This window comes from Aphelocoma coerulescens, chromosome 8, assembly GCF_041296385.1.
Source record: "Aphelocoma coerulescens isolate FSJ_1873_10779 chromosome 8, UR_Acoe_1.0, whole genome shotgun sequence".
Lineage (NCBI taxonomy): Eukaryota > Metazoa > Chordata > Aves > Passeriformes > Corvidae > Aphelocoma > Aphelocoma coerulescens.
The window spans coordinates 15,805,197-15,871,491 of NC_091022.1; the positions used below are offsets into that span (position 1 = coordinate 15,805,197).

General features: G+C 39.0%; 1 protein-coding gene across 5 annotated transcripts; it reads left to right on the top strand.

Moving 5' to 3' along the window:
• Positions 1-8,211: 8,211 nt before the first annotated feature.
• On the top strand, positions 8,212-59,828 carry ARHGAP29 (Rho GTPase activating protein 29). 5 transcript variants are annotated; one of them, XM_069022703.1, is made up of 23 exons: positions 8,212-8,296; positions 11,044-11,389; positions 32,179-32,322; positions 40,620-40,716; positions 41,079-41,151; positions 44,946-45,006; positions 45,503-45,640; positions 45,928-45,992; positions 46,452-46,562; positions 46,672-46,752; positions 47,043-47,231; positions 47,470-47,607; positions 48,916-49,106; positions 50,903-51,069; positions 51,601-51,729; positions 51,902-52,000; positions 53,522-53,685; positions 53,935-54,123; positions 54,266-54,403; positions 55,386-55,618; positions 56,383-56,689; positions 56,861-56,966; positions 57,906-59,828. In XM_069022703.1, the coding sequence occupies exons 2-23, from the start codon at positions 11,128-11,130 to the stop codon at positions 58,802-58,804; spliced, it is 3,981 nt and encodes a 1,326-aa protein (XP_068878804.1). In that variant the 5' UTR covers positions 8,212-8,296; positions 11,044-11,127; the 3' UTR covers positions 58,805-59,828. The 5 variants fall into 5 exon arrangements, with proteins under 5 accessions (XP_068878804.1, XP_068878805.1, XP_068878809.1 ...); XM_069022704.1 differs by having other exon boundaries at positions 51,604-51,729; XM_069022708.1 differs by lacking the exons at positions 8,212-8,296; positions 11,044-11,389 and adding an exon at positions 14,317-14,335.
• Positions 59,829-66,295: the final 6,467 nt, after the last annotated feature.

Consider the following 66,295-nt stretch of genomic DNA (forward strand, 5'->3'; position numbering starts at 1 on the left):
TCTTTATACAATTTGTTAACCTATATCCGTAAGTATCACATTGGATTATTTTACCTTGGCAAGATGACAGAAATAGATCAGTTCTATCACTCTAATCCTTCTGTGATTAGTAGCATATTTCAAAATATATGCTGCTTTTTTAGATACTATGTTATTTTCTCAGGTGTGTATATATATATATATACACATATATACTTAAAATAATAATGGTCCTGCCTGATTCATATTATTCAGTAGAGAGTTTCTGAAAGAGCAGAAAGCATGGCTTCCATTGCACAAGAAAATGTTAAATAACATTAAATAACGTCATATAAAACAAGGCCAGAGTCTGTTCTCACATCTGTTATTCAAGTATTATATTGCCATGGCATCTGCTGTCTTGCAGCTAATCAGATTCATCATTACTATTTAAAGTGAAAACAGGAAACAAAACAAAACAGACAGACCACTGTTGGTGTTGGATTAGGAATTTTTGGGACAAGTCCAGTGAGAGACTGATGGGCTATAGCACTTGGTGTCTATCTCAGCCTATGGCCTGCAGGGAATTCTGCATTAGGCACCTACACTCCCTGCATTGTGAACGGGAAGATTTAGGAGCCTCATTATAGGCTTAACAACCTGTGCCCTGGGCAAAGAGCAGTTACGTTCCATAGGAAATCCCCTTCAGGATTTCAGATGCTGCACCAAGGCTGAGAGCCACTCAGGAATTGTCTCTTGGGACCAGGCATCTACAATTGTTCCATCAGAAACTGGATAGAGTTCACTATTTTTACTGAAGCTTTTGTACAGTAATTCAGGGATCAGCAAACTCAAAGATAAGTCAGAGACACTTAGTAACTTGTCTTTAAAGGTCCCGTGCCTTTTCTACTTGCATTTATTTATATGAGATCTGTTCACATGGACAAGTCTCACAACTGCATGGCAGATGTTTCTTTCCTCTGTAATTATATCACTTGCGTGAAGATCCAATCTTTTGAAAGAAAGGAAATACTGATGGGTGGAAAAGCTCAGTTAGAGTCGAAAATCTTCTCCCAGAAGCTCTGTCTGAAACTCATATTCATGATCAGAAGCATTCATAATTGCGGTTGACAGAGGTGACCAGGTGTTTGTAGATGAGAAATACCACCCACAAATGAAGAAAATTGTTATGCAGGACTAGGAGTAGAGCCCTCTCCTGATGCTGGTCTAGAGACATGCCACAGAATTCTCATGACAGTATTGCCACAGGATCTGCATTCACTGACACAGAAGACACCGGCAATAGTGCTGTACTTTGAAAGCCTATGCACACATCATAATCACTTTCGCAACTTCCTTGAACAATATTATAACCCCTAGCATCTATACATGCACCAGTGTTCAATAAAGTGTAATATCATTTTAAAGACCTCCATTAATACAGGTGATTGAAACTACTGTATCACAAAGCTGACTGTAATACTTAATTTGGTAAGAAGATGTTAGAAAGAACTTGACCGAGATATTCAGGTTACAAAGTCCAGGATGAAAACTACTGAATGAGCTCCTTGTACAAAAAAATACTTCCTCAGGTAATGTGACCAGCATATGAAATTCAGTAAAGCTTGAGATCCAGTCATTATAGCTGGATTTTGTTCTCCTAGCCTTGCTAATATTATGGTCAGATGCTGCTTTTGTAGTTGGAAAGAAGAGTAATTGCATAGCTCTACTTTAGTGTAGAACTTCATTATGAGCTTTAGTAAAAGGTGAAGTATATCTTGCTCTCTAGTGAGGAGAATAACAACCTTTATTTCCCAGTCCTTTTGAGTCCTGAAGTACCAACCTGTGGCCATTAGTTATGCACAGGAGAATGCTGTTCATCACCTTTCCCTCACCGTGTCCAAGCACTCTGCTCTAGGTGCAGTTCAGATAAACTTTGAACAACACACAGGCACAATAGTTCAGTTTAATCACGATTAGCTCAGTTGTCCTTACCAGCCAATATTGGTCATCTTTATGCTTTAACTACACTCATGAAACAAGGTTCACTTGTTCACAGCAAACATACATCATTGTATCTCAAATATACATATTGTCATAAAAACTGAATCTGAAACAGTTTCTTCTTGAACAAACTACATAACAACCAAGGTATCAGCAGTGCTGATCTTCAGCTGAATCTCTCTTTTATTTATCTAGGCTCCAACATAAAAATGTGATCTCTGGCAACAAAACTGCCAAGTAGAGTATGGAAGCCTAGTAGAGTCCATAAGACGAGCACAGAAAACCCTGAGCCACAATGAAAAAAGCCATTCCAGGTTCCCCTTAAGCAGGTTGTGAGGTTACAACTCCCTACCCCATCACAAACTAATACACTTTGGTTTGCCACCTTCGAGGCAGGCTGTACTCGCTGTCTTGGCAAAATGATCTGAGTGAACTTCAAGACCTTTAACCATAGGGGTTCTTTTAACCTAGATCATTTTGTCAGGACCGGATTGAAACAATCATGACACAACATCAGAGGCAGGAGAAGGAAGGAAGAGGCAAAAGCATAGATCTGGAAGTAGAAACCCCTTAATCACATGTAATGAACTTGATTGCTGCTTAAGGACCTTATGTGCTCTCCCAACCTGAAATACACTGTTCTCCCTGGCAGAGAACTATTGTTAGAGGAAAAATGGAATGTATGTTAAAAATAGTTCTGAAACTACTGAGGATTAAGGGGTTTATGTGCTACATTTGAATTGACTTACTGTTGTGTTAATAATTAGTCAAATTTGGGGGAAGGAAACATTTCTAGCCACACTTTTTTTTTTTTTAACCTGATTTATCAAATTCTTTAAGTACTAAATACTGTCAAGAACGTGAAGCTGAGAGCAGCGATAGCCAGTGCTTGCAGAAGGACTTTGTGTGCTCAGAGCAGTGAGACAGAAACCCAGCGACAGCAGGAGTCCCCTCAGCACCCTGCAGGCCTGCTGTCCTGAGGGCTTCCAGAAACTGGGTAACACTGTCTCTGTATCCTATAATCTACTTCCAACCTTTAACTCAAATCACAAAGCCAACAGAAGCTGCATCACAAGCCCCTTCTCTTGCCAGGCAAATCCAGCACCGACAGCTTTGCTTACCACCTCTCCCAGCTGGCAGGCAGCAGCCCTGCTGCCCAGAGCACACTAGACCAAGAGCTGTCCAGCTGACAGCTTTTGGCAGGATACCACCTACAAGGAGTTCCCAGCCAAACCTCCTGTTCCCTGTAGAAACAGGCTGTTTCTCTGCTAACCCTTAATTGTTGGGCTTTCTCTGCCTTAAATCCTGCTGGTACCGGTAGGGCAGGTGGGGCTAACTGAGCCAGGGTGGTAGCTTCAGGCCTTCTGGCTCCCACAGCAGCAGGTCGCTGTGCCGTAATTACTGTTGGTTAATAGTGTGTTTGGCAAGCTGCGAACGTTCTGGAAGTTGTTTCCTTCATGCAGCCTTTCCTCTCATTCCTCACCACCCACTGTTCTCCTTGGCAATTGCTAGTTAAGGTAGAAGTTTCTTAAGAAACTGCTTGTTAAAAATTTGGAAATGGGGTGCTGCATATGCCAGTGGCAATCCTTTTCCCTGGAGAATTAGCAAATGGAGTTGTTCCGTGTCCAGTTGCATTTCTCACATCATGCTTCCAGCCTTGCATAATTTTTGAGGAATAGTTTAAGATGTTATGTAGCTCATCCTGAGCAAGGCAGGATGCCATGTAAAAGAGGGAAGACCCGTTGATATAACTGAAAAGAAAAAGTCAACAGTTTGAGGGCATCAGGTCTGATAGTAACTGCTCTGCATTAAGCTAAAAACCAGCTAGATCATCTGAGAGAAAAACCAGACAATAATTGTGAAATAGAAGAGAGATTAGTGGAGGACTATCGGCAAGGGGAGAGGCGATTGAGCAAATATCTCCTGTAGAAAAGAGACCTTTTTCATTACATTAAAAAGCATGGATGGATTGTCTTGGGGGTGAATTACAATGAGCCATTAAATAAAAATGTCATTTTTTAATACATGCTAAACTATGGATTTCATTTCCCTTGCTCATCTTTGTGGTCTGCCTTGAAGACTAATACCGCAAAGAGAGAGATGGTTGATCCCTGTGTGAGTGGCACGCCTGCAGGAGATGGGGTGCTCCTGTTCTCTATCAGTTGGCTCTGCAGGTTCATACCAGTACACAGTGGCTGCTGTAGTTTCACCCACATAGCTCCCCTAAGGGCATCAGCTGCACTGACTGAAATGCAGAGTGTTCTAGGAAGTGTGCATGAATCTTATGTCTTGATGGGTTCTCAGGTAGGTGGGTGGTATTTATTATAAGCAAAAAGACCTTGTGAGAGAAAAAATAAATTCTTTTATAAACCATCAGTAAATGCAAGAGGGCTGGGGGAACAATTTTCTGAGTTTTCTCAGACTTTATACAAATAATTTTCAGGTTTGACTTCTAGCTGTTCTTCAGTAACAGTTTACTAAAACTTAAAATATAGCAGTGGGCAGGTTTTATTTTACTAAAAATGTCACATTCTTTCCTTTAACAGAAGCTGAGTCTTGAATGTTTTCTGATATACAGATTATGTTGGCCTTTTGCAGGAGCCTGTACATAAATTCTTGAAAAGAAATGGTTTATGGAAATACTTCTTGAGAGCAGAATTCTGCTTGTTGGAATGTAAGCAGAAGGTAGAAACTTCTACCAACTTAGCTCTCTAAGTAATCAATTAAAAATTATTTAAAGTGATGCTCATTGTGGGGCCAGAGTTGGGTTTCTTGCTGTTGCTTCTCTTGCAGACGTGGCAGTTAACAATAGTAGCAAATATCCAGCTCTGCACTGAATCCTTATTGCTTGCAGTAAGCTATCTGCTCATAATTTATGTCTTCCAACTAGTCTAGAATATCTGGCACTTCTGCACATAGGTAGAATAGAGACAGTATTTTGAAACTGATTTTTTTAACAGAAGTTACTTTCCCAGTTCTAGTTACATTAATGCTGCAACCTAGAAATGTTTCATCTCGAAACAGTGACTGGAAGCTGCAATGTAGAGCAGTTTTCATCAGGCAGGTATTTCTTTGGATTTCAAAGGGACTTTTGCTGAGTAAAGTAAGAAACAGGTACTTGGAGTTTGGGGGTTTTGTTGGTTTGTCTTTTTTATTGTAACAGAAATATGCTATAGCTTTTATTTCACCTTGTACACATGCTCTATCAGGAAAAAAAAAAAGTTAAAAGAATCATAGAACTGACTCTTACCAAGTTAGACATTTTGGTGCCTGCTCTCATGAAAACTCAGCATTTTTAATGAAAACAAGTTCAGTTTTGGTTTCTCTTCTTGGAGACTACATTGTTGAGACATTGGACTCTTATTGCCCCAGTCTTCACTACTTGTCTAATAGTTTACCTAATAGTTCGTTCCAAGTAAACTATGTTTGGTAAGTGCAGAAAAAAAATTACTTTAAGCAACTTTTCACCTGCTCAATTTCTGTTACTGTCCTGAAGCCTGCATTAGTGATGCTGTAGACTATACTTGGCTGAAAAGGGGCATTTGTCTTGTGGACTAGTAAAGGGTGACCAACATACAGCAGCTGTCAGACCCTTAATCCTCTTTCCAGTTTATCTGCTGCAGCAAAAGTTGCAAGCTGTGATGTACACCTGGCCTTTTATGCAAGGCACATTTTCTTGAAGGTAGATCTGTTAGTTCTGTTTCTCTTTCATGTAATATTTTCCAAGGCAGTTTAGGAGGTAATCAACACTGTACAGTCTGAGACGTGGTTGCAGCTGCTTTGTGCTAGATTTGATTCAGGGGGAATGCAGATGATCTGTATTCAATTTGGCAACCAAACTGAAAATGGGGAGGAAAAAAGTTCTGAACAATGAAAATGAAAAAGAACAATTGTTTGTTGTTTTACTTTGAGGAAAACCCAAAACTTCACTTAACATTCCCATAATGCAGCAGATGTGGGCTCAAATCCTTTTTTCAAAAGATGTTTGAAGCTAGGCCTCCCACAATGTAGAACACTTTTATGTTTTAAATCAAAAGTAAGTGAAAAAAATTATACAAAAGCATAAAAACATGTAATCCTAGTGTTTCTATTTCTTTGTCACTTTCAATTTGACCTCTAGAACTGGGGTTTTTTTTTTCAAATAAACAATTCACCAATAAATTTGCTGAACTCTTGTATGGACCCAGGTTAGCTTATGTGGGAGCTGACATGGGAGAGACAAGATTGTGGAGGAATTGGAGCATAATGAAGTGTATGTCTACTTCAGAAACAGTGAAAGGACTAGAGTATATATGTACTTGGAACAGCTGAGTTTATTCTTCCTAGAATTTTCTAAAATGTGCCTGGGAATGGTGTAGTTATGGAAAAATAAAGTCACTTCTATTTTCAAAGAGTGTCTGCAAGGATGAGAGACTGCTGTAGCTATAGGCTTTTCTTCTGAACAAAGGTTTGTCTGACCAAATAGTATCCATTGCTTTGTATTCTATCTATTGATAAGTATAGGTGGAATTTCTTGTTTATCTTTTTTGTTGCTATTGAACACTTATCTAATGGTTTCAATGACTTTTCCCCCCAATAAACCTTTCTGTTTCTGATGATGTGATTGTTGATTGTACTATTTAACCTACATTCCCTACAATACTTCCTTGCTTTCACATTAAATTAGTTTACAATTGTTTACTCTGGCCTGATTTTGACATTTGCAGGGTCGATTACCTGAATGATCAAAATCCTTTTGAAGCTCAGGGTATTGTTTTCTTTTTTTCCCCCATGATTAGAAGACTTGAAGAATTTATAACAGTTATTTATAACACTGGATTTCTAAATTTACATCACATTTTATTTACAATTTTTCAAGATGAAGAAAACTTACTGAACAGTGGTTAACATTGACACTAGAGATAAGAAATGTCACAACTTGTTTTAGTTTAGTTGTTTAGTTTCAGGTTTTATGAATTCCAAAAGAAATAAAATAAAATTATTCCAGTAGAATAAGTAATGGTAAATACAGAGAGGAAGGATGAACCAAGGGGAAAGTTGGTGCCCTAGCACAAAATCTTGCATTGGAATGGCTGGAGAAGGAGGCTGGAGCAAGGATGGGGAAACTCAAGATGTAAAGCCTGAAACTGCCAGCACTGAGGAACTGGGCTAGGAATTAGATGATGAGGGCTTTGATATGTTATTGAAAGTAAATCCCATTTCTGAACTTTGGCATTGGATCTAAGATTGCTGAATTTAAATGGCCTTTTAATAGCAAGAAATAAAGTGTGGGTTTGTAGTCCTGCATCTAGAAGGTGGAAAAGCTACTGCTGCCATCAGTCACTGTGAGATGATGTAACAGAAGTCTGTACTCAGGTCTAAAGGTCGTGGTGTTGCTGAGAACTATCTGAGTTTCTGTATGATGATGCAAATTTCTGCTTTTCCAACTTCTCTTTCCTCTTAACCAGACAAAGGTGCATGTATCTGCACATGCAACTAAATTCAGAAGCTAAATTATGCCAAGATTGGGCTGTCTGGGTAGGTGAATCCACTCCCATCCTGGGGATATAGTCTGTCGTTATATATTTATTTTGTTACTGCTCTCATTTTCATTAAGTAGCCAGCAGAGCTCATCCAGAAATAAAAGCAGGCTTAGTAGAAAGTGTGTGCATGCACACGTTACTCACCCATAACAATACTGGAAGCTGTACAATGAGTGAGAAACTGGATCCAGGAATACAAAGTGTGGGAGGTTGAGCACGAGAAATTTATTCTGTGCTTTGCCACGGTGTTTGTGTTTCTTGTTGGCCAAATCACTTAAAAGCAAATCCTGTTTGCTAAATACCACGTGGCCTGAATTTGGACTTTTCCTCACTTTTGCAGCTTGCTGTGTGTACGCCAGTTGCTCCTGTGCGGCTCCTTTCCCCGCGCTTAGCACGCACGCTGAACGGCGGGTGTGTCTCGGCTCCCCGCGGAGGTGCGCGCTGTGCGGGCGCTGTGCGGGCGCTGTGCGGGCGCTGCGCGGCGGGCGCTGCGCGGCGGGCCCGGCGGGCGCACCCTCGCTCCGCGTGTCGCACCTGCCACCGTCCCGCTCCCCCGCCGCTCACCCCGCTCGGGCCCGGGCCCGCGCACCGGCGCTTGCGGAGCCCGCCGGGGGCGTGTCCCGCCGGAGCCCGGCCCCTGGAGCCGCCCGGCCAATGGCGGAGCGCGGGCGGGGCCGGGAGCGGCGGCGGCCCCGGGGGCGGCGGCGGAGCGCGGGGCTTGCTGAGGGGAGGGCGCTACATGGGCAGCGGGGCGGCCGCGCGAGGGGCCCGCGGCGGCGCGGCTGCTGCCTGCGCTCGGCCACCGCTCTCCGGTAAGCGCCGGCCGTGGGCACCGGGAACGCCGCGGCGGGAGGAGGGGGGGGGGAGCGTCGCTGGTCGCCGTCGGGAGGAGCCGTGGGCGAACGTGGGGCAGGGCGCCGGTGAGCCGCCGGGCGAAGGGGGGCGGCTGGACGGGCCCGGCGCCCCCCTCGTAGTGCGAGTCTGGCCCCAGCAACTCTCACCGCCCCGCCCGGCGGTTCCCCGGAGCGGTGCCGGGCGCTTCCCCGCACGCCCACCTCCGCCCTGCCCGCACCTCTCGCGGCCCCTGCCCCGTACCTGCCGCGGCCCCGGGGCCGGCGCTGCGCGGGGGCGCCGCGGGGAGTGCCGGCCGCGGGGCCCTGCTGTCCGGGGCGGCCGCGGGGCGCCGGGAATGCGCGGCGGGGTCAGGGCGGGGCGCCGACCCCCACCCAGGACACCGGGAATGGCCCTGCCCTCGGCCCGCCAGCGACGTGGCCCCTTTTTTCCTTTCTTTTTTTCTTACTTTATGTTTTTTCCCCCTTTCTTCCCCTCCCTACTGGGGAAATTGTGCTGGGAGAGCAAATTTTTGAAATATCTGGCGCTTTATTTTTTTTATCTTTTTTCCGTCGGGACGGGCAATGGCTCGCTGTGAGCCAAAGGAGTCTGGAGGCGTTTATAGCAAAGCTGGTGGATGCTTTTCGTTTTCAAAGCCAGAGTCTCCTGAAGAAATATGAAACACTTCTCAGTAATGAAAGGCATGTGTTCCGGGAGGGAAACTTTCCCCATCTGCCTTGTAACACAGGAGGAACAGACGTAAGGGCTAATATTAACGAGGAAAAGGTGCCTCTTCTGCTAAGCTGCTCTGCTTTGGTTTTCTCAAGTTTTTTTTCCGTTCAGAAACACTTTGTCATCACTTCCATAGTTTTCAAAGTGTTGGCATTTTTGTACTACTTGTACAAAAAAGGCAACGTTTCTAAAATAATACAGCTTTAAAAGCATGGACTTCCCACTGGAACAGGTCTAAGACATCATGCTACTTAAAAAGTTGACTGTGAAGCTGGCCAGACTTAAAAGAGGCACGTCTTTTAAATAATATGAAAATCTTTCTCGATATAAATAGATATCACACTTGTTAAGAGGAGAGAAGGTTATGTGGCTTGTTTTGCCTTAATTGCAAGATAAAATTGCAAAGTAGCTTTGTAGCCATGAGAATTATATGTGGGAACAGAAGAAACTTACTTAAATACTATGTTTAATGTAAACCTCACTTCAATCTACTTGAGGTGTTTGGAATTGCTTAATTATCTACGTTATTTGTATAGTGTTATGAGTGCTCTTACAGGTACTGACTTTAAGCAGTAAACAGAAATTACAGCAGTTAATTTGTGTTAAATTTTGAAGTTTTCTTCCCCCTCCTCCAGCACGCATTCCCTGGAAGGCCTTCAGATTAATTACAAAAACAACTGCTTTGACCATGTTTCCTCTGATATTTTTAAACTACAAACAGAAATAAAGCAGAAATAATGGAAAAATAATTGAAGTGCATTAGAGTAATGCCTATTGAAATTCACAGTGGGAGTGTTCAAAATGTTAAAGGTGCTACTACTTTAGTTGGTCTAACCAAATACAAACATATGCAGGAGAACCCGTTTCGACCTGTATATTTTAGTTCATAATAACTTTTATTTTTAGGTAAAGTAATTGAATTTGAAGATTTGCTGCAGATGTGTCTGCAACCCACACTAATGTTTTAGCTGTTGTGTTGCAGTTTGGTTTTTGGTTGTTTTTTTTCCCCTGTGGTGTTTATGCTATACTGTAAACAATGAGAATTTCTCCTGGTGTTGAGAGAACAACAGCAGGCGTTGTGGGAGCTGCTGGAAGCGTACCTGACTCTGCCACCTGCAGTTTGCTGCTTTGAAATGAATTGCTTAACCTGACATGGCAAAATTTTCAGTAGCTTTCTGTTTGTTTGTTTTTTTTTCCTAAAAGAACAGAATGCAGGTAGTTGCTTAATTTATACTCCCCCAAATCTGTGCATTTTTATGGTGGAACTTTCTGAGCAATATCATTCAAGATAACTGCACTGAGATTTGCAGATAAACTTTGATACTAAAATATTTTTTCACTCTCTTCACTTTTCTATGTCTTTCTTTTGATTGCCTTTCATATTAGTAGATAACAGGCTGAAAAGCCCAGATAACTTCTTTGAGGATGTTTTCCTTTCCAAGACAAACTGTGATAGGCCATGGTTTTTTGCTTTGCACACTGCACAGAGAAAATTCATCCTATCGGATCAAGGCTGTGTATTATCTTAAGAGACAGGATGCTGAATATAGCTTGGTGGTTCGTGCAAGAAGGGATCTTGATCATAGTCTATCACATCAAGTGTTTTTGCAGTTGTATTCAGTTATAGTAACGTTTCAGGGTAAAGAATAGGTCTTGGTAAATGTACAGAATGCAATTTTTAAGGTTCGCAGAATAAACATTCGTGGAAGAAACTTTTCTCATGAAATAAGCATGCATTATAATTAGCTTTTGAAATAATTTTGGCATGCCATTGATTTTTTTTTTTTATGCAACAATCTATCTACTGTACATATTTAAATAACTTCAAATAGTCAAAAGCCTTTATAGTACTCAGTTAGCATTTTTATGTAAAGCAGTATCATCTTGAAAGAGGTTTTGGATCTTGTCAGTACAAAAGTATTGCTTCACATATATTTCTATACTAATCAGCATTTTCCCTTCTCCTCCACCTCCTTCCCCCTCCCCAATTTTTAAGCGTTTCACCTTTGGCTTGTCCAATGGACATCAAGTGGCAGTGAGTGTTAACTGCGGGAGCTCTACAAGCACAGCGGCTGCTGGGATGTTGCGACAGAACGGCGGCAGTAACAAGCGTGGTTTGGGATTAGCCCGACTGTCTACCTCCAACTTCTTCACCATCTCGAATTCAGGAAATTGGGGAATGGGGCGCGGCACCAAGAGCAGCTCTCTGAGCAGCATTAGCTCCAACTCTGACTGCTATGATAATCCTGTTGTGGATCCAGAATATATCATGCAACTGGTGAATGATGTCAGAAAATTTGCAGATGTGCTACTCTATTTGAAGGAAGCCTTTCTTTCAGAAGGTGTGTCAGTTGTTCTTAATTCTTAGATTTTCTGAAACCCTAACAACTCTATTTGTATGTTTTAACTAGTGTTTGCTGTGGTTGTTTCCCCCTGCCCTTTACCTTCACCATTTATCCTCCCTTCCTCTTCCCTCCCCACCCCCAGCATGACGATTACGGGAAGTGATGGTTTTTAGTTTGGGTTCTGTATTTCCTTACCAGAAGAGTGCAATCTGTTTCATAATCGTAACAAGGGAAAATAAGTTCTTAGCAGGCTGTCTAGGCTGATATCTAGGCTGATACTTAAATTTGTGAGACCATCAACTGATCAGTTTTTTAACCACTTGAACGATTTTCTAATTCCAAACAGTTCTGTTACTATTTTGGTTATGTTTCAGTTTTCTAGGCTGGTTTGGTCTTTGAAAGTCTTATACGCTAGTAGTTTGAGTTTGAAGGTAGAATATAACTACACTGTCTTTCTTTGCAAGAGAAGTATTTACCGTCTTCTGCCAGCAGGTGGAAACTGCAAATTTTCTTGCTTGTGAGAGGTGTGCGTTACTGTGTTTCCTTTTGGGGAAATATCATTAGTCCTGTTTTGGTCCTCAGCAGGAAAGCTTTTATCTAAATTTTGTGAGATTAATAGCTGAAATAACAACCAGAGCAGTTTTGTATAAGATGTCCTGAGTGCTGAGCATTTGCAGTCACCTCTGTGTTCAAGTGAGTGTGCCCACAGCTGAAATACTGCTGCTAAAAGGTGTGTGAACAATTCTTAAAAGAGCAATAATTTGACACCAGTGCTCATGTCGTGTCCTTATAGGTTTTTGCCGAGCACACAGGATGAGCAGAGTTATTTGTGAGGTTGGGTGTCTGGTGGCTACTGAGAATGAAATGGGCATCCTGTAGGAAAGGACTATTAAAACACTGAAGTATTCCTGTTGCCATGCAGCAAATTAATTACTTGTCAGTTTAAAATTTTGAACTCAGAAGATCCAAAAAAACTAACATGGAAGACAGGAGTTGTCATCTTGTTTTATACTATGGTATAGAATTAATTTGTGAAAATGTTGTCCATTTAAAGGATTTATAATTTATAAAGGAAAGATGTTTCTCTTCCACAGTTGGGAGTATTTTTTGATCTTTGTTCCCGTAATATAGAGAGGTCCATAATGCTGGCCTTGCTTACTGCTGGCTGGAGACAACCTCCTAGAAGCTGCATAGTTTGGTTTGCATTTTCTAATGTTTGGAAATGTTCGCAATTGTCTGTTCAAAAACTAACAAAAACCTTCTAAGGTGGTTGAGCAGACTTCTTGTGCATAAAATTCTGGTTTGTAATGCTTGCAGCTTACCACCAGCCTGAAATTAGTTACATTAATTATTCCAAGATGGAATCAGTTGTGGGGATAGGAAATTAATTTCTTCCTTTTTGGAAGGGTTTCACCAGTGACTGTTTATATTTGCTTGGTAAGCATTCCTAGAGTCTGCTGTAGGTCTTTTAGCTTCTAACCACTGTTCCCTAAGCTTCTACATCAACTATTAGTTGTTGTATTGCCTCTCTGGCAGATTTGTCTAAACTCCTGATGCACCGTAGCTTCATGCTTGACCGCATGGCTCCCAGTTGGCCATGTGGCTCCCAACTGTCCCCGTTCTGCTGCTGGGGTCTGCAGTGGTTGGCAGCTGATTGCCAAGAGTGTGTGCCTTCAGTGTCATACTGACTGATGCTTGTATTCCCTGTTTGTGGTACCTGAGCTGTCATGGAAGAGCCCAGCAATTATTCACCCATGGTTCACTTAACATTCATCTGATGTAGTGAACCAATCTTGGATGAAAAATCTTAAGAGATTTTGGGCTACAACATGTGTTTGTGTCTAAACTAGAATGTAAGTGCCTTGGGATTACAGACTTGAACTGTGTTTTGTTATGGTACCAATGCAAGTAGATTTGTAACATGAAGAATAAGTTGAAGTCTCTTGAGGGGAGTACTAGGTAAATGAAATGTTCCATAGATTCCAAGGCTACTTCTCTTTGCATTCCTTATGCTAACATGATTTAATTTCTTACAGTAGTCTCATTGTCATAATGCTGAATAAATTTTTGATACCTTTCATTCAGCAAAGGGAAACCCAAACCAACAACCAACCAACCAAAGCTCCCCAAAACAGCAAACAAAACACTCTGAATGTAACTGTTGAGTTTAAAAGTTTGACAGATGTTTGGACATGAGGCAGCTGCAGTTGTCTCTTGTCTTGAGTGAAATACTGTGTGTTCCATACCTTTAGGTTCTTGCTGTCCCTTAGGCCTTGTACTCATTGGATGTAACATTCTGTTATAAATGCTCCAATCTGAGGCATAAGATGAAGATACTTTACTGTTGTTTTCATTAAAGGAGAGCTCTGGGCATTTTTTGAACCTATGTCAATAAATCCAGTGCTGTTTCACAAATCTTGTATTTAATTCTACTTGATGACAGGCTGGAACTGTAGTGGTGGTTAGTGGAACTGATGCAGTTAGTGCATCAGTCTCTTGGTCCAGTCTTCAGCTCAATTTCCAGATGAGCAAGATTGTCATGTGGCTAGTACTAGTAAGGACAGTTGTTGTTATTGTGTTTTTGTGTTTGAACTGAAAGATTGTCTTCAGTTGTAGCATTTGTACTTTATGAAGTCAGAGATAATTGAAATTTATTGAGAAGACTCAAAATAAGTCAATCTTCTTTCTTTTCTTATAAGAAGAAAATGAAAAAAATTCCCTAGCAATCCCTGCCTGGAAGGCCAGATTTGAGAGTGTATGTTGAATTAATACTTAGAAGACTCAGATAATTTCCTGTGATTTGTGCTATTCTTAGTGCTGTTCATTTGGCTGTTCAGTTTTATTGATGGCATTCTGTTTTCCTAATGTGCCGCAGGTTTACTTCTTTCTGTTATAATGTAAATCTGGAGTACAAACTGTTAAGACATAATGGCTTGAAAGCTGGTGAGTTTTCTCTGTGTTTTCTCTATGCTTTTTGAGTTCCAACAATAACATTTCAGCTATCGGCTCAGAGTGTGAGAAACTTTTATTGTTGCTTTCAACTTACACCCCTCTTTGGAAAGGTAGGACACACAGGGAAATACAGTCTAAAGGCTGGAGCCAGTCTGTGGTTTTCAGAGTAGTGGCACTCAAGATGAGAAGTAACTTTCTATGGTAAAAGCAGTTTTAGGAACTGAGAAGTTGTTTGCTTCCCATGGAGACCTGCTGAGGGCTTAAAAACCTGACTATAGTACTGAAAATATTAAAGATTTTGGAGTGTGTGAGTTATATTTAAGGTGAATCCGGTAACTTGAAGAGGTTAGTTCTTGTCCCAAACATGCAGGACCTAACTCTTACGAACTTGTATTAGAGAATCAACCAGTTCAAAGGCAATATTGTTTATTGCATTGATATGCAAACTTGAGAGTCTTTTCAATAGGTATTTATGTATGAGGTTGGTGACTACAGTCCAAGCTTTTACTGCATATAATAAACTTTATTGTTGCTTTAAGTAAATGATGCTACTGTGTGGTCTTTGCTCAAATGAGATTAATTTTCTCAGGTTTAAAAAGACCACACAAAAGAATATTTAGGACACAGTAAAATGTCTCTTAATTATGAACTGAGAGTAAGTATTTCATCTTTCAACATACATAGTAGCTTCTGCTTGTATTGCATTAGAAAGGGGGGGAGCATTCCTGTTTCCCTACTCTGAAGGTAGTTAGCTACTAGTTTTGTGACATCTGCTGCTTTTTATTTTTTTTTAAGAAATATAGTATGTACTATAAGGTCTGCCCTTGAGACTGTGAGAAATACTGTGTCTCATTATGAATAGCTCTAAGGGTAAAATTTGCATGTGGTTTAAAAGTGCAGGAGTAATTACATTTTAATATGTAGTCTTATTGACTGTACTTTAGAATATATTTTGGAAGTTTTTGCTTGCTTTATCACAAACTTTGAAGTAACCTTCAAAGTGTGATACTGTGTCCTTCATGTGGGTGATTCTGCATCCTTTTAATGAGCAAAAACTTTTTTCTTCAATTTCATCCTATCTTCAACTAATGTAAATTGTAGTTCATTCTAAAATGTTTGTATACTCTTTTTTTCCCAGGTATCTTAGAAACCAGACTAGCAAGATAAAGCTATTATCTTTAATTTCTCTCAGGATCAGAATGTGTCTGATTTTTTAGAGTTTGATAGATTTTTGGGTTTTGTTTATTTTTTGTTTGTTTTTGTTGGTTTTTTTTTTTCCTTGGTTTGGTTTGGTTTCTGTTTTTAAACTAAAGCAGAGGCAAAGTACTGCTGAAACTGGATGGCCTGGTCAGGAATGTTTACATTCTCTTTATAGTAAGACCAATACTTTCAAAAGCATCAGGAATGCTACCTAACTTGAAACCTATCAGGTTGTTATTTTTGAAGGATAAGATATTCACCCCAGTGGGACTATCCTAAAGGTGTCTCAAGGTAAATAGTTTCCTCAAAATGAGGAACTTGTAATCTCTAGTGACTTCAAAACCTTCTTTTAGCACCACGAAGATTGGCGTTAATTACATGCTACACTAAAAGCCAGAAGCCTTTTACTGCATATAGTGCCTGAGGCTCAAAGGTGAGTGATTTCTCTTCAGCCCTTCCTGGCCTGATAATGTATATTGTCCCTATTTTTAGTATGATTAAGGCACTGCAGTATTTTTAGCATTCTATTTTTATTTCTTTATTTTCTTACAGTCTAAAATACTAATGTCTTTTTTTTCTGAGGCAGTGTTCTTTAAAGTCAGTTTGTCCTGTTTTGCTAGGGAAATCTGAAGTTCACTAGTTATTGCAGTGAAGATTACAGATTGAATTTATGATAATATTTAATACTAGGTGTAATTTTGCTGTTTGTTCTTTATTCCAATTTTGATGTTTCTCAGTGAAAGGTGCTGTCTTTGATACACCTTAAACTAGATGTATTTACCTGTCTAATGACACCTCATACTATGAATGCTTGGTAGGTGGGCAAACTGCTCTAAAGGAGGATCGGATAAAGTATTTACTTTTCTTTGCAGCAGTTTCTGGAAGCAATGTTTGCAGGAGTTTTTTATATTTGTTTTGCTTTGAGGGCAGTTGGACTGATCTCTTTAGACTTTGTATGGAAGATTTTGCTGGTTTTCTGCTGGGTAGTGTTTTGTGTGATAAATTAACTTTCACGAGAGAAGGGAAAGTAAAATGTGATCAGGGCAGCTAACTTCTGGGAACTGTGAAAACAGTGATTATCAAATGAGTAAACAACCTTCTTGTGAATTATTAAATGACCATTGAGAATCGTTAGAAAAAGGTAGAGGAATCCATGTAAAATGTAGCACATTGTCTCTCTTATTCCATGTAGCACAAAAAAAAGGGAAAACAAACTGTCTAGTAACTAATAAATAATATCACAGAATTAAAAATACTTGAGGATGTTGACAAATAGTCTAAAGTGGAATTTTAATGTTTATCACTTCCAGAATCTGTCAAAGTGTAATATGCTTGCAATATCTGAAGAATGATTGTGATTTATTATTAAAATACAGGTTTTTTGTACTTTGTAGCTCTATTCAGACTTGATCCACAAGGAAATAACTGCATGTTTTAAATGCATTTGCCTGTAATGAGATTGTTCATCCTCTTGCTGAACCAGATTAAGTGTTAAAAGGTGAATTCTGACAACTTTGATTTGCTGCTTTGGGTGTTATTGTTCCCATGGCAGAGTTAGCAGAATTGTCCTTGTGTGCTGCAGTAGCAGGGAGGCTGAGACTAAACCAGGCTGGGGCAGCTGGAAGGAATAAATTCTGACAGTTCTTCTGCTGAAACTGCCTTTTTTTTTTCCCCCTTCTCCATCAGCAGCTGAATTGTTGATACAGTTCTGTAACTGCTTAAAATCTACAGGATGCACTTAAAACTGCTGTTTTCTTACTATAAAGCTTGTTATGTTTGGGGTTTTGTTTTAAACATGCTGATGGTCTATTTCCACAGCAGTTTGCGAAGAAACTTTTGCATGAGCGGCTGTGATCTCACTGCTTCTCCCTGACACTGGTGGTAGTTCTCTGGTGACTGCATAGCAAGCCAAGTTTTGGGAGCAAATCTGCCTGAAAACTAAGCCTAGGAAGAAAGGAACTAATTTTTAGCCAGATCAGCTCAATGAGTTGGCTGTAAGATTGTGCTGAGTACCAGCAAATAGGGGGAAGGTGGCTGGCAGAGGAACGAGTGGCCAGAGGTTAAAATGGAACACGACTGTGAAGCTCTAGGCAGAGTTGGTGTGACCCTCCAGTCTGGCATCACAGCATACACTGCTAAAACCTGTACCAGTTATTTTGTCTACATTATTGAATGCTAACTTTGACAGGGGTATATGGAAGGTGAGGTGGTGGTGGGGAGAGCAGCAAGCAGAGAGTGCCCTTTGTAGACGGAAAATTAATCGGTCACCTTAGCACTATGCTTTTGGTACACTTGGATTTGACAGTCATCTTTTAAACTTGCCTTTCTGAAACCTGCTTCTTACATGCAAAGTCATATCTGCTTCCAGTCTTTCTGACCTGGAAATTCCTTAGTACACCCTTTCACATATCTCCAAGTAGTAGTCACTGCTAAATATAAGTTCTGTCAGTCTGAAACTGAAATTGTCCTTTCACAAATCTGAAATAGTCTTTCAAGCTGAAAGTTGTAAAGGATATAAATAAGGATAAGAAAAATTTAATACTGCCTTAATTTTTTTTAAACAAGTAAAATTATTGATAAGAACTGAAAGGTAGTAGTAGTAGTGATGTTTTTTTAAGAGCTTCTCCTGGGCTTTTTAATGGCAAAACTTAGAGGGAAAAAATTAGACAGGCTGCTTCTCTTAGTGGAGCTGTAGGACCACAGCAAACCAGAGACCTCCTGGTCATTTTCCCATGCTTCCTTGACTTTCACACCCGTCCTTTTCTGGTCCCTCTCTTGGGCAGAAAGCCCTGGGTCATGTTCCTCTCCAGCTTCCTCAAACTTGAGAAGTTATGCAAAGAAAGTAGAATTTTGATGTACAGCCTGGATAAAGGCAAACCCACAGCAATGCAAAAAGAAGTATTTTACAGTCAGTTTATGGGAGGCAAGCATAGCTATGAACCAGGAATTACCCAAGCATAGCTATGAACCATAGGTATTTCCCAGGACTGTTGCACTTAATCTGGGAGAGTGAACTTTCCACCTTTCTTTTCATTTCACTCCAGATCATCCCACAGTCTGTTTTGCCCAAGCGTCCTGTTTTCTGTGAGTCTGCTGTCTGCAGGCTTTTGTCAGGGAGTCTTGGGCTTTCAGACGCTGTGACCAGAGCCAGAGGAGCTGGGTATTTTGTTTTGTTTTGCAAGTTTGCAGTGGTAGTGCACTGCTTAATTCATCTGCAGTCATGGAACAATTCTTTGGTTTTCACTATTCTAACAAGAGGAAAAAACCAACCTCCTCTTGAAGTTGAGTTCAAGTAAATATGTGTTCTTCATAGTCAAAGTGTAAGCTGCCTGTTAAATGCTGGTTGCTAATGTTGGATAGTAAATGCTATTTCTTCAGTTTCAGGGAAGATTGAAGTTATTATTTAACTTAGTGGACTAGGAGATAAGTTTGTGGCTGATAGTACTACCCCTCCCCCAGTTGCATACTCCACATTCCTTCAGAACAAATGTTCACTTGTTGCTATAGTGTCTAAGATCAGCAGTCAGGAGGGGGGGTGTCTTGAAGGCCCGTGTGTGTTTAAAATGTAAAATCAACCCTTATGTGCAGTCAGATATTTTTGTTGACTTAAATAATTAGCATATCTTTCTTTAGGAAAACTCTGAACTCTTTATAAGAGAGCACAGGCATTTTTCATTTTTATGTTGCTTTTGAAGTACAAAAAAAAAAGGAATACAAGGAAAAACTTCATTCTTCCTCCTTTTCACATTTCTGATGTACAAAAGGAGCTCAAAACACTTAAGGAACCTTAGCTCTTGTGTTAATTAGTATTAGCTTCCCTTTCCATCACAGCAACTAGACTAATGGAACTGAAATTACAAGATCAGCAAGATGAAAGGTCACTAGTGAGGAAGAGGATGAATAGTCATATTTTCCTATTTGAAAGTAAAGCTAGGCCTTTCAACAACAAAAATTCTTCTAATGTAGTTTGCAGCTTAAGAAGCAGGAACACTTGAACCAAAAACCAATTTGCATCTCTCAAAGAACTCTGTCCTAACATCTGAAAGATAAGATTTGATGCATATCCAGTCTGAGTCTTGTGTTCTAAACAGTAATTCTCATGTACATGTAGGAGTTCTTGTGTTTAAAAACAAAACAAAAACTGCTTCCCATAAATGAGTTTCCCACTCTTGGCAAAATGTATTATAGCAGATCCACAAAAATATTCCATTTTCTTATTTTGCTGATGCATCAGTTTATCAAAGTTGCAACATAAAAGAACATCAATACAAATAATTTTTGTATGCCTGACAGCATAGAGTTGACAGCTGTGATTGTCATCTTAATGATCTTGACTTCATGAAGCTTTCATAGACTAAACCATTCATTTTCACAAGTTTTGTTGGAAGTGTTTGTTCTTCCTATTTATATAGCTAGGTCACGGAACTGAAGCTGACTTGTTTCTTAATTCTGAGCAAATGTTCATCTAATCTGACAGTTTTAGTGATTTGATTGTTATCTTGGTAATGGATTAGAGTTAGAACAGCATGGCAGGGTAGAAGATTTGGTACAGAGCTTGAACCTTGATTTTTGTAGGTGGCTGTTTCCATTTTTTCAGGAAAGTAGGAATTTTATGGGGAGTTACTCCTTTGTCTGCCTAAAATGCCCCTTTTACTGGAAGACGGAGGTGACTCATGTAAGGCTGTAGAAAACAGTTGTGTTTGAGTTAAACTTTCATCTTAATGACATTCGTTACAGAACAGTGTAACTGCAAAACCTATGACTTGAGGAATTTTCTTTTGTAGAGGCTACGATTTAGCTGAACAAAGGATTTTTTCCTTTTCACCATTTTTTTCCTCGTTTATTGCTTGAATAATTTCTTGGACTAATTTTTAAAAGTATGTAGGAATTCTTACTTGTCGATTACAGTTATTTTTAGTTGATAAACCAGTTTTAATCTTAAATTAACAAAACTTGCCTCTTCAGTCTTGTTTTCTTTGTCGTGACTGAACTGCTTCAGATATTTAAGCTATTTTAGTTCTATAACATGTTCCCTTTTACAAATATGTTGATTCTGCTGTGCATAACTTGGGTTCAGGGCCAACAGGTGGGTGTTGCAGCAGTTCATGGTGACAGTACAAGTTCTGTTAGTACTGCTTATCCGTGAGACACAGAATGACTGTGGGATTGTGGGTGTTGCTACACATACATGCTAAAGGTAAGGAGAGGTTCTTATTTTGGAAGGAATCGGGTGTTCTTCTAACTCTTGTGATGTCTCAGTACTTTCCCAGTTTTAGAAATCTGCAAGGTGGGAAAGACCTAGTGAGGAAGTTTTAAAAGCATTAAAAACTGAAAATGAAAAAATAATTGAAAACCTCAATTGCAGGATTGTAGATCAGTAAGTTGCAGGAATTATATTTGTGTGGTGGAATTAAAGCACCTTCATGCCTTTTCAGAAAGAGGCTTTGACATGTTTAGGACTTGGGGCCAAATGTTAGTTTTGTATTTAGCATTTCCAAGTTCTTCTCTAAGTGTTAAATTTAAATTTTTACAGTTTATGCAGGTGTGATATTTTTAGGGCTCTGTGTTGTGAGGAAATGTAACATCTCAGTTAATGTTCTACTTTTGGACTACAACTGTATTCTTAGCTCTAGTTTTAAGATCGGATGTCACTGAAATAGTTACGGACATGGTATTCCTGAAGCATTTGCTTAAACACTGCTCAGTGTTCACAAATTCATCTTGTTGTTTTAGTGTTGATGGTGGTATGAACGGATTCTTTAGTAGGATGCTTTTCTGTGGGGTTTTTTTTGTTTCTCCTGTGGACTTTGTAATTTCATTTATTCATTGTGTACAGGGTATATAAGGTATTGTGTACTACCACAACTATGGAACTAAAAGATCTGTCCAGAAGTTGTCCAGTGCTGACAACAAGGGAGAAGAAAGTGTTTACTGGAATCACTAAAGTGGAGGTGCAGAGCAGCGGAAGACTGGTAGCCAAGAAAATGGACTGTGGTCTCAGCTCACAAGTAGGTTATCCACTCCTGAGAGATGAGCAGTTGAAGGATGCAGCTTTTTTGAGAGGTAGTTCTATATTCTTTGTGCTGTGTTGAGTAAGCTACAGGTTGTTTATCTGAAAGCTTAGCAGCATACATGAACTGTGATAGTTGAGTGAAGACAGTTCCTGAAGGCCTTTGAGAAAGTGACTGTGATAAATAGCTTATGCCAGTGGTGAAGAAGGGGAAACTAACAGTAGGATTTAGACTGCAGTGGTCAGATTAAATGCTTTCTGGTATTTATGTTGAAGCCCTTGTGATAAGGACGAGCAAACAAATTTAGCAAGCAATGGAGAACTCCTCCTAGCTGCAGTTGGCTTCAGATAACGACTAGACATGAGATTTTAGAGACGGTGGCTGCGCGCTTCATGTGGAAAGAAAGCAATAGGTCTGGAGCATATAAATTTTTAATTTAGCATTGATGCCTAACTTTAGTGATACTAGGGAGAAACAACTGGGCAAATCCAGAACCACAAAGCAAATGATTTCTGTGGTGTTTTTCACCTTTCTGTTGCTGGGTATTTATGAAGAAATACTACTCTATTAAAAATTATTGCAGAGATGTACAGTGAATTACTGTGGTCTTTTGGGAAGTGCAAGTGCCAGTGTGACATCAGTTGCTGCCTTAATGATAGTGTTATTGTGTTTTCTCTGTATACAAAATCATCAAAAATGCTTTGGTGTGAAATAACTGATACCAAAGCACTGTATTGCAGTGGGGATTGACTGTTCATGTGTCTAGTAAATGGGAATTTTTAAACTATTTCCTTTGGACCATTCAAATGACTCTGTCACCTGTGTGAGTTATGCAGTCAGGCTTTACTCTTGGGTGGTTGTTTCAGCAGGACTTCAGTGAAGGAACTTCAAATAATCCTTAATCCTTTATGTTCACCAGTTTTCTAGACAACTAATTCTACTAGCTGCTGCTTTAGTGATTTGAATACCACTTAAAATCTATGTTGATTTTTTAAGTGTAACTTTTTTCTTTTAATCAACAAACCAGAAATGGACTACTGTCATATCCTATAGCAGTCCATAGTTGTGTTTAAAAAGCTCCTTTAAAATAATTGTACAAAGTAACACACCCATTGTTTAACACCATATAATCTCATAATCCTGGCTTTGTGTGGTCTTTTGAAAATTAGGTGGGCAGGCAGCAGTAAAATAGCTTCTTCACTCAGTCAGTGGCTTAGGCTAAAAGTGGAAGGAGCAGGCATGTAGAACAAAAGCAGCATTTTAGACTAAAATTAACGTGAGTTAAAGGTTAAGTATTGTTTGATAATCTCTCGATGCTGGTTACCAAAGGTTAAATTTATTTTATTTAGAATGAATAAACCATAACTTTGATACTGCCCTTTCTGTGTGCAAGTTTGATATGATATGATCAACCTGCTGGTGATTCTTTCATTTTCCGATCTGTTCTTTTTTTCAGAAAATTTGTGCTGTAAATGTTGAGTGAATATTGCTTCATGTACTCTCAGAACTTGAACCAGTATGCAAGGAACAAAGTTGCTTAGAGCATAAGAGTTCTCATTTTATTTTAACAGTGTCTTCCATTGGCAGCTGTTCAGTCTAGTGACTGTTTGACCAAGTTTTACTGAAATATCCTTGAATAAGAAATAAGTAACTAGTCACTACTAGTGGTATGGTTGCCTTTCTCAATGGATATGATTTTTTGTGAGCTGTGGCTGATCAGGTTTATTGCTAATATATTCATACTAAAGAATATAGCCTTATGTCCACTTGACAATTTCCAGTTCTAACTTAAAATGTGTTCTGAAACTGCTGAAGCATTATTCTCACCTAGCTTTATTCTTAATCTCTGGGAAGATTCAGGGAAATGAACGGTGACTAAAATGTCCATGGAGTGTTTTCACTCTCATTTATCAGAAACAGGTACGTAAGGAAACTAGCAATTTTCATTACTGGTTTCTGGTCTCTAAATTTTGGTTTAATAAAGTATTTAAGTATTCTAAAGGTTAAACTGCATGGCTGAACACATCTAGGTTAGTTGACTGGAATCTCAAGCCTAGTAGAATAAAAAAATTAAAGGCATGTAGTGTACAGCATATTGAGCATATTGAAATAGATTAAAAGCTGCATTTTGGTAGTTTTTTTTTCTTAAAGGCTTCCTCACTTTAACAAATGGGAAATTCATCTATGAATTTAAATGTGAAATGAATATGAAGTAACAGCTTTTCTGCTGATGTCAGTTGGCAAACCAACAAAAGGAAAATATGTAACTGCTTTCAGTGTAGGCACAATTAGAAGATTTCGATTATTCTGATGCATTTTGCATATACACCGATTTTATTGACTTTTTGAAAAGATTGTTTTAAGGCATCTTTATTTTTGTAACTTTAATTTCTGAAAATTAATTTAGTCTGGGTTTGCTCTATATGTGTAGTCAAGAAGGACTTCTTCAAAAGTTTTGACTTCACAAGTACAGAATTGGTCCATAACTAAAATGGGATGCAAATGTTAGCCCAGTTTAATAAAAAACAAAAACCACCACAGCTCAAGGTCACATCAGAGGCTAATCAGCATGGTTAGTGGTCAAATCTAAATTGATAGATTGCTGTATTTTGGCCAATCCCTGATAGCAAATGACAAATCTGAAAGGGTTATTGGGGCATTTGTGATACATAACAAAAGTTCATCGTGCTAGAAAAATTAACCTGGAAGGCTGAACTAATGGGCGATCGTTTTGTGTTTTACCCAGGAATATTTTTTCTGCAAAAATTGCGAGCCTTTAATATACACAGTGCTTATTTCCAAAAGTAGAGACAGAACTTCTACCCTTAATCTGCAAAAAACCAAAAAAACCCCTAAGTACCAGGTGCTTTTTTATTTTAATCTAAATTTGTGCAACCTGATTTTAAGATCAAATTTAGTAGTTTAACTGTAAATAGGCAATTGACTTGCGAAATGTTAAGTATTTTCTTGTATTATAAAAACATCATTTGTGTGGAATAACTGAAATCAAGCAGTGCTACTTTCAATATACTGTATTCAGTGAGCTGTGTGCAGGAAGTTTCAATGCATTCTCACTGAACTGAGTCAGTATATTGCTCTTCTCAAAAAAAAACCCCTTACAAAACTCTATACTTTTATTTCAAATACAGGGGTTTGGGTCGCTATTTTTATTACTTTCTTTTCCTCATTCCTAATCAAACTTCACATGTCCCTAGATTTTCCTCATTGAAATAATTTCTTAACTGATTCTTTTCTGTAAATTGTCATTTTTTTTGCTTCAGTAGAATGTGGTTAGAACATTGGTTGGAGCACATGTTGCCAAAGACTCTGAATTTGGTGTGGTGTGTTTTAATGATGCCATGACAACAGGGGTTGCCGTGATACTGATGAACAAAAAAGGCTAGGACTGGCTGTCTTGCTAATTTGGAAGCTTCAAGTACAATGTTTCTTGACAGAGGGATGGGTAGGTAGCTTCTAATTCTGCATTGTGCACAGGGTAGAAAGGTGATGACTTCATTAGTGCATTTGGCAGCTTCCAGCCTTGCTAGAGATTTTAGAGATAAATTCTTCCAGAAATTCTGAGATTTCAGTGAACTAAAATGTTTTCTTCCTTACATCTGCAGCATGTAGCCACATAAAGGAAGAAATACAATAGCTAAGACTGCTGCTTTCTCGTCACTCCTGAACTATGACCGCCAACAAATATCTTTATCACCATTAAAGGAAAAAGTTTTGTTCATTTTATATCCATACAATCAATGAAAATCATGTCTAACTCATATGTAGTTAGACATATGCCTAAGAAAAAGCTGCTTTGACAGTAGACCAGACAGCAGGGACATAGATAACTTTACTATGGTCAAACCACAATCAATGTAAAATATGTTTTCACTGTATGTCTGATTAATTCTTGTGGTCTTTGGAATGTGGTAGTGAACTCTGTTAAATCAGACAAATATGCCAGGCTGTTAATCGTGTTAGAATGGGGCTGACAGAGAGAGAAGGGCAAAAAGAAAATGATGGTTTAATCTGGGACTGTTTGCCAAACTGCAGATGTAGGAATTAGGTGATTTCCACACAGTTCATTGTTATGTGATTGTTTTGCCTACTCTGTGATGCTCACTGGGAAGTCTCATAGTCTGGATCAGGTTCAGACCTGAGTGCTGACAGTGTCCTAGTATGCAATATGGACATAGATGAAGATGATGATAATGTGAATTCAGATTAAATCTGTTTTATTTTGAATCAGCTTTATTCCAATGTTAATTTTTTTTCCCTTCCCTAGGTGGCATAACTAGTGATACCGTGTAATCCTAATATATAATGTACTAGAAACAGGATATAATTTACCTTAAGGTCAAAAATGAGATTTTTAGTAAATAAGAGTGAATGGTCTCTTAGCCAAGATATTGGTATTGCATTGAAATGTTGGTTACTCAGGCATCTTTCTTCTGAATCCTTCCATGATTGAAAGTGATGAAGAGCTGATTGCATTCTGTAAGGTGAAACTTTAATGAAAAGTTGTGAGTCTAGATATTGGGGAAATTGTTTCCCAGTTTGTGTGCTTGTTCACCATCCTGCAAGACTGTTTTGTCTGGCCTGTTTGTCCTGAAACAGGCCAGGATTTATGGAGAAGATGTGAAATAGTGCTTAGAACTGGAGTTGAGACTCCTATCTTTCAGTAGAAGGGGAGGTGAAGCACACACACTTTAGCTGATCCCAGGAGAACAGATGTACAAAGGGAGTTCTCAAAATGAGGACTAGACCTAGTGAGGGTGATGGCTACAATGGGCATTTAGGTGTTCTCATCAGTTCCATTTATTCTACTGGAAATGTCCATAGAGTGAGTTCTTGGTAGGTGCTGATCATAGTGAAGGCATAGTTTGTTCGTGAAGGTAGATGGAGAAAATACTTGTGCAAAAATCCAAGTTACTTTGTTTATAGTAAGATTTTGACAAATGGGGTGAGTTTATGTAGATTTCCCCCCAGTCTGAAGAGACTGGTCTGTGTATATAAACTTGGGGCTGTAGAGAGTATACATGGTGAGTTGTTCCACACTGTGTAACGTTCTTGACAACTATTTGAATGCATGATATAACTAATCACATCTTTCTAATTGTAAAAAGCTTCTACTGGAAAGCTGGAGCTTATTACATGTTGTGAGGCTAGAATATCTGCTTTGACAGTCTCACATGCATTCTGACTCAAAGAATTTTGCAGGGATGTGTTACTTTTCAGTTGTTCTATCTAGATTGCTGCCCTGTCTTTCATTAGTGTGACCAACTTCTGTTCTAAGCAAACTTTTAGCCACAGTAGAACAGTAGTTGTATTAGTGGTTTCCCTTCTTTTGGGACTGGTGGAAATCAGGTAGTAGAGAGAGTCTGCTGCTGTTCAACGGCCTTAATGTTCTAGGTGGAGAAGCAGTAAGTGGAACTGGGTGTGCCTGTTCTGTATAGATCTGAAGAGCAGTGTAGTGGGGAAAAGACTGTTAGTGTGTATTTAAACTTATTCTGGCAAACATTTGTTGACATAAACAACTTCAGAAATGTTTGGGCCAATAATAAATCAGGTCAGACAAAAGAATGCCAGCCAACTGACACAGCAGTGCCTTTTCTGACTGCATGTATTGTGACCAGCCCGACTTGGCAGGGAGGGTGACTGGTGCTGACAAGCTTGATGAGCAAATTTGATTTTGTTTTGTGTGAATAGAATCCATAGCTGTAAGGACATTATTGCTTAGTAACTCACTAAACAAACACTTCCCTTTGAGAAATACGTAAGATTAGAAAATAGGTAGATTATGCTTTTACATTAAAGATGGGTGAGCTGTTATAAAATGTGGTGATCAAAACCATTGAGGAGTGGGATGCTAATGACAATAGTGTGCTACTGAGATGGCTTGGCAAACGACAGACTTTCCAGCTGCTTAGTACTATCGTTCTTGTATATTAGGCTTGTCAGCTTTGAATATGTGTTTTTTCATCCTGTTCTTTCTCCACTTCCACAGAGTATGCTTTCATTTGGGAAGAGCTTGTATTTAGCTCCTGTGAATGACAGTTCAACCCCCCGGTGAAAGATGATTTGCTGATAGGCTACTAAGCTCTATCCAAGCCTTTTTTTTTTTTTTTTCCCTTCAATTTTAAGAGCTGTTTTTTCCTTTTTGAGAGGTAGGGGGCTGACTCACTCCTCCAGGAGATTGCAGGAAACTAGTCACCTGAGTGAACAGCTGAACTCAAGTGCTCTGAGATGGCCTCTGTGTTGCAGGATCACTGGCAGTCATGGCTTTAGAATTCTGTGGATTTTTCGTTTCATGCTATTAAGCTTGAGAGATGGCATCCATTGGTGGAGGACTTCATGCGCATCAGTGAATGTGTACAGTGATACAAGGGACAGAAACAAAACTGAAAGTAAATCTTTTTTATGACTACTTCAGTTAGATTGAATTGCTGCAGGTACTCATTGGAGACACATTTCCTTGTGCATTCCTTTCACTGTAAGCAGTATTTGCTCTACCATTGTTTGATCTCAACCATTTTCAGACTTAGAATTAAAACTGTGTTTCTGTTGATCTGGCATATTTAGACTGTTTTGCTACCTGAGGTTTCTAAATCTGTCATGAACAGGAAATCTCTGGTTTAGTGTCTGTTTGGTCTCAGTCATTGTGAATGCAGTGTAGTTGTGGTTCCTGATGACTTCTGCCCCCACCTCTCCCCAAGCACCACTTGTCACAGACCTTTTGTCTTCTGGAAGCACAGAAACAATGTTTCAGATATTTTGTAAACAAATGATACAGTGATGGAATACAAAGAAATCTAAGTTGGGTGTAGCCAGACCTTTGCTTTTGAGAGTACAAATAAGTAATCTCCTGCTTGAATGCATTATTTTAGTGATAGTGTTCTCCTGGATGGTATGATAAACATTTGATTCAACTCAGTGGTTGTTTGCAACTAGCATTTCCCTTTGTGGCTTGTTACTTCTGTTTCAGACTTGAAGAGGCTTGTGTCTATTTCAAGATTTTTCTTTTTCCCCTTCTCACTTATTTTGCCTTTTCCCCCAGCTCTAGTGTTCTGGCAAGATATGTTATCAAATTTTAATAGTAAGAAACTGCATTTTGGGATCAATTTTGCTTTAATTCGTCTTTGTGGGAGGAGGGGGGGTAGGGTGGTTTTCTGTCTTCACCAAACACGTAAGGAACCTTAAGAGACTTTTTTGACCTATGTGACTTATGACAAGTCTGTAGTTGTGAGTCACATTGAACTCGAAGAATAATTCATGCTGTTTGATGTATGTCTATGATATGCTCCTTCCTGAGCACTCTCAAACTGACAGTAATCTGTACATTGGTTGGGCTGCTTTATGGCCTTGTTTCCCCTCCCCTATTTGCTATGGGTCCAAAAGTATACCTAGCATGTTGCCAAAAGGATCTGGCTATGGGGTATGGGTGTTCTGATCCCATGATTAGGAGCTCTTCTCTCCAGACACAAGTGAGCATCTGTGTGTGTGTCAGAAGGCGGGGACACCATCATCATCTTGGTGAGGCAAGAGGTGCAGTCCTGGTCAAATGGTGCACTTGTGCAAACCATCTCTAGTCCACTGACCACAATATTCATGCTCTTCATGTGAGGACTGCATATGTCCTGCTTAGACAGAGACAGGTGATGGGGATAGTTTGTGGCATATAGTCTTCAAATACCTTCATAAAAGCCCATCCATTCCAACCCTGCCAATAGAAATAATTAGTTCTGATGAAAATCTGTGGAATAGCTGTCTACCTCTGGAGGTCTGTAGGAAGAGATAAGATAACAAGCTCCAAGGACTACCTCCTTAAGAATTTCGAAACTTAAGTCTACACACTAGACATATTTCTTAATGAACTAATTTGAATTACCTCTAACTATTAATACCCTAATTGCTGAAGATAATGTTACTGTAATTTTAAGATATATTTTCTATGTTGTCTGATACGCTTTGAGTATGTGGACATCAGTACAGCTTTGCTGTTTTTCGTTTTCATCACTGCCTTTGCCTGGAGCTGCCTGGTACTCCCAACAGCATTTATTGTTGCATTGATGGAGTACAAATGATGGATTAAAGCCTGAAGGGACCATTACAATTATTTGTTATCCTTTTGATAGCTATAAAATTTTTCTGAGTTTTAAAAGGTGGCAGTGGCCATACTGGCTTAGGCTAAAGCTGTGTCTAACCCACTGTCTGAGCTGTGTTCATTGCCAAAATTGAATAGTTAGAGAAAAGTAAAAAAAGGTTGGACATATGCTCTGAACTGGTTTTGGTTAGTAGAATTCTTGAGCTGTTGCAAGTTATGTTGGTTTAGTACAATCCTTGGTAGTTCAGTAGAATAGTGTGGAGTAGTTGAATGAAAAGTTGTGAAGGCAGGTTTAAAAGGAATTAAGTTAATTCAGAGGCAGCAGTTCTGTTTCGTGTGTAGGAACAGCTGTGGTGCAGCAGTCATGGATGCTGAGGAACTGAACTGCAGCCAGTCTGGTCTAGGCTCCTAAGCAGCAGCACCCACAGGCTGTGCAAAGCACAGGCCAGAACTCATGGCCAGACCCACCAAGGCATTTACTGACTCATTAGTAACCCACAGGAAAACTTAACTTGTCCAGTCTCTCCTTGTTTCCATGTAAACTTCTTGTGTCAATGCTGTATTTTGGCAAGAAATACCACAGGTCTCTTACATGAAGAATCGCCCTTTTCTGTTTTGAAACTCCTGCTTGCTCACTTTAATCATCTGAGGTGTGTTACATAGAATTGAAAGACATGGATAAGCAATTGATTTTACCTGGTATTTTCGTGCCTTTTAAAATTTTCTAATCTTCTTTCATATCCCCAATAAAAAAATTCTTATCCGAGGTTGCAGCTTCTACTATTGTTGCTTTCATGGAAACTGCTTCAAGCCTGGATTGTTTTCCCCATTAAGTTCTGAACTCTGAGCTATAGTATGCCTTTAGATCAATGTGTGTTTGTCATAAACAACCTCTGCTGCTAATGTGGATGCACTGAATCATGGCCATGTTGCGTACAAGGCTTTTGAAATTTTTTTGCCTTAGCTGTGTTTGAGTCAGTTAAAAATCATTATATGTAGATGAAGATTATATGTAAATGAAGATAAAGCCACAACTGGTTTGGGGGTTTTTTTAACAAGTTACATAGAACTTCCCTGATTTACTGCTGTGTAAGATGGGTTTTCCTAGACTTTTGTGTGTCATGTTACAGATAGAGCTTCCTTGTCCCTTCCAGCAGGAAATGTACCCATGAATGGTAGATAGTTTTTACCTTAGTGTACTTCCCAAGTGAAGGTTTTTTCCTTCTACAATGTATAGGCCAGTCTGAGTTGGAAAAAAAAAAATCTCCTGATAGATGGCATGTAGGGAAATAAAGCCTGAAGCACAGAGGTCCTTAGGAGACTTGCTATTGTACCTGATACAAACATATATAATTTGTGTGTAGCCCCCCCCACCTGCACACTTGGTAGCAGTGATCTACTGTACTGATGTGTCATATTGTAGTATGTGGATTCCTCAAAAAAATTTAGGTGCCTCTAGCCTAAATTTAATGTCTTGTCGCCAGAAAAAATGGCTCTGAGTTGAAACTATTCTCTGAGCAGCACCGGATCAATTTGCACTGTACTGTAATTGTCTGTATTGACCTGTTTGTTATCATGGCCACAGACAACACAGAATTGCCTCTGCTCGGTGGGGAAGTGAGTCAGCTTGTATTAGATCCTCTTTTTCTTTTTCATAAGCTAGACTTTCCTGATTTTGAAAGCTTTTTACCACAACTTGCAACGCAGCACTCTAGCACATGAGAAACTTTAATTCCATGCACCAGCACCTCTTCTGTAACGGAACAGAAGAGCTTGTGGTTTAACCTGTGCTATGGATGCAACAAGAAGTATTTTTTTAAAAAACTAAGATGGGGTTGGGATTTAGACACGCATAGTAAGAGGTATATGCTGTAAAAAGCATCACTATCTGGGAGTGTGTGTTTGAGAATTTTTCTGATTAGGCCTAATTTAGGTGTTCAAGTTACTTACCAGGACTGATGTGCCTACAGACAGACCTTTGTAGATCTAGGCTTATATACGAAAGATACTTTAGATTTTGCTAATACTGTAATTAAAAACGAGCCAACATTTGTCAGAAACTTTAATTTACAAATATACAGAAATGGTGTTGAATTTGTATCAGGTGAAGAAATACTTAATGAACAATCAAAATCTGCTTTTGTTGATACCTTTTTTCGTATATGTAATTATCAAAATGGTGGTTGATTAAATGACATGAGAAGATGATGATGGTTTAATTCAGAAACCTTAGGGTATTGGTGTAGAATTCCTACTCCCCCGCCCCCTTTTTTTTTTTTTTTTTAGAGTTTACTTGCTTGACTTTTTGTGAGAAGTTTGTGTAAATGATGTACAATATTGCAAGTTTACTATTGGCAACTGCTAGTATAACTCTATCTTGTAACAATTTCTTTATTCCAAGTAGGCTCTGCTTCAATATGGGCTAGAATTCCATGCAGCTGAATACCATCAAAGTGGTTTATAATGTGATTGGGTGTTATTTCACTGTTTTAATGTAGTTTCTCCTTTACTTTTTCCAGAAAATCATGATGGCCTGCATCAAGTAGTACATGAACGTCTGGGGGAGTTGCTACGTGTTTTAAAGGCAGTGATAAATAAACATCAGACTTTAAATTCAGTTGATATTCTTAGTGCTGCAGGAACAGTTATTGCAAAAGTAAAAGGTAAGGAATAACTACCTTTCCATATTAATGGAAAATTGTAATTAGTAATTGTAATTAGACTTGATTGACTCTGGCTTGGAGTTATGGATAGAATTTTACATATATAGAAGAAACTGGGGGTTTTTTTTAAGATTAATACTTTCATACTTGTTTAAAAAAACACTTCCCAAAGTGAAGAGTAATATCAAGCAGCTTGTTCTCTCATTGATGTGATAAAATTCTACTTACAGGAAGCTAAGTGCAAACCCACATTGAATTCTAAAAGCACAAGCCTTTGGTTTTAAGCTTTTCTTTACCTGAGTATCACAGAATAATATCACAGAGTAATAAATCTGGCATTTATCCACTTCGGGATTTGCCAAGAATCTTTGCCTAATTCTGTGAATCTGTAGGGATGGTATTGTATTTGTATCAAGTGAAAAAATCTCTGAGCAATCCAAATCTGAATGGTCAAACAGTTATAAATTCCACAAGTGAATCATAGCCATTTGTCAGTAAAGGTGTTAATAGCAACAAGAAGAAGTGTTGCAGACATATGTTAATACTTTATACTGTTGATCTTTGCTACTGCAGTTCTCAGCATGTCAGAAAAAATGCAAATAGTGAAGCAGTCAATTGCTCCAGCCTCTTAAACCTGTTCCTTCTCTGTGTAACCTTTGACTGCAGCTCTTCCTACTCTGGAGTCTGGTATATTACTGTGGAACCAGCTTTGAGTAGGGTTAAATCTCTACCTCTTGCCTGTGTTAAATCATGTAGGATATCTTCCTTCATAGACACATAGCTTAGTTTCTCTTCCTCTTCTAGGCTTGCCTTCTTGTTTCCTATTATCTTAGTATGTCTGAAATATATTGTTGATTCAGTAAAGCGGGAATATCAGTTAAAATGCTAGTGTGTTTAGCTTCCTGATTCCTATATATTGGATTCTTCCAAGCTTCTTATGGATTCTTCCTGTTGATACATAGTTTTGTCAGTTTGTTTGATCTTGGCAGGTACTAGCAGACTACTTTGCATTTTCTTTGTGTTACACGTGGTGTTTCCTATAGCTCTGTACCTGGTATTTCACATGCTCATGGGACAGGACTATAACTTCTGAACTTGCTTTGGAGGTTTGTACATAACAGCAGAAATGCAGAGGGTATCCCTCTGATGCCTTAGGATTTAGCTTTTATATTTTTCAGATCCTGTGCTGCTTTTGTGTGTAACTCTGAAACTCCATATAGCCTGCTAGCTGCTGTTCTCCCATTCTGGTTAGACGTAACAAATCCTCTCTAGGCCTGGACTCAAGGATACCTTGTTGTCCCAGGCCCCGAAATATGTAAACTAAACTTCTAGAAAGGGGGAACAAACTTGGGGTAATGACATCATTACCTGAAATTGTAATTGGAGAATTAACCCCAATATGCAAATGGACCAAACTCATAAAAGTGTGAAAAACCTGTGACCCGACATCCATTTTGGGTGTAGCCCTAGGGCTCTGCCCATAAGTGTACCTTATTGAAGGCCCTTCAATAAATACCCACTTCTATTCTCCTAATCTTGTCTAGCTTCTGTTTTCAGGTAGCCACTCCAAGGCATCACCTCATGGTGCTGTTTGCTTGTTGATTGTGGGGAGAGTTAAGTACACACACACAGTGGTAGTCAATGCTTAGGGAACATGTTAATTGTTTAGTGAATGTAATTCTACTTCCACCTTAGCCAAGCTGTTTCCATGCTTAAGTGCTGTGGTGAGATGACTGTGTCCTCTATTTTGCCGTAATTTCAGTGGACACAGGACAACGTTCAGCTGTTCTTTAATTCAAGAAATGTTGAGGAAAAGTGACCTAAGGTATGCAAGTAAATCATATCACATCAGCCTTTGCTAAATCACATTTTCAAAAACCACTGCAATATCATCTATCCTTCCTGGACTACATAGTTTATTAATATTCTTGATGTGCAATGCCCCATATTAATCACAGTCTGTACTGTCCAAGTTCACAAGGTAAACTAGTAGAATAATTTTCCTTGTCTTGCGTGTAAGGCTGTTGATTGAGTCCATAATTATGTTGGCTTTTTGTGAATTTTTTGTGTATACTTTAAAAGTCCATGGAAGTCCAAGGTCACTTTCTATAGTTCTAGTGCTGAGCCATTTTTCCAGATCTAGATTTATCTATTCTCTCTCCTACCCTTTTACTTCAGAAGTGGAGAATTAAGCACTGCTAAATTACATAATCCATTCCTCCAGAGTACTTGCAGCTTTCTGAATTTGATGCCATACTTTTTTTTCCTCTTCTTGGTGTGTAGTGTTCTATCATACAGTTTCAACAGCACTGAACCCTGGGCAGATGCATTTGCGTTTTGTACGTTTCCTTATATGCTTCTGTTTCTACCTGTTTTTATGAGTAGCTGTTATTTGAATTTTTTTTTTTTTAGGATTCATTCCTTTACCTTGATAGTGAGCAGAAGAAATAATTTTAGTACTAAGGATTTTTTTTTGGCAATGCAGATATTCACAAATACTTTTTACCTTTTCTCCTCTGAACAGATCTAGTTGTTTGCATTTGAAATATACTAGTAAGACTTGTATGGTAGACTTCACTCTCCATTAATATATTGTGTTTAAGAGGAGCTACAGTCATGGAGGGATTGCATTATTTTGCATGGGGACTGGAATTAGAAGAGCTTTAAGATCCCTTCCAACCCAAAACATTCTGTGATCCTTTGGCTGAAGTAAATACAATCTCACTCTGTGGCAAACAGTCTTTCCTGTGATCCAGGCTGTGTGACCTGGCCACACAATTGCAGGGAAGGTGAACTCCAGATCACATTAAAGATGGTCTCAGTCAGTACTGCCTCAATATTTGTAGCCATTGATACAAACAAGTACTTTGATATGAAGATTTTTGTAATGCTTGTCAGTGCTTGTTCAGACACATACTGTATTTGTCACACCTCTGGAGATGGAAATGGGGAGATTCAAGACTTCAAGACACTTTTTGACTGGTGCTTCAGTCCTACTTCTCTGGGAACAGTGAAGCCTTTGCTGTATGAAAACAGACTACCTCCCCCAACATAATCTGTGGTAAATGTGAAGGCGGTTTGCCTTTAGCACCTGTTTGGTTTTTACAGCTTTTTTTTTTCTGAGGATCATACTGCTCCAGGTTTATATTCAAGCTGAAGTGTATGACTGCTGGTAGTGAGAAAGCAGAAATAAAAATACAGCACGTTGTGATGGTTGTAAGTATATCAGACCTCAGGTTTGCTTACAGTGACCTGTCTGTAGCACAGGTTTTCAGCTGTGGTTATTTTACTAGAGGTAATGCAACTTTTGAATAAACAGGAAGCTACAAGAATGTGAGGAGCTGGTAGAACATATCCAGTATCCTTTTTCCTCTGTCTTCCCTGTCTTTGTTAATGTGACATTATGAACAGTTCATGGGACTCATCTGTTTCTTGTCATTGGAGGACAGAACTATAAAAAGATATGGAAGCACTCTGTAGTTGGATTTATGACTAGGAAGAAAATTAACCTGAAATAGAAAAATTCTGATGCTTATTTAGGAGAGGATGAAATAGAAACAAGCTGGGATTTACACATGATTCCACCTCCTGGTTTTTGAGTCTGCATAATGTCAGGGTTTCAAATCTACTTTGTCTTTGGAACTTCATACAGGAACAAGTTGCTATTATAGCAAACAAATGCCTTTTGCTCTTCATTAAATCAGTCACAATAACTTTGAAGCCTTAGTGACAGCTGTCTTGTGAAGTGTTCTCGTAACTATGACAAGTTGCACCGGGCTTTAAACATGATGTCCAGTGCAGATAGACTGCCCCCTTTAGATTACTGCAAGTGTGAATATTTAACAACATATTAGAGTACTTCTGACCCTCTTCCAAGCCTCTCAGCCATTTCTCAGGACCTTCAATGGGCATGATACAAATGTGCTTGTGGTTCTGCTTTGGATGTCCAATGCTTTTCCTTTTAGACAGATTGAAGGAAAAACTAGCTGTAACATGTTATCTGCATCTTGCTACAGAGAATCATGCTTGTCAGTACAGACTTGTTAGACTTGTCCTATTTTGGACTGAGGTTGAAGGAATATGGAGGTGAGAAGAGTGGGACATGACACATTGGATTTCTCTGATTATATCGTGAACATGACATTGTTCACTGGGCCTCTTTGGACTCTACTACTTATACATGCCTACTTGAGTGCTTAATGAAGAATGTCTTTTAAATGATACCTCACTTGACCTAGAAGAATTGAGACTTACTTGGAACATCTTGCTTGGAACCTGTTCAGATTCCTGTTTCTGTAAGTCACTTCCCATTCTGGCACGGCATCATATTAATAGTTATTTTTCCACTCAGTGCCTTTAAATAGTTGATGGCTCCTGAGTACATGATTCTCCTGATCCCATCCATGCTGAATTCAAGTTTCTACTCTTCTTCTGCTCTTAATTACACACTTTGACTTAATCATTAGAATGAACACTGATTCCTGGTAAAGCTGAAAGTTACCTTTGTTTTCAGAAATTTCCTATTTAGGCATAGTTTTTTTGGTAGTAGTTCTGCATCAAAAAGAAATACCTCAAGCAATATGAAGTTATTTGAGTTTTGTTGGTGTATATATGATGTACATTCAGGGCAAAATTTATTATGGAAAGAGTAGGAAACAGTTCCTTGAAATTGTCTTGTTGGCATCCAGCTCAAGTTGAGGAGGCTGCCAGACCTGGTAGTAAGTACAGGCTGGTGAAATTATATGGCACTAAGAACTAAAAGTAGAACAGTGGGGCCTGGACAGCCTGTTGATCCTCTCTAGGACACAAGAATATTCTTCTGCCTCTATCCAATCTCCATACTATTGCTCTTTACTGATGTTCCCCTCCCCACTTACTTTACGTATTATTGAAGAAGAGAGGTAATAACAAGAAGTATTATAACTCTTTGTTTTGGGAGAGGGAGTGGTCCTTTTGTCTTAGTTGGGTTTTTTGTTTGCTGGGGTGGTAGTTTTGTTTTTGAAATAGTTCTGAAACATTTTTGAAAGCACTGTTGTGAGCTTAAAGATAAAATTGGTTGCAAAGATACTCAGTTCCAAGAAGTCAGCCAGTTGCTTACTTCTAGTAAGTCAGCTAGTAAAGTATGGATTGAAGATGTATTCCTGTCTAAAAAAATTGTGATGTCACCATATGTATCTATCAGGTATGAGAAAATTGATCTGCAAAGAGCAAATTCTGTGAGCTTGGTTTAGTTTTGACTTGTCCAGGCTCTGCAGACAGCTGGCAAGGCAGCTTTGATGTTGTCGGTCCAGCATGTGTGTATGGGCAGCAGGGTTGAGGCAGCAAGTGAACTTGTGCAGACTCTAGCATGGCTGTGTCCCGTGGGCTCTGTGCTTGTGAGTTCACTGGGAGCTATCCAAGCATCACCTTTTCAAGGCACTGGTTGCCCTTCGGTCTTGACAGCTGTCAGCCTTTTCTTCATAGTTTTGGAAGCATTGCTCAAATGTCCTCAGGCACTGCTTCAGCTTCTGGGATTCTCACTTCCAAAACTTCCATGGCTGTTTTGGGTTCCCCAGCCTGGTCTGTGCTTGATTCAAAAAAGTTTTGATGGCATGACCCAAGAGTTGAAACTGAATCATACCGCAGCATTTTGATGAGATTGCCAAACCCACCTCAGCTTGAAGACAGCTTTGGAAATAGAGATCCACTGTAAGCTAGGCTTGTGTTTCTGGTGCTGGATTTTAATGTATCACTGTCATATGATTGAGGTTCATTACATGTCACCTGAAATCTTGCTTAAAGAGTTGTCTAGTTGTATACTTGCTTCGAAATCTGTAGAACTGTAGATAGATAGCTGTCATTTCCAGACATGGAAAGATTACTATAGTTCATTGTTGTCAGTAGCTATTGTGTGCAGTCAGGATGTCCTGGGGAAAGAGAGTGCGTGGTTTAAAGTTGACGTTAAGTACATCAGCATTCCAGTGGTAAGCTAGAAAAAAGCTGGTGGTATTCTACTGAATTACTAGGAGATTAGACTAACCTGTTTTGGGAAAAGTGAAAAGAAGTAAATCTGAAAAACGTTGAGATTTGTTATTCCTTTTGTGATGGATCCTGAAGAGAGAGGATTTCTCTGGCATATGAAGTGTAAAGCTTAACAAAACTCTTCCTGGAACAGGAAGACAGAGTGAAACAGACGGCGTTTCTTTAGGGAAAGCTCTCTGTATTAATGTCTCGTTGACTAAGTGAAAGAGGTGCTCTCTCTCCAAAGACACTGCGGCTAATGGATATATGAATGTTTCAGTGGTAAGTGCTTTGAATGCACAGTTTTGGCTAATTCCTTCTAATTTGAAGCAATTCGCATTTCATGCAGGCTCTTAAATGATTTTTCCAGTCGTTAGTGGCTAGTAATCAGTAGGTCTCATTGTGACTGTTGTGCTTAATGATTTGGAATGCAAAGTTTAGACTTATATGCAGTATTGTTTCTGGAAAGTTGAGGTTTTCAACTAACCTGAATTTAAAAAAAAGAAATCCACTGCAATTTACAAAGTTATTAAAAGAAAAATCATCTGGGAAGCTTTATTGAGTCTCTTTTCAAACAAAGGTGCCAGAGGCATTTTTTTGTGTAATTACAAAGTGTAGCAGAACGAAGAGGTAGGAGAAGCTGTAATTTAGCCGTGAACTGTGTCAACAGAGACTGGTAGTGTTTTTGTAATATGCGGTAATTGTTTTCTGCTGTAGGCTTACAACAACATTATTTCGTATCTGCAAGTAATTGTAAAAATTGCCCCTGAGAGGAATATGTGTTTTCTGTAATGGCTTTGTATAGAAATAGTTGTTATAAAAATGTTGATCAAGTCTGTTGACACACTGTGTAAAAAGGAATTGATTTAACTGTGTTACTTTACTGGTTAAAAACTTTTCCTTTCACAAAGGAAGTCTAATGGGGGAGCAGATTACTGTACTTTCTTTGTTTGTTACCCATTAGTATTTAGGCATCTGGCAGGAAGTTTGAATACTTTTTAAGATTAAAGCCTGTTAATTTGCTGAGAAAATTTGTATAGAGTGGGCAACATTATAACATTATTTTATTTTTGCTACTTCTACAAGTCGTTGTGTTCTATTTGTACTTGAAATGTAAGGAAGACAAATTAACCTTGTTAGATTTTGCAAAAAGTGGTGTGGGGTGAATACCTGTATGCATGTCATTGTAGTATCTCTGAAATAGGTGTGAGCATGTGTGACTCAGACATCTAGAGAATTAAGAGTATTGCATTGTTTAAAAAAAATAAACTTACAAAAAGTAAATTGGAAAAAAAAGTAAACTTAAAAAAAAATACTAATGTGAAATTGTCATTTCTCACAATGTAACGCTGGGAGAAACTTCCATCCAGAGGGTGCAGCTTCAGCTCAAAGGAGTGTATGCAGCTTTTCTACAAAAAAATCTCCCAGTCCCCACTGATTAAGGAATTAAGTTGGAAACAGACAAAAATGGTTGTGCTTTTTGTCTTCTCCTTTCCCCCTCCCTCTTCTTGTTTAGTAGTTGTTAATAGAAGCTCTGGATGAATCATTCTTCTTGTCTCATTATTCCGGCTTGTCATGGAAGCATGCTGAAGGCTGTGTTAAGTGGCTGAGTACTTGATCACCACTTTAAACTATCTAGTTTGTCCAATAACACTCTTCTGCCTATTTTGGACCACCAGTAGTTATGCTGAGTTTCTTCCCCACTTTTAACAGGAAAAGCTGAGGGGCTTTTGCCAGAATATGGAGCTACTAATTGAAGGGTTTTGCAGTGGACTCCACCTTTTGATAGCTTTCTGCTTGCCTGTTCTCGAGCCAGAAATGCTGTGTTCTGGATTGCATATGGTTGGGGGGGCATCCCCACAAGCTACTGCTCCTGTTTGGAGCTCTGAAATTTCTACTCAGAAAAGAAACAGCTTTTCAAATATGACTGTATTTGTGAGCTCCTTTGTGGTGGTGCTGCTGCTGTGTGATTTAACTCTAGTTGGTAAATGACTGTTTTTGTCTTCCATGCATTACCAACGTTTCCACACAAAGCTGTTCCTTAAGTGGGAAGATACAGGAAGTGAAAGAGTAATCTGACTTCATTGTGGGAAGCATCTGGATTGTGTTAAATTTTTTCCTTTAGTGTTTACTTTCTCACTAATCTTCTTTAAAAGTGTTTTTTCAATTATTCAGAAAAGCATAATGTTGCATATTCTGTAGGAGACTTTGTGTGTAAAATTTGTCTGTATGCCTAGTAAACTTGCTTGATTGATCCACCTCTCAGCCTTTGGTTTTCTTTTTTTTTTTTTTGTAAGCGGTGAACTTCAAAGAAGTTAATGAGGAAAACAAGAGAGAACTCTTCAGTGAAATATTTTCTTCCATTGAAACATTGGCATTCACCTTTGGAAACGTGTAAGTTGGAATCCAGAAAGAGTTTTTAAAAGAACTCAATGGAGCTGAATCAAATTAAGGCTCAACAATAACAAAAGCTTTAGTTTTCTTTTGGACAACTATTTTCTGATGAAGTAATTTAAATTAACTACATCTAGAACAATTTTACTGCTGTGTGGTTTTGTCAGTTTGGGGTTTTTTTCTTAATAAGGAAATATAGGATGGTATAGGAATTGCAGGGAATATAAGACCATTACTAAAAATGGTTTGCAGAACTTTTACAGGACTTAGTGTAACACTATCTGAATTTTTGAATTCAGTGATACAAAATTGCTTGGTGAGGTAAAGTGATGAAGTAACACAATTCTTTGTTTTTCTGGCAGTGTTTCAGACTTCCTTATGGGAGATGTAGACAATGGCTCGTCATTGGGACTTCCTGTATCTCGGAGAAGTAGGGTAGGCTAAGCACGTTCTTTTGGAGTGTAAAATGATATCTGTTAAAGGAGACTTCAGTTCCACTGAAACTCTCTGTGTCATGGGGCTGGGACACTTGGAGTCGTCTGAATTTAAAAAGAAGATTCAACCCAGGAAAAATGTGTATTCAAGGTTTCAAATACTTGAGTGTATTCTCAATTCTAAATTATAGCAATGACTCAACAGGGCTGCCTGCTGTCATTGTTTTTAAGATTTTTTAGGTTGTTAAGTGAAAATAAATACTGAAAAGTAAGCTACTTGAATGACTGCTCACTGAAGTAGTTAGACTATTACCTGTTAAACCTGGAAACCAAAGGTTTAATGACCTCATTTTGGCTTTTAAAAACTAGTGTTCATGACAAAATGAGCTTTTCTTCTTTCAGAGCCCACTTTGTGCTGTAACTGTTTCAGCAACAATTCACTAAAAGAACTGTCAACTTCTAGGTACTCAAAGAAAAAACACTAATGTTTTAAACTTCCCTTTAAACACTCTGAAGGTATGATTGAAAGATGCTCAGATTGAAAGATGCTCAGAACCAAATTCTGTTTTGAATTTTTGTGTATCTAGCAGCAGACTTTCAGGTAAATCAAAATTAAGAGTAACATGCAAGGAAGATACAATTGATAATTAGTGTGTATTACAAGCTAAGTTGTAGCAAGGTTAAAAATGTTAGATTGGGAATTTTAAAAATTTTTTTAAGGCTTTGTTGAAACATATTTAAGACTTAGCATTTCTTCACGCAGGCTTGTGTGCAGCAAGCCATGCAGCTACAGCTGAGTAGTCTTTTCAAATTTTCACTATGTTTGATAACTCATCTTTCTCCCATGTGTGTTATCACACAAATTCTGCTTCTGTAGCTGTTACAAAACTTATCTTCATAAACAATATGGAGGAAAAGTAGGCTGCCCAGAAAACTGGTTCTGGCAAACTTAGAATTAGGTTGCTGATAAAAAGTATGGAATAAAATAGCATAGAACCCAGGATCTCATGTAAATTAAATGAGATTATTTGAAGAAGTACAGGTTCATCAAATTGGTTCACCAGCAGAAGGAAGGTGCTGAATTTGCCAACATTTTAATCCTGAAATGGTTTTGCATTGCAAAAATACATGCTTGTGGAATGAGATGGTCTTATATATTGTATTGTGAAGTGAACGATTGTCTGAAAGATCACTCTTCTGAACATGGGGTGGGGGGGAAGTCCAAGGGCAAATTTGAATATAGTGAAATGAAGAAGGAATTCCATTCTAGATGCTTCAGAGATCACCAGCTTATATTTAAAAGCTCGCTTTTGTAGTGTCTCCTGCTTTTCCTAATGTGAAGATGAACAATTATAAATTCTAGAGCAGGTAGGATAACATAGTTCAGTTTCTTAGAAATCTGTCTTAAGTACATTTTCACTTAGGCAAATAAATATACATTTAACAGGTGAATCATTTCACTTGGATTTACAATTCAGAGTGCCATTTGGAGGCCCACTAGAAGTTGAGTGTTAAGAGGCGTTAAATGCAAAATATTTAATAGCTATATTAACTTTTTCTGTAGTTGTGTGTGTTCAGTGGTTGATCATAGCAGCTAGCTGTATTTTAAACAGAGCATAACATTTTGGTAGAATTTAACATGTAAATACTTTGAGGGTTGATTAAGGAGAAATATTTTAATTGTCTCTTTAGTTAGGGACCTCCCTAATTAAGCTGATGAGGATGGCTCCAAGGTGGGGGGTGGGCAGTGCTGATCTTGCTTCTCTTGACTGCAGGCACTCCACTTGGAAGCTTAAGTTAAATGATATGTATACCCCCTCTTAGCAAATGTAATTGTTCTCGTTTTAGCTCTTGTAGTTCAACCAGATGTACAAGGTGGAAGCAAAGATATTTTTAAATTAAAAACAAAAGAGCTGTAAAATATACTGGAAGAGACCAGACAGACATGTCTGACCTTTCATTACTCAACAAGCTATTTGAATGCTATTTGATGCTCTGCAGATCTGAGAGCATATTAAAGAAGGATAAAATTTTCAAAGTGTGTGAAGAGATTTGCCTGTGTCAGGGTGAGTCTTGGGTAATGAGGGCAAAAAAGACACAAGAGACTGGTTGAAGTTGGAAGTGAAATCTACCTAGAAGTCAGGCTTTTAATTTTTGCTAGAACTACTGGGATGAGTCATTGGTTGCTTGAGGGGGCAAGCTGTATGGATCAAGTTCTGATACAAAGTTCTAGGACATAGATAAAAGTATTTATTTATGTTTGCTTCTAAAATGTTGTATTACATATTTGCAATGAGTGACCTTTGATTAGCTGTCTTAACTAGTGTGCCTGATTTGCTGGAAAGGAGTGAGCAGTTTTCAGGACTGCAGTGATTTAGGTCTTATAGAATGGGAAATCATTTTTAGGACCTAAAAGTGCATCAAGTTAATAAAAAGTATGGTGGTTTTCTTATTATTATTTTTTCTTCCCTAACAACTTTAAAATCTACTTGAAGACAGTAATATTTTATGTAAAATCTGAACTAAATCTAGGAATGTTCAGGCTTTCTCTGCAACCAAATATTGATCCATTGCTAAATGAAGATTTTAGAGGTTTTTTAACAGTTTAGTTGGGGACAGCTTCGGATAGATTTCCCACCTGTTCTGGAAAAGCCCTTCCATTTTGTTGAAACTTTCTTGTATTAGACAGCCACTGTAATAGTATTCTACTTTCTTAGGAAAGAAGCAGGTCTTTAGACTGTAGTTAGATTCTGTTTGATGTCTATGGAAAAGCTGCTTTTGCTGAGAAGTAAACAATGATTGTTGAGGGATTTTTGTGTGATTTATGATCAGTTTTCATTTACATTAAAAAACCCCGACAAATCAAAACTACTTTTATCATTGATAACTGTGCTTCATTTTAGCAAATGTCTGAAAATAAACCAGTGCCAGAGTCTAAATGGAAACGAGCTGTTCTTGCAAAGCTTAAGGGCACTTTGCAGCTATTTCTTAGCTTTGTTTTCTGTCTGCTTTGTGCTTCAAAGTTTTCAAAAGTAGTTTATACATTTAAAATTATGTAGAGTTTGATGTTTGTTTTGGTTTGGCTTTTGAGGGAGTAGTAGTTACAAAGTAAACTTTTTGTTCATTTAAATTTGTTGAGCAGTCAGGTCTACAGCACAGTCCTACAAATAATTCAACTTGCACAATTAAAGGGGTAGCAAAATGCAGTGTGAGGACAAAGGTAGGGATGACATGATGTGCTAAATTCCTTTTATTATTGGATTACATTCTGTCAGGTTGTACTGATCGTCAGAGCCTCATTAGCAAGTGTTACTAGTCAGCTGTTGTGCCTACAGTGCACCACCTGCAAGTAATTTATGAAAAATCCTAACTTTATTCCCTTGAGGAAGAAGTACAGGATCATAATGGCGCATAGAAGGATGTCTGTTATGTGTATCTGGCATTAGGTCTGTGTGAAATGGTTTCTAAAAGATAGGGAGGGATTTTAGAAAAGCTGGTGCTCACTTAATTGTTTAACAAATCTGGTTGATATTTAACTCTTTCATCACAGACTTCCAAACTTGTTGATGTAAAGGTGTATAATGATTCCTTGCTATTTATTAGGTCTCATTTGACAGCAGTGGGAGTTTAAAAGCTATTGTACTTTAGATGAGAGGGAGTTATGGTTCAGTTTGCTTTTTCTCCTCTATCTGCAAAAAAAAAAAAAGAGGCAGATAATGCTGTTTGTGTTGTTAGCTTTCCGTTCCAGCGAGAGATTTTCTTTGCTAACTTAATGTTTTGTTTCCTGTACAACAGTCTTTTGAGAATCTTTCTGTGGAGTCTGGGGGTTCACTGCATGAAAAGGATGATATTCAAGGTAGGTCATTCATTTAACATTGATAAACACCATTTTGTATTGTGTGGGTTTTTTTCTTCTAAAAATGTTCTAAGTAAGTTGCTTGGTCACTTTTTTACACCTATGCTGCCATTACAACTTCACTGTAAAAAAAAAAAAGCTATTCTAAAGGCTTCATTCTTTTGTAAGTAATCAACCCAGGTTGCTTTGGGGGCAAGGGGGAGGGGGGAAGAACTAAGGCCTGAAGTACCTTCTGTGTGTTGTCATATGGTTGGTGTTTTGTTGGGTCGCTTTCTTGAAGAAAGTTATGCTGACCATATGACTACTCCAGATAAAATACTATGACCCTTTAATTTGTTCTAAAACCTCTGTCAGTCCTGTTTAGAGTCAACTAGCATTAAAGACCAACTCAAGATCAGAGCTGCTTAAGCACTCACAGTTGGCTAATACTGGCTTTGCTCTCAGTGTGTGGTCATGGCTCAAAATCACTTCTTTGTGTTGGATGCTTTATTTGCAGGACATCTTCGAGCAGAGGAGGTTGATAGCATGCTCCTAAGAAATGACAGCGGAATTGAGTCGGCTCTGTCCTATGCTAAAGCATGGTCAAAATATACCAAGGATGTAGTCTCATGGGTAGAAAAAAAGCTTAGCTTGGGTGAGTGGCTGTTTCTGGCATTTAATCAGCTTTGTCATGATGGAATTAAATCTGTTGTCAGGCCTCTGTGCTGCAGACTGTCAATAATGTGATTTCTAAATTAGTAGCTGTTCCGCTGAAGTGGACAGAGCTATCATGCATTTCCTATAATTAAAGGCCTGTAACAAAGTGAAGGTGGTCTCCTCTGTAGTCTGTTTGTTAAAGGAAGACTGTAAAAAGCATTTAGCATGTGTTATAACTGTTGTTGTGTTATAATGTAAACAGTAACTGTGAAATTTTCTCAACAGAAGTGGAGTGTGCTAAAAACTTAGCAAAAATGGCTGAAACTGCTAAAGCTGTTGTTGGACACCAGGTGAGTAGACCTTAGGGGCTATGTCTTAGTCTTAAATCTTTATTGGATGGCTTGCCCAGGAGTAAAACTCTGATGTTGAGGAATGGATTTTTAAGCTGATACAGAATTGATTTATACTATAAAGCAGTAGTTAAGAGATCTGCATTTTGCGTCTTTCCATTTGTTAGGGAAATTTGGATATGTAATACTATTTTTGTTGAATATGCAGGTCAGTTTTCACAATATTCTTTTTTCTGCCTAATGTCTTATATGCTTTGTGATTTGGACTTGTGGACTTTTTTCCTAGTAAAATGAATCGCAGATGAGAAATTAGTAATTTTCTATATTCATAACTGACATTCATACCTATTTTAGTAAATACCTTACTAAATTGAAAATATAGTTCAGTTATACAGACATTTAGAATGTCATTATCCCTCTGTCTTACCTGGAACATTAATATGTTTTGTGTAATTTTAGGATTATATGCCGTTCCAGTCAATATTCATTAATGCTTTTCAAAATGATATTGAGAACAGTCAACTTTGGCAACAAACAGCTGCTGCTCTCCAGTCTAACAAATTTGTGCAGGTATGCTTAAAAAAAAAGACATAAGTATATATCATTTTATAGAATATTTAAAAGAACAAAATTCCAGCCTATATGCCTTTAATGTACTCTATTAATATTTCCTATCTAGCCCCTTCTTGGAAGGAAAAATGAGTTGGATAGACAAAGGAAAGAGATCAAGGACCTTTGGCAGCGAGAACAGAAAAAAATGGTAATTCTTTCATATCTAATGGTTCAGTCTAGAATTCTGCAAAAGGGTGAAACTTTCAAACTAAGCTGTTACACATTTATATTCACACATTGTCTCTGGGGCTTATTGAAAGCAGATGTAACTGTCCATTTCATGGCAATCTGGTATTGGTAAGATATTATCTTTCAATGACTGTATACTTTGTTCTGCAGCATACTGACCTGTGCATAAGTCTCTTTAAACATTACATTAAATAACTGAAAAATTAATACTGTTGATTCTTCTACTTTTTCTTTTGCTGCTTTCTGTAGCAAGAGCTGGAAGCTGCTCTAAGAAAAGCCAAGTTGCTGTATACACAGCGTCAAGATGAGTATGAAAAGGCAAAATCCTGTACTGCTCGTGCTGAGGAAGAACATCTTGGCTCAAGTGGAAGCTTTGTGAAAGATTTCAGCAAGCAACTGGAAAAAAAGCGAAGGCTGGAAGAGGAAGCTCTGCAAAAGGTAAAGAGGTTTTGTTCCTTGCTTTTAAAGTTAAGCCTCTACTGGTTTTATTCACGCATTCTCAATGAGGGTATTCAAGTAAGTTCAGTTCACATTTTTAATTTGAATCATTCTATGCTCTTTTGGATTTTAATCATAAAAGGGAATCTCAACTACAAGCATATTGAGTGGGGTTTTTTCTTGCTTCTAGTACCAAGGCCTGCAGTCCATCAACTCCTTATACTTGTGTTTTCTTTAGGCTGAAGAAGCCAGTGAACACTATAAAGCAAGCATGGCAGAGGTTGAAGAAAAAAGAAATGATTTGGAAAGCTTTAAAAGTGATGTTTTAACACAGCTTCGGGAGCTTATTTACCAGTGTGATCTTACTCTTAAAGCTGTAAGCATGGTTTTTAAAACACATTTTGCACAGATATTTATATATTGTTAAAACTAAGAGCCCCATAAGCCCTATTTTAAATAGAAATCTTTCAAAGGACAGATGTCAAGCCAACAGAAAAAGAAGGAAAACTTTTAATCTATTTGTGTTCCCTTTCTGGTAGGAGTTAAAAAAAATATATTGGGAGGCGGGTCTTGAACATTTTGGGGTGTTTCATGAGCTTTTGCCTTGCAAGCACCCTGACTACACAACAAAAAAATTACAAAATTATATAAAATGATATAAAATATCTTCTCAAAATTTTGATGGCAGTAGTGTTCCTCTGTTGCTTAAGAGTACAGCTTTCTTTGCTTTAATTAGTGCATTAGCAAAGACGTTTGGATCAAGCCCGGAACGGACATTAACACACTTCAGCCTTGATGGCAGTCTCAGCTACTGCAGGATCCATTATGACTAGTTGAATGTACTAATTTATTGTGTGTAATAGGGAAGTGATGGTCCAAACTGCATATTACATGCACAATTTTTTTAAAAAATTTGAAGAATATAAGAACTCATTATGCCATGAGATGTTTGGGGATTTTTGTTTGGGTTTTTTGGTTTGTTTATTTAGATGAGTCAATGACAATTTAATGCTGGGCCAGGAAGGGAATATAAAACATCAAACTTAACCCTGCTCCACAAGCAACCCCAAAACCAACCCATAAGAAGAGTGGAAAGCATAGATAGACTTGTCAGTTCAAGTATATTTAAATTGCAAACTGCTTTGCAGTCTGAAAGCTGATGAAGCTGTTATGCAGTGTCCCCCTTTTCTGGTTTCTGTCATGTGATAGAATCATTTAGAAATGTTATGTAATTTAATGAAGAAAGTGTTCAGTTGATCTGTCTGTTGGGACAGATTTTTGTCCATTTCATGCCTCGAGACAATATGGAGCTCACCTGGGTTTGGAATTCCAACTACTTCATCATTGTAGTGATGACTAATATTCCCTCCAGAACATGAAAAAAGCCTTTTTGATAGCAAAAGCCCTTGCTGTTTATCTTGATCAACACAAAGTGAGAAGCAATTGGAATTGCCTTTGCCTCTGGGAGGATTCAATAACCCAGAGAGGAGAGAAATACTCGTATCCCTATTACAGATGAAGTTTTTACAGTCAATTTTCAGACTTGCACAAAGTAACACATTACTGTTTCTAGTCTTATTGTTCAAATAATCTCCTGCTACAGCATTAATTTGGATTGAGCAAAGCGTAAGTGAAATATTTAGTAAATGATCTACAAATAATGAAAATATTTCTCTCCCAACAGGCAACAGTTAACCTGTTCCAGCTGCAGCATGCTCAGGTTGTATCTCTTCCAGTTAACTGCCAGTCCCTCTGTGAGAGTGCCAAACTCTATGACCCTGGTCAGCAATATTCAGTGTTTGTGAAAAGTTTACCAAAGGATGGTGTTCCTGTTGAATCAGGTTGTTTTGAAACCCAGAGTTCCCAGGTTGATGGGTAAGTGCCAAAGTACAGGTGGCAACTGCTTGGCTTAGAATGGAACACTAGGCACATATGTTTAACAATAAAACTATGTTTTTGGAGGAGCTAAAGTAATCCTGGTGTTTTACCATGCTTTACTATTGTCTTTGTCTCACCTTTTAGTTGGTAGACTATATACAATGTTGACATCAAAGCAGAATGTCATTTTATGCAGTAAGGCTTGCTAAAACATTGACAATTGTTGTGCAAGACTTGACTTGTTACTATTTTAATGTACATACTGGTTAATATGAAAAATGTAAATTTTGGACTTGGTAATGTTGTGTGGCAGTTGTACTTGATAATCAGGTTAGAAAGTCTGAAGAGGTACTTTTCCTCTGCTACAGGCCTTGCTGCTACATATAGTAGCTTCTTTCATACTGTTTACATTTGGCAACCTTTTGGCAGGAAGTGTTCCTCGATTTTTATCTCATGCTATGTGCCTAAAAAAAGCTCAGAGTCCATTTGTGGGGAGATGTTATAACTTAATTATTTTTTTCCAGCCTGTATGAAATGGAAGTTTTTACTGTTAAACTATGAGAGATCCAGCTAATGTGGAAGTAAAGACTTCAAGACAAAGACAGCTCCTTGTGTCAGCATGCCAAATGCTTTTCCACCTTTAATTTGTTGTAAAATAGTCATCTTGGCACTAAAGCACCAAAATATCCATTTCAATCTGTGTGTTTCACAGTTCTACAGGAAAGCATCGTCATTGTTTTTCAAAAGGAAACTAAATACAAAAAACCGAATGCTTGAGTCAGACTTCTACCAACAAAAGGCAGGAAATTCAACGTTAAAGCTGATATTCTTAATTCTTGTCTGTAAATTTCCTGCCTTTTAAGACTGATTTAGGCCATACTCATAAATTTTGACTTAGGGGGATTTAACTGTGTAGCTCCCTGAGAAACTGATGAGCATGAAATTTCCAACACTTTGTGTGCTCTCCCAGCTATTTACTGCTTGACATTTATAGGAGTGGTTTTTTTCTCCTCCTCTCTCCCCACCTTTTGTTTTCTTTGTCGCAGCCTTGTGATTCTTCATGTACTTGATCATTTTTACTGTTTGAATCTGCATTAATTTAAGGGACAGTTCCTTGAACTAATGCAAATTTTAATGTTTTTCAGTCTCTGTTTCCCTTAAGCTTGATAGGGTAGAACTGATTAAGGAACAGCTTCCTGACTGCTAAATTTGGACAGCAGGCCATTTTGTCCCCAGGGTGCTTCAGCTTTTTACATTAATTACTGTTAACAGTGTTCTGTCCTTATAATGAGAGCAGATTTTCAAAATGGGCTGACACTCTGGCAGCTTCAACACGTTTAAAAAGCACAGCATGTGAACACCTTTATGTCTATAGGTGGATGGTCCTGATGGCTGGTCAGAGAATCTTTTGGAGGGGAAAGCACCATCATAGAATGCAATGGCTTCTGAATTAGTCTTATCTTCAGATGAGCAGATAGGCTGTTTTTTCAAAGTAGCTAGATAATGTTCATAATACCATGAAGAGATGTGGAAAAGCTGATTCTCCCTGGGTGGAGAGAAAACACTGGGAAATCTCACATATTTAATTGAAAATAAATGGGCCACCCTTCTTTTTGTATTTTTATTTTATAATTTTGGAATTAAATTTAATTTTGAGAATGACATGTCAAAAATGTATGTTCATTAATGGTAATTAAATGTAGCATTTTTAGTGCCCAGGGATTAAAAAAATTCATTACTTTTCATTAAATTTTGTCTTATTCATTCTTCAAATTACTTTCTTCTTTCTGAAGGGTTTTTAATAAGCAATCGACAAACAGCATCCATACATCCCATGGTAACTTATCTCAGTGTTCAGGAGATTTTCCTGTTCAGACGTTAGATGATGTGGGAAGCCCAGTTTATCATCGTTCACAAAAGGTTAGAGAGAAGAGATCTTCCAGCAACACAGATATTCAAGGTAGTTCCTCTATAGTTCTTTTGGAGCTCAGTCTCTAAATAAATAAATTTTAAAAAATGAAAATTAAAAAAAAATGCTTGGTGTCTCAGTCAGAAATGTAACACTGAAGGGTTAAAAATCTATTATAAAGTTCAAAGCCTATAAAACATTATGTACTTGAGCATAATAAGGACTGTATGCATACCTAGATACTTTGATAAGAAATGTGAGATACAATTCAAAAAGCAAGTACTGTCAAGCTCAGTGGACTAAACTATTTCAATTAGCTTTAGCAATTGAAAATCCATCGGTTTGTAAATTCTGTGTTGATTGCAGGTCTTCTGCAAAAGCACAATTGTCAAGTTTCTGAAAATAATTTTCTTAGCTCCTGAAGCTTTTACAGATATATATGTCTGGGGTTTTCTTCACTGTATTGCATGTTCATGTAACTTGTGCAGTATTTTCCTATTTTGAATATAATCATAGTCTTCAGTAAAAAACTAGTAAATTTTGTCTTTGATGTTTGGAATTAGTGGACTTTCTTTTCAAAAGCAGTGCGAGGGCCGCCACCATTCAGATCGTGGTCAGTTGGAAACCAGAGTGGAGGAATGTGCAGTGATTCTGAAAGTGCAGGGGGAAGCAGTGAGTCACGATCCATGGATTCTCCATCTGCCAGCCCAGGTACACCTACCCTCACTGCTTGACTAATCTGAAGTCTTTTCCCTGCAGTGTTTTACATTAGGGAGGACATCGTTGTCAAATAAGCAAGTACTGAGCAGAGCATGTAATGAAAAATGAACAGTTGGGTGGAACTGATACTTACAGCTTCCTGAAAATTTTTCTCGTCTGCTAGGGGATTTTAAAAGACGACTTCCCCGAACACCTTCCACTGGGACTATGTCATCTGCAGATGATCTTGATGAAAGAGAGCCACCATCTCCTTCAGACTGTGGTAATGTGGTTTCCATACCTGAAGTCCCCAGAAGATGCTTTTTGTTAGTGTGTGGCTTTTGTTTTTAATGCACTTAAGAAAAGTACTTTAACAAGGTGTGATTGCCAACAGCATTGTTTTTCAATACAGTGTGCATCCACTTGAGGTTGAGGGATGAAGAATAATGTTCAAGTCATTTTAATGAAGTGGTGCAGAATTATCTTTATATGTTTAGGTTACTATATGGGCAACCATAGAACATTTCTAGTGTCTTCACCCTCCTGAGATAGAGCAAATGATCCACTTACCATTCCCTTCAGACATTTGCATTTAAATTTAGCTGCATGGCACTGAGTTATGTAAGGTCACTTCTAAACTTTGACATGAAATGCACAAATACGTAGAGTTGGTAAGTGGCAAATTGGAAAAAAGTGGATCCAAATGTTTAGGGTAATAACAGAGATTTTACCCTTTTCAACTAAGATGAGAGTTCAGTAATGTCTGTCCCAGACTTGAACAGGCCATTTCTAATTTTCAAATGAATTTTGACTGTATAATGACAATGTTGCCACGGGCATTGACACCTGAATAACTGGATTATCAGAAATAGTTCTGTGGTACGTCCACAGTACTTACAAACTAATTTTGAAAAATATGTGGCACTTGCTCAGTAAACCCCTTAGGAAAGTCTTTGCTTAGTCCTTATTTCCTAAATGTATACTTTACCTTCTAGGAATGAACTTGTGGTAAACAGTATTAACTCAGATCTAGATTTAAAGCATGGCAATGTGTTAACGAATGCAAACTTTCCACTTGGAGTGGTATTGTTTAATCAGTGCTTGAGCATTTAAGAAGCTTTCTGGGCAATTAACTGAACGTGCTAACTTAAAGTTATCTGTAAAACAAAGGGGTTTGGTTCACAGAGTTGTTGATAGCATTTTAAGTAAATTGCTTGAAAAAAGTTGGACACAAAAAGGACCAGTTGCTATTCTTTTTAGTTTTAGAATCCTCTACAAAATATTTCAGTGTTGTTAGAGGAAACAGAATCAGTGATTTTTTTTTTTAATTTATTTTTATTTTATGTGTCTTCTGCCATGAGCGTATGTTAATTCTTCCTTGCTGCAAAATATTCTTTTAAGTATTTCAAACACAGTACAGGCCAAAACAAGTGATCTTTCATCCTCTAGTACAGGATTTTGAAATGTATAAAATTAAACTTTCATTAATTGTTGCCTGAGATGCAGGGCAGTTGGAATTAAATGTCCTAATATTTCCACATTGCCACAATACAGAAGAAAATGGAACACTTAAAAATGCAAAAATGATTGTTTGATTCTCCTTTTACATAAGATTGATAGTTAATGTCTCTATTATGTGAACTGTGACATAGTTTTGCCTCCTTGTGATTGAAATGGTTTTGATTACTTTGATAGTTGCCATCACTTACAGACTTGTGTTCTGCAGCACAATTCTAAAAAATCAGAATAACTACCATGTCAATAGTAGGTACTAAAATGACTATAACAGAGAAATTCTCTTCAGGTTTAAATGATCTCACATCTGAAACTGCGAATTCTCCAGGACCTTTTAGAAATGCTAACATGTCCAAAGCAGCACAAACACACAAACTACGGAAGCTGAGAGCTCCATCTAAATGCAGAGAATGTGACAGCTTAGTGGTATTTCATGGAGCTGAATGTGAGGAGGTAAGCTGAAAATTAGTTTAAATTGCTGCTTGGGATTTATGTAAAGTTGGGAGTTTTGGAAACTTGAATTATGTTTCTGTATAAAAACTGGAGTTTGTGGCTAGTATAATCACCATGAACTTGAAGCAGAGGCACACCATACTAATAAATTTTGCATTTTGCTCACATATGGGGTGACAAACAGCAGAGGTATTTCTTATGGTGTCAGTTTGTATCAAGCCATGTGCTTTTTTGTTTCTTCCCCTGTAGTGTTCACTTGCATGCCATAAAAAATGTTTAGAGACTTTAGCTATTCAATGTGGGCACAAAAAACTTCATGGAAGGCTTCATTTATTTGGAGTGGAGTTTGCCCAAGCTGCTAAAAATGTTCCTGATGGTATTCCTTTCATCATCAAAAAGTGTACATCAGAAATTGAATGCAGAGCACTCAATGTCAAGGTATGTTTACGTTTGTTCATGCTTAAGTTTCAGACACCATCTTAAAAGAAATTCTCTTAAGATTTTAATGGTGTCAATATCATCTGTGTTTTACAATTTCCTTTCAAATTGAAATAGAGTTGTGCTGGCCTTTTAATTTTAGGGCATCTATCGTGTGAATGGAGCCAAATCAAGAGTTGAAAAGCTTTGTCAAGCTTTTGAAAATGGAAAGGATTTGGTCGAGCTCTCGGAACTCTATGCACATGATATCAGCAATGTTCTCAAGCTGTATCTCCGCCAGGTATGGAATTGAGAGGTCAGATAGAAAACCAAAGTGCTGTAATGTATTTCTTCAGTACAATACGGAAAAAACACCACTTTTCAGCAATCCTACAGCAGCAGATTAAGCAAGTGCCTTGTATAACTGCAGTGGCTTCTTTTTTTGCACATGGAGCCTGTGACAAGGGCTGGGAGAACTGCTGGGATTACAATATGTATTCCACATGGATATTGTGGCTCTTTTTAGTACCATATGCAGAAGAAGCTTTTGTTTGCCTACTCATAGTAGAATTAAATTTCTCTAACAGAATGAATTTGCCTGTCTTACGTGGAGTTTAAGATTCCCATGTTCTTGCCTGTTCATGCAGACAGATGCTGTTATTCATGCAGATATTGCTGTTAATATCTGTTAACAAAAATGTCATGAAACAGTCATAGTGGTCGTGATGTGTTCATTATGGAGGGATTATCCATTTTTTTCTTCTAAAATAGAGCTTTAAAGCTTTGTGATGGAATTTTCTAAAACAGTTTCAGTATGTATGTGAAAAAATTAAGCTGGGGTGTTGCCTAGTGAAATTATTGAGTCACTGTGAAAACTTGTTAACCCTGAAAGGAATAATCCTTAGCTGCATGGTCCTGTTCTCTTAAACTGGCTGTCAGAGATGAGTTTTCCACTCCGATGATCATCACCATTAAGTGATTTTGAAAAAAATCCTTTTTTTTCTTGGAATCTTCTTATTTCAATAAATTTTGATAAATGCTCAGTCCTGAAGCTATTGTAGGAAAGGGTTAGCAAAAGTTTTCTGGAAAAAGATGTAGGAAGGCGTTTTTTTGTTAGCTGGGATTGGGTTTGAAAGAATTGGGGATTGAGCTAATGAACAAGGATTAAACAATGTCATCATCTAAGAAAAGATGCTAGACCAGAAAAAGTTGAAGAAACACAGGAAGGAAGCAAGTTAAAATTCAGGTTTAAGTGTGTTTCTGAAATGTTCGTATTTATTCAGCTTCCAGAGCCCTTGATTTTGTTTCGGCTTTACAATGAGTTCATTGGACTTGCAAAAGAAAGCCAGAATGCTAATGAGGAATTGGATGCTAAACAAGCTAGCCCCAAAGCAAAGACAAGACAGTCACTGTGTATTGAACTGAATAGGATCATCATTAAAATTAAAGATCTTCTGAAACAGCTGCCTGTACCAAACTATAACACTCTACAGTACCTTATTGGACACCTTCACAGGTAATAAAATACTTTAAAGGCAAACTGATGTTGAAAACTTAACTGCTGAATGCTAGGAATCTCTTGTGCCTTTTTGATGACTGTAGGGGAAGAAGTCACATATACCTTTGAAGACATCATTCTGTTGCTGGGGTTTTTTCCATGTAATGAATTCTCAAGTGAGAGGAGAATATGAAAGGGAAATAAAGCAGGGAAAGTGTTGACCTCCATTATTCTTGATTCTCTGGTAGCATTGGGGTCAGTAGTGTAATTAGTGTCATTTGCAGGGATCTAAATATGATTTAAATTGTGATGTAACAAAGGGCAGGGATTTGGTGGCTATTAGCAGAAAATTGAAACTTGTATCATGTGTCTTAATAACCATTCTTCAGTCACATTTCATTTCCTTGTCCTCCGAATGCTGGTTTGTATGATGATGTACTAAACTGACGATTACCTATAAAAATGGGTAATATTGGGCTATAGCTATATTATTACCTAGAATGAGAGACATTCTTTTCCCCAACCCCAGAAATGCCAAATAGCCACAAATAACTTCAACAAATAGGACATAAAAACACCCTGTGTTGGAAGTCCTAGCCACTGTTAAGTGTGGTCTGCACTGAAGATTCTGCCTGCCCACCAAACCCATTTTCAGTTTTTTATTGTCTCTTTTCCTCTTTAGACATAATATTTTAATATCAAAAGTATTTCTGAAGTAATAAAACCCTCTAACTCTTGGGGGTTTCTTTTGGTTTGGTTTTTTTTTTCCCCTCTTTATGCAGAGTTACAGAACAGTCTGATGAAAATAAAATGTCAGCCAGCAACCTTGGCATAATATTTGGCCCAACTCTGATTAGACCACGACAAACCGATGCAACAGTTTCTTTGTCATCACTTGTGGACTACCCTTACCAGGCCCGGGTAGTGGAGCTGCTCATAACGTACTATGAAAAGATATTTGACGTTTCATTGAAACCACTTCTGAGCGCTGCTCATTCTGAAGAAACAGCTGTTATTGTCAGAGTTGCTTTATCAGCAGATGAGAAGGAGCCACAGCAGCAGAGGAAATCGTTTGTTGCTGTAAAGGAAGTGAGTGACTCTTGTGCTGCCACAATGTTACCTGTGCCATCTTAACTTCTGTGTTAAATGCTACAGCCTTCCAGAGCACATTTCTAATAAATCTTCATGGGGTTTTTTGATAAGGAGTAGTGCCTTTTCTCATGAGTTCTCATTTACTTCTGCTTTGGCTTTTCTTAACAGGGTATTCAAATAGCTCCAAGTGAAAGAGCTTCCGAAACAGCTGCACTCTTTTTGGAATTGAAGAATAGCAAGAATACAAAAGAGGAAGTAGATACATCTGTAACTGGTTAGTATGCTGTTAACTCTGGCTGTGGGTGGGTAAGGAGCCCTGGATGCATTAGATTATGGTGCACGTAGCTCTGCAGTATAGACAGAAGCAAGTGATAAAACCTGTTCATCACTGCTTGAGATACTGTTTATTTTTGTAAGAACAAATGAGTATTGGATCTTTTTAAAGGCTTTTACGAAACATCTGTTTATGGAATCGGAGCTTAAAGTATTTGGTAAGAGACTGGAACAGGGGTTTGGTTTCTCCTTTTTTTTAAAAAACAGCAAACAAAACAAAGCCATAATTATGCTGTGACTGTGGATTTCTGAAATCTTGTAAAGTAATACCCAGCAATTTATGTGTTTTGAACACTGTCTTCCCCCAAAAATCATTGCCACTCACTGGAACTAAACCAGAAGGCTTTGGAAAGAGTAATTGTTTGATGGAATCATCAGAGCATTTTGGATATCAATATTTCTGCTCAAAAACCCCCAGGTTTACTAACCTAATTCTAACTCTAAATTTTTTTCTGTTTATCTGCTTATGCTACTATGGGGGTTGATTTTAATCTAGGTATGATTTCATGTACTTCATTTAGGAGTAACTATACATAATCCCTTTTAATTTGTACTGATTTCCTTCTGATGTTACCAGTTCAGTCATGTCCCGCACATCAACAGTGCAACACCCTGAAACACACTAAAACTGAAAAAATTCAGGGATGGCAAAGCAACAGCCAAAAAGTGAAGTTGTGTCTGTTTTTTCTTTTGTTACAGCTCTAGAGTATGTGTTTTATTGCTGTTGACATGCTAACATTTGGTTAGAGTAGAATATTCCTAGTATGTATACAAGCTATCCCTAAAAACTGTTACCCCGTTAAAATACTAACTTCCAAGGAGTTGCTGAGGTCTTGCTGACTTGTGTAAGATCCAGTCACATCTATTTGTGTGTTTCCAGGTGATGCTGTGAGTCCAGCTTCAGAGAAAGACAGTGATCCATTCATTTCTCTAGGTGAAGATGCCTGTAAAGTGAACTTACTTCCTGTCAAACCTAACCGCCAGATTGCCAAAGTTCCGTTGCGGGCTCCAAGGACAAAACCAGCATCTCGCCCTGTGAGCCTGCCTGTAGACCGAATACTTCCTCCATGTGTTTTGAATGAAAGAAATTCACGAAATGCAGGAGCAGTAAGTGCAGAGAAGCTGGGCAGAAGCCCTACTATTGAAGAAGTCTCAGAGGTGAAGGCACTCCCTGCTGCTGATACCTGCTGCAGACTTCCTTGTTACGACACCCAGATGCTGCGAAAAACTTGGGACAAGCAGTACAAGCAGTATGATATCACAGCAAGGACAGCAATGATCGTCACTAATGTGCCCCGAGAGATCCGAGCACTTGAGAGTGGAACTGCAGGTGCTTTATCATCATCATGCAGCCTTGGTAACAATTCAGCTAATGCCATTCTTCCTAATAAGCCATATTCTGTTGTTGGGTCAGGAAGGACAGCAGCAGAAGAGAATGGTCCTGATGTTAATCCTCTTGCTGCCTTTAGGGCACCAAGAACATTGCAACCACCCCCAGGGACATTTTATAAACCACCCTCTAACAAATCAAAAGAAAATGGAGATGATTCTTCTGCTAAAGCTTGTGCACCAACCAGTGCCAGCTCTGTGCTCCATCAGGATGATACTGTGAAACTGGCTAGGAGCTCTGCACTTCCATCAGGTGATCCTGAACAAAACACAAATGAACAGAAATCTAACTCAGAGGATATTCACCCCACAGATCTGAAGCCTGCTTACCACAGACTGAGACCAAAAAGGATCCAAGAACTGGAACACAGGGAAGCTCATTTTGTATAGGGTGCAAATTCCTCTTGGACTATATGCAATTTGTCAATGTTGCCAGTGGAGACTTCCCTTTCCCCCTTTATCCTTTGCCTTCCCTTGAGAATCCCACTTTTGTGCCATATTGAAGTTATTTTTATATATGCAGCATTTTAAAACTGGGGGGAGACCTGGGGAACTGTGAATTAAATAAGTCAAACTTTTTGTAGTTCAGTAGCTTTCAATAAAGATGTAATACATTCCCAGTCTAGACACAGTTAATGGGTTCATTGAATAAGACACTGAGCTTCATTTCATTGTGTGGAATGGAGTGCTTATTCATAGAGAAATAGCTATTTTTCTTAATAGATGTTATAATAAAAATGGAAGATTTAATGTTCACTGTCTAAGCATAAACCAAAGCTTGTGCTTTGCTCTGTAAAAGCATTTGTTAATTTTTCTAATCTGTGCAATTAAAGCTTTGCTCTTGAACAGGCTTACATACTGGCCAGCGTGGCCATAATTATGTATCATATGTGTATATTTTAGGCAGACATGGTTATCTGTTGCCAGTTTTCTATGTTGTCACTTTAATTTTTTTTTTTTGTACAGCAAGGATGCACTTACTGAGCTTTACTATTCAGAGGCAGCAATCAATTCACATCTGGTTTCTTGAGTAGCTTAGTGAGTGGGGCAAATGTGCATAGCCTGTTTCACTGGGGTGCCCTTCTGGAGACATTCAGTTGCTGTGGTGCTGTCTTTCCCAGGTGAACGAAGAGGCAGTGGTTTGCTTGCTATAGATCAGTTTCACCACTTAACCTGGTGTAGCTGAAATGAAGAGCTTTGTTTCCAAGTTTCAGTGAAACAGCTAAAAATAACCAAAAATCAGCGTTAGTAGGTGCATCTAATGGTTTTCACTTTGTATTAAATGGTTTTTATGTGTACACTGTATTATATTTGCTTTAAAATATATTAACGTGTTAACATTTCAGTGACTCTATGGCTTCTATTATCTGGATTTCTTCTAACTTATTAAAATACAGATGTTTGGCCTTTGCAATAGTGTAGTACTTTCCTGCATCTGTCTTCTGGGGCTAGGGGGTGGCACACTTTTCTTAATAGGATTACAATTAGCATGACCATTTCTTGCATACTGTAGAATACAGTTGTTTTGGCATGGTACTTTCTAGTGATGTAAGCATCGAGATGGCTCTCAAAGGACAGCAAAGACAAAGAATCACTTTTCTGTTTTTGCATCATTAAATACACTGGACTTTAATACTCCATTACCTTTACCAATCTTCCCAAAACACTACAGATAAAATCCCACGCTCTGTTTGGTGGACATAATCTGATTTTTATTTCCAGAACTCACAATGCTGAACTTTGATTCCTTGTCACATTTCCACAGAAGCAGGGCTTGCATTCTTGGCAAAGGCCATCCTGTCACTGGATGGTTCTGGCCATGCTCGGGGTCATTTCTTTGGGGAGCTGCCTCTTTTTTACAGAAAAGCTGAAGGTCCCAGATGCTGTTGTCTGCCCAGACTGGTATTGGGAGTTGCATAACAAAATATGTGGAAAGGCTTCTTGACATAAATGGGAATTTGTTCTACTTTGACAATGGAGGAGTGAACTACATGTACCCCACACAGCTGGTTAATGAATCATTACAGACAGTGTAGCATAACTTCATAGCACAGGTGTGAAAGGATCACTATTGATTAGGTCCACAAGATAGCAAAATAATTTGTGGATTTTCATTAAATTTATTGTCTCACTATATTTGTGTTTTAGCATGTCTAGCATTGTATATGGTAATGGCATAAGAACTTAAGAAATTATTAAATAACTTCAATTAATTCAATAAAGCTGTTCACCTAGTGTGATGGAGGGGCTCTAGTACGCCGCAGAGCAGGCTCCCGAGATAAAGAATTACAACAGTGAATACAACATACAGTGAGAAACCGAAACGTTTTTTAATCAAGTCGTAATACCAGTTATTATTGGTTGCCATATTCCTTTTTATGTGACATCTGCTTCCATATTTTGCTGGTACGAAAGGTTTCTGCTCTTTTAAAGGTGTTTCCCGCAGCCCCGCAGGTGCCAGCGGGCTGGGCCGGGGGCAGCAGAGCCTGGTGCCTGTAGGTGGGGATGCGTAGGTGTCTTACAAACCCCCGTTATTTCCGAGAAAATATTAATTTCAAATGATGACTTACGTGTCCCAGCTTTATAATGCCTTCGCCTGTTGTTATGTAATACAAGCGAAGTAGCAAGAGCGCATCTTTGGAAATGGAAACCTCTGAAGCCTATGTAAGAGTTGCGACCCCGCTGCCCAGCGTGGCCGTAGCGCAGGAGGGGCTGTGGGCTGGGCCCGCGAGTTCTTCTCGAGCCTTGCCGGCAGCCCGGGGACCGCGCGGCCAGTGGGGGAGGCTGGGAGGCGGTGGCTCGAAGGCCACTCTGTGACTTCTGAATTTGTCAATTTTCGTAAACGTTTGCACGGAGACGGCGTGGCCGTGTTGTGTGAGGGCCCCTACGCTGAGGGCCCGCCCGCCTGTGAGGGAGCGGGGGGCGGCCGCCCGAGGGGGCGTGAGGGGCCGGCCACCGCGGCGGAGCCTTACGCCTGGTGGGATAGTTTGGTTTCCTTTGGAAATGGAGAAATTTCGAATGGCTCCTGTTGTTTCTGCCGGTTCAGATGCAGGTTTCCCTCGGTCTTGCTTTGAAATGGCTTCACTCCGACGGAACTGCAGCAATCCTACCCACCTGCCCCAGGTGACAGGCTGTGTGTCATGCAAAGTGCCAGAACCCTGCAGCTTGAACTCTGGCGAGGAAACCTTTTGCTGTCAGATTTGTTTGGTAATTGCCTTTTCTGTAGTCGTAATGCACTGCCTCATCCTTCTTAAAGCTTTGGCAGAGTACCGACTTCTGTGAGTAGCTGACCTAATTAGTCATGGCAGCTGTTTGTTTAGTAGGGCCCCTAATGCTACCAGAACTACCCTTCTGAAACCATCTTTTCAAATACGGTGTTTGTTCAGATCTCAAGAAATACATTCAGAAATATCAGCGTCCTAGTAGAGACTTGATTGTGCTTGTGTTGGTCATATTGGATATTTGGGAGGATTTTTATTCATGAGTCCTTAAACTCACAGATTGAGCTGTTCTGTAACAAGCAGGGGATTAAAACAATCTCCTTACAACTGAGCAGTGTTATTCTGCATCTGGTAACTGCATCTAAGATATGTGTTTCTTTGCTGCCAAGCTGAACATTCCTTCAGAAAACGTTCTCTTTCAGCAGTGCTCACACATGAGGTAAGCTTTTGTGGTAAGTTTTCAAGGTTTTTGTTGCTTCTGTGTAAGAAGTCTCCGTTTTGCTTGCAAATCCATGAACTCTCTGGCTTCCGTGTAGCAGAGGCCTAATGGAGCTAATCTGGAAGCTGACATGAAATGCTCTGCGAAGGCAGCTCATGGTAACGTTGGTAACTTAGCTCAGAGCACACTTGTACTTTTTGAGTGACTTCGCTACATACCACTGTGGCTCACCGTACTGAGTGATCTCAGAGAACATAAACTCAGTTCTGTTTGGGTGAAACTAAAGTGGAACGATGTGCTGCAGCTGCTAATGCACGTCCAGTCTGTGCCCGGAGCTTATCTGAAGCAACCCTTAGGCAAGTAGTGCATGGGTCTAGGGTCCTCAGCACCCCCTGTTTCACTATAAAGCTGCTCTTATTGGGCCATCCTACTTGTCAATGTATACATAATATGTTGGGAAAATGGAACAAACCTGATGTTTCAACTTTCCATTAGCAAAGGGGGGGGGGAGGGACAGGGAATGTCTGATATTTACAAACGGTGTTATTTAAAATATTCATGGAAGTAAGTCTTACAGGAGGATTCTTTGGAGACAAGCCTTTCTGAGTAAAATGTTCTATCTGCATGTCCATTTATATTCATAGAGAGAGGGGAATTCTTTTTCTAATTCAGAGATCCAAGGGATCCTTGGAAAGTGTTTCACTTCCAGGTAGAAGAAAAAGCTATTCTGTATCTTCCAAAATGTCAAATGTTTGAGGAAGGTGAATGCTAGAAAAATCCTCAGTCCTCAGCCCTTATGCAGCTGGATGACAGAACAGTATCTATATGAAGTAAACTGATTTACACCTGAAGTAGAAAACATGCCTTGAGTGCTTCTACTGCTTTGTGCTTGTTTATCCACCGATTGGGGTGATTAGCCCACTGCTGGGTTTGCACAAGTTTGGGATCTGTTTAAGATTCCACATTTCTCTGTGCTTGAAAGAGTCTGATTGCAATTGTCTTTGATTCATAGAAATACACCTTTCAAGCAGAAGTTTCATGGGACCTTATTTTAGTCTCTCTGATTTTTTTATCATTTGATCCTGATTTTTTGACAGAACTTCCCATTCTTGTCCTTCAGGTTACTCCCTCCTTGCTTATTTCAGAGGGAAGCCTCTGAAATACATAGGAAACACCTAAAAAGCTTCAGCTTGGGTTTTCCCCAGTAGTTTGAGATAGCTGGGTGCAAAACTTAACTTAGAAAGCCCCAACCTGTGTTTGTGTAGTTTTCTTTACACACACATAGATATACCTGTTTATGGATAGAAGATACATTTATATGCATCCTCTCCTCTCCTACAGTTAGTCTAGGCACAATCCTGTTAGCATTAATTGTATTAGCTTTCTAGTGAGCCTGTGTTGAGGGACGTGCTCTTCCACATGTGTAAGAATGTCTGACAGGTTACGAAATGGTTTGGGTGCTGTAAAGTGTTGTTGGACATTAGAAGTGCTGGCCCACGAGCACACCCAAACCACATAAGTGTGCATATTTTCAAATCTATCTTTTCAGGTAATTTTAAAATTCTCCTTATTCTAGAGAAATATTTACTTGTGGTACTGAAGAGATTACTGGGGATGTTTTTATAATTTGCTGGAAAAATAGCATTTAATCAGACTTCATATTTTAGTTGAAAGTCAGGAATAAGCCTGGAAAAAAAGAAAAAAAAAATTCTGATATTTAAAACAGCTGTTATGGCATATGTGTGTGATGTAAGGGGAGAACACAACATACATGCCATGTGACCCCATGTATTGCATGTAGGTGGTCATGAAGCATGTCATAGGGAACTTTTATATTATCAGATACATACTGTAGGCATAATGCAAGAACTATCACCAAATACCTATTTCCACTTATTGCTTTCTTTATGTTCTGATACATAAAACTGTGGATAGAGCTATGGTGAAATTGTGCACTGTGCTCCATAAGCTGAACTGTATTTTCCCCTCCCATGTAAAATGACAGGCCTTGCAAAAGCTTTCTCTATTTACTTCTGAAGATCCCTTTGTAAAGCTAAAAAGCAAAAATGGGTCACAGGAGCAGCAGATGTAGTTGACCATAGAAAGCAAAATATACCGTACCATCATCCAATTGCGCTGTAAAAAATCTAAGTAGGAGATTAGTTTAATCTGTTAGAGCTGTCTCTGCCAACATGTGGACAGCAAAAAGAGATCCATTTTCTTAAAATAACTTGCCTTAGGATTTTAGAGTTAAAATGCTTGTTTGCTGAATAAAACTATTAAATTATCTGTTTGCCTCACACATAGTGGTAAGGCTTAAACACAGTCTGCAGCTCAGCAGCAGCAGCAGTGCTAGTTTCTCTGCTTTGCACTGCCATTAGTCAGAGTTAGCTTCTGTCTGTGCCTTTATAAAGCTCTGTTTCATTGTCTAGATTGAAGCAGGCCGGGTCTCACCTGTGATATGAACATAAGCTCAAGAGAAATTAGATCAAAGCGACTTGTAAAAGAGGAGGTTGCCATAGAATCATAGAATAGAATCATTAAGGTCAGAAAGGACCTCCAAGATTAAGTTCAACCTTTGACCAAAACCACCACATCAACTAAGCCACAGCATGAAGTGCCATGTCCAGTCATTTATTATCCAGGGATAGTGACTGCACCACCTTCCTGAGCAGCCTGTTCCAATGCTTGACAACCCTTTCAGTGAAAAAATTCCTCCTGATGTCCAGCCTGAACCTTCCCTGGCACAGCTTGAGGCCATGCCCTCTTGTCCTGTCACTGTTTGCCTGGGAGAAGAGGCCAACCCCCATCTTGCTACACCCTCCTTTCAGGAAGTTGTAGAGAATGGTAAATTCTCCCGAGCCTCCTCTTCTCCAGACTAAACCCCCGCTCCCTCAGCCGCTCCTCACAGGACTCACTCTCCAGACCCTTCCCCAGCTCCGCTGCCCTTTTCCAGAGGGCCCCTCAATGTCTTCCTCGAGGTGATGGGCCCAGAACTGGACACAACATTCGAGGTGTGGCCTCACCAGTGCCCAGTACAGGGGAACAATTCCTGCCCTGGTCCTGCTGGTCACAATATTGCTGATACAGGCCAAGATGCCGTTGGCCTTCTTGGCCACCTGGGCAGACACTGGCTCACGTTCAGCTGCTGTTGACCAGCACCCCCAGCCTTTTTCCCACTGGGCAGCTTTCCAGACACTCTTCCCCCAACCTGTAGCACTGCCTGGGATTATTATGACCATTTGGCAAACGGTTGTCACACTGGCCAATCTCCAGTCATCTGGGACCTCCCTGGTTTACCAGATGATAAATGATAGAGGCTCGGTGAGCTCTTTTGCCAGTTCATTCAGTACTCCTGGGAGGATCCCATCCTGCTTCATAGACTTGTGAGTGTCTAAGTGGTGCAGCAGGTCACTACCTACCTCCTACTGGATTGTGGGCGGGTGGGGGAGTTCTGCTCCCCATCCCTGTCTACCAGCTCAAGGGACTGGTTGCTCTGAGAATAACCTATCATCATGCTGAAGACTGAGGCGAGGAAGGCATTAAATACCAAGGCCTTTTCTACATCCTTGGTTTTCCTTTGCATGCAATAAAGGATGGAGATTTTCCTTGGCCTGCTTTTTGTTGTTAAAGCATTCATAAAAACACTTTTTTATTATTTTTCACAGTGGTGGCCTGTTTGAGTTCTAGCTGAGCTTTCGCCATTCTAATTTTCTCTCTATGTGACCTAACAATGTCCTTGTACTCTTCCTGAGTTGGCTGCCCCTTCTTCCAAAGGTCATAAACTCTCTATTTTTCCCTGACTTCTAGTGAAAGTGCCCTATTCAGCCAAGGCTGGTCTTCTTCCCTGCTGGGTCACCTTTCAGCACCTAGGGACGGCGTGATCCTGTGCTTTATTATCCTTTGTGCCAGAAGCCAGGTTAAAGTGGGTGGTTTAGGTGGCACCTGTGTGCAGGGACTCAAAGGCCCTGCAGTGGTGCTGGGAAAGAAGCAGTGTGCAGGGTGCAGTGCTCTGCTGCCAGAGCTGCAGTGGGCTCTGGGGGAAATCTAGAGAGTGGTAAATTCAGTGAAACAGTTTTGTGGAGGAGTCTCAAAGGTGTCCCCAAAGCCCTGTGAAGGGGAAAGAAACAGGCAAGCACTGCCACGTCCTTTAAAAATTTTTTTAAATACTGAAGGCTAGAATGTTGTTCAGCTTCTGCTTGGAAGAGCAATCACAGGGAA

Bases quoted from the DNA above. Each gene is read 5' to 3' on its own strand.
- ARHGAP29 (XM_069022703.1), top strand. From the start codon at position 11,128: ATGTTGCGACAGAACGGCGGCAGTAACAAGCGTGGTTTGGGATTAGCC. The intron at 11,390-32,178 runs GTGTGTCAGTTG...TACTTTTTCCAG, and splicing joins GGAAGCCTTTCTTTCAGAAG to AAAATCATGATGGCCTGCAT. The intron at 47,232-47,469 runs GTAAAGAGGTTT...TGTTTTCTTTAG, and splicing joins AAGAGGAAGCTCTGCAAAAG to GCTGAAGAAGCCAGTGAACA.